The sequence below is a fragment of the Triticum aestivum genome, chromosome 4B (genome assembly GCF_018294505.1).
Source record: "Triticum aestivum cultivar Chinese Spring chromosome 4B, IWGSC CS RefSeq v2.1, whole genome shotgun sequence".
NCBI lineage: Eukaryota > Viridiplantae > Streptophyta > Magnoliopsida > Poales > Poaceae > Triticum > Triticum aestivum.
Window position 1 is genome coordinate 338,829,681 of NC_057804.1, and position 72,089 is coordinate 338,901,769.

Below are 72,089 nucleotides of genomic sequence, written 5' to 3' on the forward strand. Positions count from 1 at the left end.
TCCAGATTAACTTTGATCCTTGGATGTCTCAATTACGACAGGCAGTGATGTGGTTCAAGCCTTCAGGTTGATAGGTAATTGGGCTGTTGCATCGAAAGGGTGGAGTACTGGTGTCTCCGGATCACTGGTCGCTGAAGCGGGGCTGCAAATTATGATGGTGTTGGATCATCTCTTCGAATGACTTTGTTGTCTTTGCTGCTGGTTCTGGATGGGTAGTTCTTTCTTTTGTTATGCATATTACTTGTCATTTTGTCATCCTCGTCTATGTCACTCTTTCTATGTAATAGTTGCTTCTGTTTATAATGTCATTCTCGTCTGGATCACGAGAGTCTGAGCGCTGCAGATGGGTATGTTTTGGTGGTGTAGAGTATCATGTCTTGCTGTTTATGTCAGTAGTAGTCACTAGTCAGTGTTTGAATGTTGTATATATCGTTGTTTCGAACTATTTATTGCCTCGAACTACTAGTGGGCTAAATGAGGGCATCACCATTCTCCAGTGTTCAGAGTATATCTCCTTTTTTCAAGTTATATAATTTGAGCTCACTTTCTTTTCGATGATGTACACTTGTTTGGGCCAGTGAGGTGTCGTTGAATATGGGCCGAGTAGTAACGCAATGCCAAACAGGTCAATTATGACTGTCGGGGCAGGCTCTCAAAAGATCCTGAAAAAAAAGGTCGGGCTCTCCAAAAAAGAAAGAATAAGGACTCTTAGGCCGACATGTGGGCGCCATCGGTGTTTTCATGCGCTTGCGTGCCGAGAGCATATTGGCGCGTGCTCGAAATTCATGCTACCTTTTCATCCCCAGTCTCCCGCCCCTCCCCACCTCTGGAATCTCGATTCCTACTCTAGTTCCCCCAAATCCCCCTCCTGTACTCCCTATACTCAAGCGCACTATCATGTCGTCGGTCAATGCGGATCTCCGAGGTGGAGATCCTGAGGTCTGTCCTGCCTTCGGTCGCTGCGTGTTGTCGCTCAACAGTGGCATGGCGGCGCTTGACGACCAATTTGCCGACAAAGTGTTGATGGTAACCATCAATGGCGACCGGCCTCCCGTATCACCAGACGACCTTGTCAAAGCTCTTGGCATTGCGCACGGCATCCAAATAAGTGACTTGCTCGTCGAAGTCTGTCCGCCACCGGCTGATTTCTTCGTCAGGTTCCGAACAACTTTCGACTGCAGTCGTGTGTTCGAATCTTCCCAGCGTTTGTTCTGCGATGGCGCACTAGTGAGCCTTGGTCGGTGGCACCCAGGATGGGGCTCAGTGCCCTCTGAGTTTGAGTTTTTAACAAAGCTTACCTTCCACGGCATGCCTCGATATGCTTGGAACAACGAGTCCATGAATGAGCTTATCAACGACCTTGGAGGTGAGCTCGTAAGTATGTTTGTTCCTCCAGACAGCTGGGCTCTGGCGGTTATGGCATGGATGAAGAAGCCGTCCACCATACCGAAGGTGATTGGTGTTCAGATACCGGTGCAGGAAACGGGGTTGTACTATTCGTCTCCACCAAGGCCGCCGTGGACCACGTTAGGGATGTACCTGTATTGAGTGTTCGTGCATGTCGAAGAAGTGGTCAATCCATCAATCGAAGTCCTGTCGCCCCCACTGGTACCAGGGTCCATCGACGACGTCCATTACAGGAGTCAATGTCAGACTTTCCCCGTGTTGCTCGGAACGATGGATGGCACATGGCCTACTCCATCGCGCGGCGGAGGCCACTGCTCCTTTGGGAGAAGAGGCAGGGCTGGCTGCCTGGATGTGCTCTAATTTGAGGTAACAATTGAATCTTGTCAGATAGTACTAGTTAAATCCGAGCTATGGGTCTGAAGGACTGACATGCCAGTACATTTGATTGTGACCTGTTCTAATTTTGTACCTGAACTTTTTTTAGAAAGGGCTGTACGTCAACTTAATGTGCTAGCAGAACTTATTGTGTTGTCTGTCTGTTTTCTTTGCACAACATTCAAGATATTTCCCCGTCATTTATAAAGACGATGAACCGTTATGTATGACTTCGTTGGTTTCAACATAGCCCTTCCCGTAGCGATCCACTGCTTCCATCCTGATTGTACCGCCTGCGTGAAATTTTTGTATGCAAGTTCAGTGTGCTATGATGTTCTGTATGATTGTGTCAACTATATAAGTTTTTACTGAGCATCAGCAATGCATATGGCTGAAAGATGTATTTACGAGCATCGACCGATGGGTCTCTCTCTCTCTACCTCTCTCTCTCTCACACACACACGCACACACACGCGCACACGCACAAGTGGGACCCGTTGAATTATTTATTTGCTCGTGACAGCTTTTAATTAGGTTCCGCTGTAATCTCACTTTTTTCTTAAGTTATTAATTGAGCTCAGTGACTTCAAAAAGTTGTACAGAAGCCTTGTTTGAGCCTTTCCGGCGTCCCTAAATGTGGGATGAGTAACCATGTTAGGTTGTACTGTACTACACAGGCCTTTTTTTCAACGTCAGCAATGCAACTCGGCCAACAGTTGTACACAATATCCGGGTCAACTTGTTATCCGCCCCGTTGGGCTGCAAAGTTTCCTAGGAGGTATGCATTAGGCTTAACAAGAAAATGGACTTTAAGATATAATAAATGGGATGTAATTATAATAATTGGGCAATTACTATGCACCAAACACGTAATTAGTTTGAAAAATATATTATTTTTGGAATTTGGAAATTTTAATTTCATTACTTGTTGAGCGCGCAATATTTCGTTGGATTTTAACGTGATACAACTTTATTTTGAAATTATATTTAACCTGACTAGAAATTTAGGATAAAAATATTTCGGATCCCATCAAAATGTGGGATTTTTTTTTAATTCTGTTTTGAGAGGTTGTTTGAAATTATTAATCGTTGTCCTAGCTAGTAGTTGGGTTGTACTTTTAACAAACCCGTAAATGGGCTGTAGTAAATTCCATTAGAATTGAAAAATGGGCTGTACATTCTTACTAATTGCAAATGGGCTATATGTTTTCTGCCAAATCCGAGCTGTGGGCCTACTAAGTTGACGCGTACCAAGGGCTTTGTCAACTTAGTCAATATAAACGATTCTAGCTGCAGTGATCGTACAATGTCCATCCAATGGCCGTAGTGCTTCTTTAACCTCTGGTCTTCTTGCTCCAGCCGCCCAAAGCAGCGTCGGTCCTGTCGCGTGCTCCTGCCTCCCATGGCCGGCTGTGATGCCGCGGAGGCCTCACCGCCCCGTACTACTCCCACCGCTGGCCAGGCCATCCCTCTACTCACCCACACCCCCTGTTACTCTGCGGCGACGGCAACCTCACACCGCAGCCGAACCAGTGAACCCTCGTACTCCTCTCCGCGCGGGCTACCACTGCTGCGTCTTCCCCGGCTCCGCGTCGTCCCCTTCCTAGGCCTCGCCGTCGTCCAGACCATCGCCCTGGTGCTGTCGGCGCGGCGTGGTCAACATGGTCAACGACCGACTTCCATCGGAAGAGTACTGTACGTGGAGAGGCTGACAGCTGGGTCCAGGCGGCCGCAAGGAAGTGCCTCCTTATTACGCGGAAAATAATTATTCCTCCACCTGACAGCAGGGACCCACCAGACGAGTCACCGGTATTTCGCGAAAAAACGTTTCCCCCTGACTGCTGGGACCCACAGGACGGGCCACCGTATTTCGCGAAAAAAAACGTTCCCCCCGCTGTTAACTCGGACCCACCGGAAGTGCCTCCTTATTACGCACAAAAAATGAACACCCCCCGCTAGCTGGGACCAACCTTGGTGGGAGGCTGACTTGTGGGCCTACTAAGTTGACTGGGACGGAGGCCTTTGTCAACTTTAGTCAATATATGAACGATTCTAGCTCTAGTGACTGTACGATGTCCATCCAACGGCCGTAGTGCTTCTTCAACCTCTGGTGTTCTTGCTCCATCCGCCCAAAACTGCGCCGGTCGTGCCGCATGCTCCTGCCTCCCGTGGCCGGCTGTGCTGCCGCGGAGGCCTCACCGCCTCCTACTATTCCCACCGCTGGCCAGGCCCTGCGGCGACGGCAGCCTCACACCGCAGTCGAACCAGTGAACCCTCGTACTACTCTCCGCGCGGGCTTCCACTGCCGCGCCTTTCCCAGCTCCCCATCGTACCCTTCCTAGGCCTCGCCGTCGTCCACCGCTGTGGTGCTCTCGGTGCGGCGTGGTCAATGTGGTCAACGACCGACTTCCATCGGAAGAGTACTGTACATGGAGAGGCTGACAGCTGGGTCCACGACAGCCGCAAGGAAGTGCCTCCTTATTACGCGGAAAATAATTATTCCTCCACCTGACAGCAGGGACCCACCGGACGAGTCACCAGTATTTCGCAAAAAAATGTTTCCCCCTGACTGCTGGGACCCACAGGACGGGCCATTGTATTTTGTGAAAAAGACGTTCCCCCCGCTGTCAGCTCGGACCCACCGGAAGTGCCTCCTTATTACGCACAAAAAAATGAATACCCCCCGCTAGCTGGGACCAACCTTGGTGGGAGGCTGACTTGTGGGCCTACTAAGTTGACTGGGATGGAGGCCTTTGTCAACTTTAGTCAATATATGAACGATTCTACCTCCAGTGACCGTACAATGTCCATCCAACGGCTGTAGTGCTTCTTCAACCTTTGGTCTTCTTGCTCCAGCCACCCAAAGCAGCACCGGTCGTGTCGCATGCTCCTGCCTCCCGTGGCCGGCTGTGATGCCGTGGAGGCCTCACCGCCCCCTACTACTCCCACCGCTGGCCAGGCCATCCCTCTACGCACCCACACCCCCTGTTATTTTGCGGCGACGGCAGCCTCACGCCGCAGCCTTACGAGTGAACCCTCATACTCCTCTACGTGTGGGCATCCACTGCCGCGTCTTCCCCAGCTCCACGTCGTCCCCTTCCTAGGCCTCGCCGTTGTCCACCGCCCTGGTGCTCTCAGCGCAGCGTGGTCAACGTGGTCAAGGAATGGCTTCCATCGGACGTGGACTGTACATGGAGAGTCTGACAGCTGGGTCCACGACCGCAGCAAGGAAGTGCCTCCTTACTACGCACAAAATAATTATTCCTCCACCTGACAGCAGGGACCCACCGGATGGGCCACCGTATTTAGCGAAAAAACGTTTTCCCCTGTCTATTGGGACTCACCAATTACATCTTCGCACGCAAGGAAGTGCATCCGAAAAAAACGATTCACCCCCCTGACTGCTGGGACCCACAAGCTACATCTTTGCACGCAAGGAAGTGCCTGACAGTCGGGACCCACCTAGTCGAAGTGTACGCAGCGTTGTCATTTTGGTCGCGAACGTGTACATACATATATACTGGTGGATGTAGAGGCACGCACGTGTCGTAGTAGAGGAGCGCACGTGTCGTAGTAGAGGCGCGCACGTAGCATGTACACGTACGTACATTGGCGAGGGTGCAAGAAACAAAATATGGCCACGCACGTGCACATGGGCGGGGTCTCTAACGCCTATCGCGTATACGTACATGGCTGGGTCGGAACGGAGAAACAGCTTCGTCGTCGTGTTCATGGGGAGCCAACCGGCTGGGTCAGAACGGAATGTGTGGTCGTGTTCATCGAGAGGGCTTGGACGGAACAAGCGATGGAAACGAGGCCTGGTGTACCGCACAACGGAGGAAACGACCTTGTGTTCGACCGGCCACGTTTGAAATGGGGTCCTGTTGATCGGGAGGGGCCTGGCGTACCGCAAAACGCAGGGAAACGGACCTCCTACGGTCGAAACGGGGGTCCTGTTGATCGGGAGGGGTGTGGCGTACCGCAAAACGGAGGAAACGAACCTCCTACGGTCGAAACGGGGGTCCTGTTCATCGGGAGGGGTGTGGCGTACCACAAAACGGACGAAACGGACTTGTGTTGGAGCGCTACGGTCGAAACGGGGGGGGGGGAGGGGTGTGGCATACCGCAAAACGGGACTCCACGGGATACTGTTCATCTCCACCGTCGACCTCCTCCAGCCTCCACGGGCTACCGTCGACCTCCTCCAACCTCCACCGCGCGCTACTCCACCGGCTACTGTTCAACCACCCCTCCATTGTCTACTGTTCATCCAGCCCTCCATCGTCTACTGTTCATCCAGCCCTCCACACCACGGGGTCCTGTTCAACCACCCCTCCACGACCACCCCTCCACCGTCTACTGTTCATCTAGCCCTCCACACCACGTGGTCCTATTCATCCAGAGGCAACGCCATCGCTCACTGTTCATCCAACCCCCCCCCCCCCCCCGCAATGCTCACTGTTCATCCAATCGATTGGCTTTAGTTAGTAGCAGTAGCGAAGGAATCACTCCATCGGGTTCAGTTAACAGCCATCGATCGATCGCTCGGGTTCAGTAACGCGTAGCCTGCAGTGCAATCGCTCGGGTTCAGTTAGAGCCAACGCCTCGCACACACGCGCGTACCTGTACGAGAGAAACACGCATCGCTCCGCCCCCGACCTCCCACCATAACTGGCAACTCCCTGAAATTTTCCTCCCCCTCACTTCTACCATGGTTTTTCCCGTCATGCACGGCCCAAAGAATGTCATGCAGCTGCGTCTCCAGCCCGCCCAAGACGAAAAGCCCATTTTCTATCATGATTTTTTGTCATAGAAGTAGGGGCCCACCACATCTATGATGATACCGGGTTTTGTCACAATTATCATCATAGAAGTGTCATATGTATGACAATTTTTTTTCGTTCGGCCCAAAATGTCACGGATGTGTCTCTTTTTGTAGTGTTTAGTGGTAGTGTGATAAGTGGTGTTTGCTACTTCTTGAGCTTGCGTTGGTTTTCCCCTTAAGAGGAAAGGGTGATGCAGCAAAGTAGACTAAGTATTTCCCTCAGTTTGTGAACCAAGGTATCAATCCAGTAGGATACAACACTCAAATCACCGAATACCTATACAAACAATCAAACAAACCTGCACCCATCGCGTTAAAGGGGTTATTAATCCCTTCACGGTTACTTGCAAAAGTGAGATCTGATAGAGATAGATAAACGATAAAGTAAATATTTTTGGTATTTTTGGTTTATAGATCGGAAAGTAAAAGATTGCAAGAATAGTAGATCGGAAACTAATATGATGGAAAAGAGACCCGGGGGCCATAGGTTTCACTAGAGGCTTCTCTCAAGATAGAAAATAATATGGTGGGTGAACAAATTACTGCCGAGCAATTGATAGAAAAGCGCAAAGTTATGACGATATCTAAGGCAATGATCATGAATATAGGCATCACGTCCGTGTCAAGTAGACCGAAACGATTCTGCATCTACTGCTATTACTCCACACATCGACCGTAACATGCATCTAGAGTATTAAGTTCATAAAGAATGGAGTAATGCATTAAGTAAGATGACATGATGTAGAGGAATTAACTCAAGCAATATGACGAAAACCCCATCTTTTTATCCCCAATGGCAACAATACAATACAAGCCATGCTGCCCCTACTGTCACTGGGAAAGGACACCGCAAGATTGAACCCAAAGCTAAGCACTTCTCCCATTGCAAGAAGAACCAATCTAGTTGGCCAAACCAAACCTATAATTCAAAGAGACTTGCAAAGACATCAAATCATGCATATAAGAATTCAGAGGAGATTCAAATAATATTCATAGATAAGATGATCATAAATCCACAATTCATCGGATCTCGGCAAACACACCGCAAAAGAGTATTACAACGAATAGATCTCCAAGAACATCGAGGAGAACATGGTATTGAAAATCAAAGAGAGAGAAGAAGCCATCTAGCTACTAGCTATGGACCCATAGGTTTGAGGTAAACTACTCATGCTTCATCAGAAGGGCAATGGTGTTGATGAAGAAGCCCTCCGTGATCGAATCCCCCTCCGGCAGGACGCCGAAAAAGGCCCCTAGATGGGATCTCACGGGTACAGAAGGTTGCGGCCGTGGAAAAGTGTTTTCGTGGATACCTCTGGTGGTTTTTGGGTATACGAGTATATATAGGCGAAAGAATTAGGTCAGGAGACCCACAAGGGGCCAACAAGACAGGGGGGCGCACCCTACCCCCCAGGGCGCGCCCTCCACCCTTGTGGCTGCCTCGAGGCTCCTCCGACTTCATCTCCAAGTCTCTTGGTTTGATTCTGGTCCAAGAAAGATCATCGCGAAAGTTTTATCCGTTTGGACTCGGTTTGGTATTCCTTTTCTGGAAACTCTAAAACATGGAAAAATAGGAACTGGCACTGAGCTATAGGTTAATAGGTTAGTCCCAAAAACAATATAAAATAGCATAATAATGCATTAAAACATCCAAAACAGATAATATAATAGCATGGAACAATAAAAAATTATAGATACGTTGGAGACATATCAAGCATCCTCAAGCTTAATTCCTGCTCTTCCTCGAGTAGGTAAATGATAACAACAGAATTTTTGATGTGGAATGCTACCTAACATATTTATCCATGTAATTTCCTTTTTTGTGGCATGAATGTTCAGATCCGAAAGATTCAAAACAAAATTTTAATATTGACATAAAAACAATAATACTTCAAGCATACTAATAAAGCAATCATGTCTTCTCAAAATAACATGGCCAAAGAAAGCTATCCCTACAAAATCACATAGTCTGGCTATGCTCCATCTTCATCACACAAAATATTTAAATCATGCACAACCCCGATGACAAGCCAAGCAATTATTTCATACTTTTGATGTTCTCAAACTTTTTCACTTTCACGCAATACATGAGCGTGAGCCATGGACATAGCATTATAGGTGGAATGAATATGGTGGTTGTGGAGTAGACAAAAAGAGGGAGATAGTCTCACATCAACTAGGCGTATCAACGGACTATGGATATGCCCATCAGTAGATATCAATGTGAGTGAGTAGGGATTGCCATGCAACGGATGCACTAGAGCTATAAGTTTATGAAAGCTCAAAAAGAAACTAAGTGGGTGTGCATCCAACTCGCTTGCTCACAAAGACCTAGGGCAATTTGAGAAAGCCCGTCATTGGAATATACAATCCAAGTTCTATAATGAAAAATTCCCACTAGTATATGAAAGTGATATCATAGGAGGCTCTCTATCATGAAGGTCACGATGCTACTTTGAAGCACAAGTGTGGTAAAAGGATAGTAGCATTGCCCCTTCTCTCTTTTTTCTAATTTTTTTATTTGGGCCTTTCTCATTTTTTAGCCTCTTTTTTTATCTGGAGTCTCATCCCGACTTGTGGGGGAATCATAGTCTCCATCATCCTTTCCTCACTAGAACAATGCTCTAATAATGAAGATCACCACACTTTTATTTACTTACAACTCAAGAATTACAACTCGATACTTAGAACAAAGTATGACTCTATATGCATGCCTCCGGCAGTGTACCGAGATGTGAAATGAATCAAGAGTGACATGTATGAAAGAATTATGAAAGGTGGCTTTGCCACAAATACGATGTCAACTACATGGTTATGCAAAGCAATATGAAAATGATGAAGCGTGTCATAATAAACAGAACGGTGGAAAGTTTCATGGCAATATATCTCGGAATGGACATGGAAATGTCATAATAGGTAGGTATGGTGGATGTTTTGAGGAAGGTATATGGTGGGTGTATGGTACTGGCTAGAGTTGCACTACACAAGAGAGGCTAGCAATGGTGGAAGGGTGAGAGTGCGTATAATCTATGGACTCAACATTAGTCATAAAGAACTCACATACTTATTGCAAAAATCTATTAGTTATCGAAACAAAGTACTACACGCATGCTCCTAGGGGGATTGGTTGGAAAAGACCATTGCTCGTCCCCAACCGCCACTCATAAGGAAGACAAATCACAAAATAAATCATGCTCCGACGTCATCACATGATGGTTCACCATAGGTGCATGCTATGAGAATTACAAACTTTAACACAAGTATCTCTCAAATTCACAACTACTCACTAGAATGACTAATATCATCATCTTCATATCTCAAAACAATCATAAAGAATCAAACTTCTCATAGTATTCAATGCACTTTATATCAAAGTTTTTATCATATCCATCTTGGATGCCTATCATACTGAGTCTGATCAACTCCGCGTTGAAGGAGAATAGGGTGAAGAGAGTTTATCTTTTGTGTTAAGTCACAACCCCTCCAACCATACATAGCCCTTTGGCAGAAGGGTTTTCCGGTCTACCAAATCTCTCTATCGCCATCGAGCAGCACTGGTTCAATTTCTCTACTACATTTCCTTTAGCAGCTTATATTTGTGCTCCATGCCCATAGTTTATTTGATCTTGTCGTTCTATTTTTTATTAACTTGTTTATCTGTGTTCATCATATATTCATTCCTTACCTTCATGTCCCTTGGATTCTCGTGTGAAATCATTCCATAGCATTATCTTCTGTGCATACCATGTTGCGTCTCATACTACTTAATCTATTCGCATGTTGTGTTACACTCATTGCAATTAAACTTGCGATTTCCAAAACTTGTACTGTTATAAATGCTTTCATCAATGAATATGCTTGTGACCAAGAAGACTGATTTAGTTCATTACCTTCGATACTCCATTCCGCTGTTGTGAGTGAGATTAGTTTGAAAACTTTCGAAAGAAATTTTGAATCTCCCATTCACCCTCTCTGGTCGATATACTCTCGGTCCTAACAAAGTGTGTTTGGAGAGGTCAAAACATTTAATAGTGATGTGCCCACTATTTTGGATTTCAAGGATTTTAATTATGATAGTTTCTCTTTAATTGAGTGTATTTCCTTGTTGCAATCCATGCTAAATTCACCCAATGCTTATGAACAAAATAAGGATTTTACTAAACATATTCTAGAAGCAATGATGAAAGCTTTAGCAGAAAAGCTAGAATTGGAGGTTTCAATACCTAGGAAATTATATGATGAGTGAGAACCTACAATTAAAGATAAAATTAAAAGTTATGAGTGCAAAGCTTTATGTGATTTGGGCGTTACCATTTGCACAATACCAAAATCTTTATGTGATGTGCTAGGTTTTCCCAATATGGATGAATGTTCTCTTAATTTGCCCTTAGCAGATTCCACTATTAAGAAACCTTTGGGTAGAATAAATGATGTTCTTATTGTTGCAAATAGGAATTATGTGCTCGTTGATTTTGTTGTGCTTGATATTAATTGCAATCCGTCTTGTCCCATAATACTTTGTAGGCCTTTCCTACGAACCATAGGTGCTATTATTGATATGAAAGAAGGTAATATAAAGTTTAAATTTCCATTAAAGAAGGGTATAGAACACTTTCCTTGAAAGAGAATTAAGCCACCATATGAATCTATTAGGAAGTCCACCTATGGAATTAATTTGCAAGATGACAACACTTGAACCTATAAATTACGCCAAGCCATGGGCGAAAACCAATAGTGCTTGTTAGGAGGCAACCCGGTAGCTATCTTAGGCTTTCTTGTTCTTTTCCCTTTTTTGGTGTGCACACAATTATGCTACTTTACCAAATTTCAATTTTGAGGGGATCTGAACTATTTTTTATCCCAAAATTTCGAGTCAGATACAATCTAATTTTAAAATACGTTTATATTACGGAAAAATCCAACAAAATTTTCTACGCGCAACAAGTAATGAAATTAAAAAATAATAATTTTGGAAGTAATTACTGGTTTGGTGCATTTTTTATATTTACAACCCATTTATTAGTTCTTATACCCCATTTCTTAGCAAGCCGAATACATCCCTTCTAGGAAAGATTTGCAGCCCAGCACGGCTGAGAATAACAAGCTGGCCCATGTTGGGTATCTATTATATAATTAAGACAAGAGCAAACAAGCGATCACGTTCGTCCACATATGTTAAATTATTAAATCATTAATTTTAGATATAAATGTTCAAGATTTAAAGATGTAAACGTTACAATACAAATCTTTCCCTATTATATATCTCTCCCTAATAATAAAGCACGGATTGGGTCTCCGGTTTCACCGTTACAATACGTTTTCTTTCCGTGAATTTACGCTTTCAGTTTAAATTTAAAACATATCCGAGGTGGTACTTTTCACATCTACCATGAAAAGTTCCATACGCTCGTCGTCCGTGTCGTACGTGGTCTGGAGCTTCGTAAGTCTCATGGGCCAGAATTTATATTTCTGTTATGGGCCGTTACCAAAATAGTTGCTCCATGTGATAAAATTTTGTACTCTTTTTTTAATCAATAGTCCCACCCTGCTCTTTTAGATCATATCTTAGCAACTTAAATACGTTTCTCAAATTGCATGAATCAAACAAGCCAAAGCAGGAAAAAAGACGAGACCTGCAGCATATATGCATCATTAATCGAAAAACATCTCTGAGGAGGAAGGCTCACAGATACATACATGCAGAGACAGAGTGGCCGTCGGTGCTGGAGTGCTGGAGCTTGAGCGACGGAAAAAAGGGGAGCGACGGCGACTTGGCAGATGAGCGGGAGGGTACGGGGGTGTGGTCGAGCTTGGCGACCTCCACCCCCGTTGTTGCCCCCTCCGAGCTCCCCACCCCCATGGCCGCCGATGTGAGGCGCTCAACATCTTCTACGGCCTCGCGCTCGCCGAGGTGATGCCTCCTCCTACGTCTCCATCGCTAGCGGTGTTGCCACTCTAGCGAGCAGCACGGTGAGGCCGCACCCCGAGCTCGCGAGCTGCCCCGTAGTCGCCCATGGCCGCCGCGTGCCCGTGAGGCCACGCCCGTGCTCAGGAGCCGCGCCAGTCATCACCCGGGTCCGTCGCGTCACCCATGATCGCGCGCCCGAGCTCGCGAGCCGCCACGGTCGTCGCCAGTGGCCGAGTGCCGTGCCCGCGCCCGCGTGAGGCTGCGCCTGTCATCAGGCGGGCTCGTGGCCGCGCCCAATGCCCCTGTTCATGGCCTCACGTGTGTGGCCGCTTCCCGAGCTCGCCTGCATCCGTTGTGGCCACACCCAGCGCCCCTACCGTCATGGTCATGCGCCCGAGCTCGCGTGCCTCCATCGTGGCCGTGCCCGCTACCCCTGTCGTCGTGGTCGCAAGCCCGAGCTCGCTTGCCTCCGTGGCCGCGCGCGTGACTGGGCCCGATCTTGCCGGCCTCCGCCGCACGCCGCACAACAAGTGTTTGATTAAATGTATGAGAAACCTGAAGTTTGCGACCAGCGTTGGATTGCATGCTTTCGTATCTGTGTCCGGATCTCTGTCTGGATAGAAAAACGGACATTTGCCGCACATATATACATGTTAGCGTTGGAGATGCCCTAAGAATTAGACAATGTTGGACTAACATATATACACAGATTAGGACACACATGGTAAAAAAGCATTGATGAACGTTTATATGGACACATAAAGTCTCTCTCCCGTTGGTTTTTTAAGAAATACAACCCATTATCCCTAAATTTAATGCTAACTATGCAGCGGCACAGTTCCTTGACCCGACCAATTGTGGATCATACGAACCGGTGTTTTCTCCGTTGCAAAGCACACATGTTATGCTAGGGAGCATGGGTGTGGTGATGGTGCATGCACCAAGTGTAGTTGAGACAAGAACCTACCATCATTACAAGTCCGCATAATTACAAGTTAGCACGAAAAAGGGGCTCTCGATACGACGTGCTAGAGTATGATGACCAAGCTCATCACCTTGGATTGATCATGTTCTGTATGATTATGCGCACAACAAGACCATCATCAACAAAAAAAGGAATTAAAGAGGGACTTGCATGTTTGTGGGAGATTATGGTGGGCAATGAGAAAAAGGAAAGACCCAGTAAATGGGTCTGGCATGCGTGGTGAAACGGAATTAAAGAGAGAGACTTGCATGAACGGTTGATGGGGGAAAAGGAAAGATCCATTAAATAGGCAAAAAAAATCCCTGATATTGCGACATGCATGACGGGGGCTAACAAAAACAGAATTAAATAATGGTGTGAATATACTAAGTAGAACATTTAGTCAAAATATCATATTGTCTTTTTTTTCGCGCGTGACTTCTGACCGCTATATTTTTGTATGAGGGTGATTCTTTAGCTAATTTGCACAATATGTTGTATCTACCTATTTTGTGAGTGATGTGCTAGCGCTTTTGTCGCTTTTCTAACATATTCCTGGCAAACTTATTAGCACAACATTTCCTTGTTGTATTGGCAAATCTAGCCCTGATGTTAATTCCGCTTTATACTATATTGTGTAGCGTAGCCTTTCAACATTTGCATTTTATGAGAATATTGTGGACACTTGATTTTTAGTTACATTATTTTAGTTTCTAATATGTTGACATAGAGAGAGAATAAGCCGTAACACGAGTGGGGTGTTGTGTTCAAATGGAGGATGTAGAAATAGAGGACGTGGACATGTGTGTGTGGGTGGAGCAAATGGGCAGGGTTTTGGGTCGTTTTATTGTGTTTTCTCCCGTTACAACACATGGGCATATTTGAGAAGAACTATTGCTCCACGGAGAAGAATGTGCGGCGAATTTTCCTTTGCAAATATTTTTTTGATGATAAGGATTTCTTTTCTCACGTTGCAACGCACGGGTCCTTTTGCTAGTCTCTCCCTAATAATAAAGCACGGATTGGGTCTCCGGGTTCACCGTCATAATACGCTTTCTTCTCATGTCATAATACGCTTTTATAATTTGTATAGACAAAATCATAATATAAACGAGATGGTACTAATTTGAGGTCCGCACATTGTCGATCGTAAATTCATTAGTTTCGCGTTGCTGGGCCTGGGCCTGCGTAGACGCGATTCGTTGCTAGCAGAAGCGGCCTACACATACACGGGCGAACAGTTTTTTTTCATTAAAAAAAGAACACACGCGTACGGTCCTCTTTTTCCGTCCGCTTCGTCCGTTGTCTATGGCAACCCGCCGGTCTCTCATATGGAGTCCAACTCGAGGTCGCTCTCTGCCTTCTCTAGCCTCTCTACAAATACCCGCCCAGAGGAGGCGGAGAAGCCACGAACGGAGTCGCCGGATGAGGAATTGAGGAGGCGAAAGCTGAAACTGATCCACGGACAATTCAAATCGAATCGAAAGGAATTGAACAACTTGAGATCTGCATTGGCCGGAGCTGCTGCAGCGCATCCTAGCGGCTGGTGGACAGGAGCATGCTCTCCTCCAGCGCATCCGAGTTGTGTCCTACAACAAATCTCCAACGGCGTATTAAGCGGCGTGGACTAAAGCTAATGTACGATTGCCTCCTGCATGAGCAGGAGCCTGCTCTTCACGAGCCGGGAATTTCCGTGACCGGTCAATGGGGCGCTCGGGTCACACGGCGAGGCAGAGCTGCAAAAGGGAGAGGTCCAAGGAAGGCGGCGAGGCCGCGGGGGCTCGACCTTGTCCGCAAAGAGACTAATAGGCAGCAGCGGGGGCGGCGACTGGGTAGGCGAGCAGATGCCGTGAGGAGGTCGGCATAGTTGGACTCGACGGCAGCTGCACCAGAGGATGCCATGGTCGTTGCATTGTGTGTGGTTGGGCTGCTGCGTTCGTCGACAGCCAGATGACGACATATGATCGAGAGGCATGCAACGGCGCATCATGGTTGCCGGACGAGACGAGGGACTGTACGTTTGTACTTGAGGCGCAGCTGCGATTGGGCTGAGAAGGAGGCAAGCAGCACGACTGCGGCGGCTATGACACCGGGCAATGGTCAACTCAGCTTTGATGCTTGATCATGGCGGCGATGCACACGACTCTGCGTCTCTGTCCAAGCTTGCATGGCGGCTGGCTTGGGTAGAAAGGAGTGCACCCTCGATAATATCGTTGATAGGTTGTTCAGTTTGAAAAGTGGGAATGGTATTATGAGCAGATAATGCAAACTATGTTGCAGTGAAAAAACACGCTTGCTCAAATAATTCAAGCTCACTGTCAGGTGTTGATTAAGCATCAGATATCCTCGGTCGTGATTCAGTCCTGTGCGTGCTCGGCTTGGAGATCCAGCTAGCTGTTTTATGGGGCTTCCACGCGTACGCGCGAACGCCCTTGCCGCATCTCCCTTTCTCCTTTATTATGCAATCGCTCATATTTATGATCATACACTCATCAATATGATCGCACCTATATGACGACCTCCAAAAGACTGAGTCGACACATCATCTTAAGATTGACAAAGTCATCATAAATATCTTCGTAGTCGACATAAATGTCTCATACCAGTTTTAAAGCATTTTCAACAAATCCTATTAAAAAATTCCCATGATAGTGGTTTTACGGGTGTCCATAAATTTTAGGGAAAGTTGACGAGTGAGTTGTTTTACGGGTGTCCATAAAAACTTCCTCTAAAATTGGTTCTGGCTGTGGCATAACATCCGCGGTGAACTTGGCCAGCGGCTAATAGTGGTCGCCGGCGGCAGGTGGGTGATGTGGCATCATTATTGGCAATGCTCTTACTTTGGGTTTTACAATCTCATTGATAAATTTCAGCGCACCGGCTGATATGTTCTCTTCACATTCATTCTAGCGGCACACACATCTTTGTCATGCATTGTGTTATGGACATAAGATTCTTTTTTCTCCCGTCGCAACGCACGGGCCCTTTTTGCTAGTCTCTTCCTCTCTCCCTAATAATAAAGCACGGATTGGGTCTCCGGATTCACCGTCACAATACGCTTTCTTCTCATGTCATAATACGCTTTTACGATGACTCGGTCTCTCGCCCGTAGTCGAACTCTCTTTCCGTCGCATAACAGAGATAACGTTTTGTTCCAGGTTGGGCCTTTCTAATGGGCCTGCATAAAACGATACATTACTTCCACACGATGTTCGAGCGAGCACAGAAAACACAGGAGCACGGGCTCCCCAATGCGTACAGCAGCGGCGCCGCCGCACGCGGCCGTTTCTCTCTGGCACTGGCGCCACCGCCCTACTCTCCTTCCCCTCCCCATCCGCCCCCTATCTTTTCTGGCGCCACCCCAAGCCTCCGGGACCTCCAACCTTCTGATGCCGATTTGGATTGAAGTCCGTGTTCCCGTAGCACAAGTGCTTCAACCTGAATCCATGGGATGCCCGACCCGGATTTCAGATTGACTTGCTTCCATAAGAAGGAGCCCTCGGCCGGAATCTTCATTATCGCATCACATCGCAGCTTTCAAGAGTCCGCCCAATATTTTTGCCTCCGCTGAGTTCGCCGGAAGAACATCCGTCGCCCGGAGCGTGCTACACCTGAGCTGGAAGAACATCTGCCGTCCGAACGTGCTACACCACAGGTATGTATCAGCTTTTGCCAAATTATTCTGTAAAATTCTCATCTACAATCATAAAAAGTACCGTTCTCCTTGGTCTGGTCCGAAAGATTAACATATGTGTAGATAGCTTTCAGTGATTGAAAATATTTGAGAGGCGAGCGATCTGCGCCGGCGCACCGGCCGAACGGTTCGGCCGGTCCAGCCCCAGCCGTGCGATGCGTTTAGTACGGACCGTTGGATTTCCGCGCTAGGCCACCACCGAACCAACCGTTGCAGCAAAAAAAATGTTTTGTTGCAACCGTTGTACGAACAGCCACAACGAGAAAAACAAGGGAGCTCGATCCCCCGCGCCTGTCCGTAGCCGATCCACGGCGGCGGCGGCCGGATCCGCCGGTTTTTTGTTCCCCACGACCGAATCACCTCGAGGAGGGGCTCCCCCACCTATCAAGCCGCCTTGTACTTGCTTCAACCATGTCATACATCCGTAATGACCTTCTTGACGCCATGGATTTGGGCTCAAGCTCCGCTGCCGTTCATGGCCGAAGTCCACTGAGGAGGGGAGACCCTGGTAGTAGTGGACCGGTGCTGCAACGGTACTACAACCCTGGTGTGGTCTTCCAAGATGCAGCACGGCATGGCCGGGATGAAATTGATCTGGTATGAATTCCAATTGCAAACCCTAGATCATTTTGTTCACAAAATTTTTTTGCAACCTTTGATGAGCATGAGATTGAAAAAGAGACGTTGTGAACATGCTTGTGCTTGTTTTTTGTGTTGTCAATTAATGCTAGTAAGATGTTTCTTCCTGCTGTCTGCTACTAAAATGTTACAAGCATGTGTTGCATTTGCTACATGCTACTTGCTGGATGTTGCATGCTGCATCCTAAAATGCTGCATACAGGAACTGTTTTGGGATTATGATTGCCATGCTACGTCCACTTTTTTTGTTTTGCGCTTTCTGCATGTTTTTTCAAGGAGCAAAAAAAATGACTTGGGTGCTGATTTTGTTGCAGAATGTTGCTGTTGAGCCATCAATTTTCCTTGACGATGATATGCAAAATGTTGCGCATGAAGACGAAGAATATGGAATTGATCTGAATGATACTCCCCAAAATGATAGTGACGATTCGTTGCAGCTGAACACCGATGGTGTAGCTCCAAATCATGGCAATGCCCGTGTGGCTAGTGACAATTCCAATGGAAATGCTGCAACACTTGTTGATGAACCGGATGAAGATATATCATCACAGCCAGTTGTCCCTTTTGTTGGAATGGTTTTTGACAATGTTGAAGAAGCTCAGCGTGTTTACAATGAATATGCCTCAAAGATGGGCTTTGGTACTCGCATTGTGACATCAAAACATAGTAGGAAAAGCAGCTCGGATCCGAAGCGCATTCTTATCTATAGAGTTTTTGAGTGCATACACTCACGAAAAAAATCCTTCGAAGAATGTTGGTGGTAGCATTTCTGACGGAGCTGCCACAAATGAGTGTGAAGATGTTGATATGAGCTATGCGAGTAACAAAAAATCTCCAAGCAAACAAGTTGGCATCTATATGGATGTGAGCGACAAGAGGAAAAGAAACCGGTTGGAGCGGTATGATCGCAAGGCTCGTATGGGTGTTAACCTCAAAGACGGTAGCTGGGTTGTGACAGTTTTTGAGGCCGATCACACACACCAGCTGATGTTGCAAAGGGGGCGTCGGAGATTTTTCCGCTCTCACAGAAAGATCCCAGATGCAGACATGCAATACATCACTTCACTACACTATCGCAACATATCAACGGCTAATATGATGGGCTTGCTTGGAGATGCACGGTGTTGTGATCCGAGGAGTTTGCCGTATGTGAAGTCTGATGTGACAAATGCAAGAGCAAAGCTGCGAAGGGGCCTGTCAGAGCGTGACTTGGAGCTAACAATCGAGTACTTTGAGAGAAGACAAGTGGAGAATCCCAACTTCTTTTTCTCGAAGCTACAAGAAGATGGAGCTGTTAGGGCGCTTTTCTGGGTTGATGGGAGAACAAGGGCCCTGTATCCAAAGTACAAAGATTGTGTGTTTTTCGACACCACATTCTGCACAAATCGCTATAACTTGCCCTTTGCTCCGATTATTGGCATTAACAACCACACACACACTGTTTGCTTGGGGTGTGCTTTGTTGCCTGATGAGACCATTGAAACTTTCAAGTGGGTCTTCTAGCAATGGATGTTGGCAATGAATAATGAGCATCCATTGAACATTATGACTGATCAAGACCAGGCAATGGCTACAGCCATCTCAATGGTATTTCCAGATTCAACGCACAGATGTTGCAAGTGGCACGTCTTCCGGGTTGCAAGGACAAAACTAGGGAGGATGCTGGGCAAGGATGAGCCATTTGCAGAAGCATTTTATGGTTGCATTAATGGTTCAGGTACCGTTGAGGAGTTTGAAGAACGGTGGAAGCAGATGGTCGAGTTGTTTGGTGTGGCTGATAAGAAACACCTCAAAAACATGTGGAACAGCAGGGAGACGTGGGCTCCTGTGTACTTTAGGAATAAGTTCTTCCCATTCACAGGAACAACTGGACGCTCCGAGGGCCTGAATTCCTACTTCAAGACTTTAAATCATCATGGAGACTCGGTTTGGACATTTGTGCAACAGTTTGAGCTTTGCCAGGAGCTAATGCTTGATCGTGAAGACAATGCGGGCTTCATCAATGAAGCGACGAGGCCGCCACTCTGGGGCAAGTAAGTCCAAAGTCATGCAACATTTTTTTAGTTTTCCAGTACAGTTTGGTTTGCAGCATTTGAATGAAACATATGTAGCAATTCTTATTGATGTTGGAAGCTTTTTTGTTTTGCAGTTACAACATTGAAAAGCAGGCTGCAGATTTCTATACCAGAGAGGTATTTTCCAAGTTTCAGAAACTATTGGCTAAATCAACAGGCTATGGGCTACAATACCAGCTGCAAGGGAATGTCGTCTGGTTTCGCCTTGTTGCAAATGATGTCATCAACCATAAAGTGTACACGGTGTGTGTTGCCCCTGAAGATCATACATACATGTGTAGTTGCAACATGTTTGAGATGTGTGGGCTGATCTGCCCACATATCATACGTGTCATGGTGCACCTGAACGTGCAAGCGATACCTGCGAATTACATGCTTCCAAGATGGTCTAAGAGAGCAACCGACCTTGCACTTGAACCAGGCGATGGGCATAGAGCTATGCATTTTGGCGTCCCCACGACAAACACCCTAAAGTTTAACTCTCTTTGCCGGAAGTTTGGGAAACTTGCTTCAGATGCATGCTTCAATGATGAAGCTTATAGTTTTGTCTCTGGGCTAATTGATCAGGGCAGTGTTGGGGTTGCTGCGATTAAAGCTAGAGCGACCGATGGGGTTGCAGGAGGCGAAGAAGCGCAAGGTCGTGCAGCAAATGAACAAGTCTCAGGGGGTCCAAGTACAGGGCAGCAGGATCCACCCCCCGTAGGACTACGAAACCCACCAAAGTCAGCAAAAAAGGGGAGGCCAAAAGAAAAAGAGAAGCGTAGGAAGCCACTAATTGAGCTTCGAGAAGATGAAATGAAGAAGAAAGCAAAGAAGGACGCAGCGAAAACGAAGAAAGCTCCAAAGCCAATGGAAAAGACGACTCCATGCAAATACTGTGAAGATGAGGATCACAATGTGAAGAACTGCCAACTCCTTGCCGCTTTTCTTGCTGCGAGTGCGAGCGCGAAAGCTCCGGGTGTCCGCCCAATCCTTACACTTTAGGATGTTTCGTGAGGGAAAAAATTGATGAATTACCTTGTAACACCCCATGTCTTATGAATGTTTGTGTTTTGGGATTGCAACATATTACTACATGTGTGGTTTCAAGCAGAATGTTGGTTTTTTAATTATGATGGTGCCAACTTCTATTTTTTTTGTAAAATAGTACTCAATGATTGTTGTTACCACAGCTTGATTCATTTTTAAAAAGGAAACATGGTTGAAGCTTTTGTAAAGCATGGTTGCAGCTTTTGAAAAACATGTTTGAAGTTTTAAGGAAACATGGTTGTAGCTTTTGAAAAACATGGTTGAATCTTTTTGAAACAATGGTTGAAGCTTTTAGGAAACATGGTTGAAGCTTTTTCAAACAATGGTTGAAGCTTTTTTTAACATGGTTGAAGCAGAAAAAAATATTGGTTGAAGCTTTTAGGAAACATGGTTGAAGCTTTTTCAAACAATGGTTGAAGCTTTTTTTAACATGGTTGAAGCAAAATAACAAGTATGAAAAGGGAAAAAGCCTTGAATGATTTTATTTAAAGTGTTGATTTTGCTATGCAGCAAGAGTTTGGGAAGGAAGCTTATTTACATTATGCTTCCAACAATAATATCACAGGGATGTAGCTAATTTGCAGGTAAAAATATAAATTTTGCCCTGCAACAAATCTAACAGAAGGTTGTAGCTATTTTTTGTAAGCTTCCAACAATTTGACTGTGACAAATGCAGCATCCACATATTGTTTTCATGAAAAAAGGTTTCGAGGGGAAAATTGCACAGAGATTCCCTTGAGACTTCTATGGATGAATCATAACCAGCAAAACAATAAACGGTTGTCAATGCATGATCATGTTGGCAAGCAGAAGATCACATCCATTAAAAACGGAAGAAGTGCTTCATCCAAAGAGATCAAGTTATCATCGGTTTACATACCAAAAGAACACATATGTTTACCGAAGGTATCATTAGGGGTACATACGAACGCGCACTACTCTAATACCATCAGAACGCTACCACCTCAGACATGATTCTAGACCTAACGAAAGGAAACGAGCTTGATCGTCTTGAACCCTCCCGCAAATTAAGCCGCCAACTCTTCCATGAATGCCCGCTCCATTGGGGCATTGTTCATTGGGTGAGTGCAAAGGTTGTGCGCCACATCCATGCGGTATCGCGCCACATCTTCCTGTAAAAATGAATGAAAAAATTAAGCAAGTATGATACTAATTATTCTTGTGTTGCATGAGTATTGAAAACAAAGAAAGTAGGTTACAACAAAATGACAAGAAAGTACCTGATTGAACTCTTTCATTGACTTCCCATCAAAGTTCTCCACATATTTGAGCCCGAGAAAGCCACAATCACATCTGTGAGATAAAAAAATTATCCTTCATAGTTCCGATGCATAGTTGAAACAACAAAATGTTGAAATGGAACACATCATTGAAGCAAAATTCAAAAAGAAAACTCACAGATTATCTTGCTTTGGGTAATCCTCTAGGTCAACACGGGCGAATGATCCAACATTGACATTGAATTGGCTGTACTCTTGTGCGAGGGCTGCAAAGTTTGTGATCTACAACCGAAAAACACGCACCAAAGTTTGAAAAAAAGGATGAGGTGTGTGAAGATGACAACAGGGCATTTATGTAGATGAATCAAAGGGAAAACAGAAAAAATAAAAATAGAGAGCATGAGCCTACCAGGTTATTGGCCCGCTTCTTCAAAGGAGATTGTTTCCCTTTTGAATGGATTGAGTCAAATACATTCCACTGCTTGTATAGCAAGTTTGCGCAAACAATTATCCAATGCTTTTCATGAACAATTGTGACAAAAAGCTGTAAAACACAAAAGAAAGGCAAAAAAGGTACTTAGAACATGTAAAAAATGTTACAGCCTAGTAGGAATGAACGTAAGCTTTCCAATGTTGTAACTACAAACAAAAAAGCATTCAACAACAAACTAGAATTGATACATATGTTTCAAAGAGATGTTGTAAACATCAATAATAATTGCTACATATGTTTCGAAGGAAAATGCTACATCATTGGATCATGTTTTGGAAGTATTTGTGGTGTGAAACAAAAAAAAGGCTCTCGAGAAACTTACGAGGTCATATTTATTCGCCTTGAACTTTGTCACAGCCCTTTCAAGCTCGGGTATGAGTTTTGCTGGTTGGAAGGTTGTTGGGTCTTGTTTTAGTAAGATCTACTTGAAAGACACCTCAAAATGGTTAGTGTGTGTTGCAACAAAAAATGTGAAGAAAAAAAGGAATGAAGCATTGCTTGTTTTTGCAAAAACTTACCCCCGCGTGGACTGAGAACATGTATTTCTTCAGATTAGTACCACTTGCTGCACGGGATGCTACGTTGTTCATCTCGATACATAGGGACATAACCTCATCATTCATATCCCCGCGAGGCTTGAAGCATACCAGGAATTTCTTGTATCCAATGTAAAATCCACCTATCTTTATGAAAGGTGTCCTGTTACCATAGATGCAACCGAATGAATCATTTGTTTCGAGCAGGAAAAAAAATAGAAAGCAAAAAAGAGATAGGGCTTAAGGTAGCTCACACTTGTTCATTGGCATGTGATCTCCTCAATGGTTTCCCATGCTTTACATACTTCTCATATGTGGCTACAGCTGCATCGACCTTTTGCTTCTTTGCCTTGGTATTTTTTACGGCTGGAACTTTGGCCATCCTCTTCTTCCTAGTGTTCTTGTCATGTGTGCTAGGGCCACTGCTTGCATCAACAAATTGCTCTTCTGTAGCGACCATCTTAGGGGCTGTAGCAAGCAACAAAAATGGATGAGTTTGCAAGGGATTGTACAAAAAGAGTATTTGCTGCAATCACACATATGTAGCGAAAAAAAAGAGATGGAGAAAAACAAAAATAAATGATGCAGGAGGAAGGAAGCATACTTGGGCTGCCATCATCGTCTGAAACAGGGAACACGGGGATGTTTTCAAATATGGGGTTGACTGCGCTCTTCTTGGTTATAGGCTCATCCGTGCAATGCATCATCTCGTACTCTTCGGAGCCCTTTGGGAACAACTCACAGGATGGCTCCTCGTCCCAAATGCCGGCTGTCGCACTCCTGGGTGCATCATAGAAGAGTGGGGGGCTGTGAGGTGAGACGTTGCCTTCCATCTCGAAACTCACTCGTTGTTGCTCAGGAGTTTCAGCAGCCTCGGTTCCAACTTGTTGCTTCAATTCGGTGACTTCATCCTTGTTAATGTTAGGTGTTGTACCTTCAGCTTGAGCTTGAGCACCAATGCCAGCATTTGCAGCTTTAGCATCATTCTCTTTTCCGCGACATTCGTCCATGATAGGTGCTTCAAAGGAGAAGTTGGGCTCACTGGTAGCTGTGATGGCATCTCCAACATCACGAAGGAGGGCTGCCATCCGGTTGCACTGCAATCCCTTTAAACACTGTCCAAACTTGCCAACAACATCATCCACCTCCGATGCAAAAATACCCTTGTGCTTGTCGTAAAGCATTTGAAACTGAGTTGGTACCTACAAGAAGGCAAGTATTGAACATTTTAGTCATGTGTATGGATGTAAAAAAACACAAATGTGGGTGTGGCACATTAGAGGTATGGATGAAGCGATAAAACAAGTAGGTATGATGCTGTGTCACTACGTATCAAATAAAGAGTGTGACTGTAGCAATTTACTGTCAACTATGTAGGTAGCAAATTAATGATATGGATGTAGCAAAACTATGACATGGTTGAAGCAAAAACAGAATGTAGTTGTAGCACACTAGACATATGGGTGTAGCAAAAAAGCATAGTATGTATGAACTTGAACAACATATGAAGCAAAAACAGAACATGGTTGTTGCACATCAACATGAAGGATGCATCAAAATAAATATACACTTGCAACTCGGTATAATAAAATAATGCGAAGCCAAAGGTAAACAGGAAATGAATACAATGAAAAAGATAATGTACCCTTAGATCTTGCATGCTAGGGAATGATTGCTGCAGCCAATCGTTGAGCGATGATGATAGGTGTGGTTCAGCATCAACATTTTGTTGAGCCTCATTTGATTGAGAGTCCTTTGCTTGAATTTCAGCACCTTAAATTTGGCTGCCTTGGCCACTAGTTCCTTGGCCACTAGGTGCTTCAGCATCAACTCCCTTCCCACTAGCTGCTTCAGCACCAACTTCCTGTCCCACAAGTTGTGCTGCATAGGGGGGTGTTGCACAAACTCCGGATCTAGGAAAACAAAACATGAGTGGCATAAATAAGAAAGCTTCCATAAACTAAATTGGAAAAGCAAAGATTGCTACATGGGTGTGTTAATACTCATTGACAAAGGAAAAAACATAGGCGGGATGTAGCAAAATTACATGGATGTGTTTCCCGTAGAAAGGTTGGACAAGAGTGAGCTTGTTTTTGTCAACTTTATCCAACCACTCAAAATCCTTTTGGCAAACAAAATGTATCCTTGGCACGGAATAATCAATAGCATGCTCATTTGGGAGGCCAGCCGGGATATCAACATGATCCATGTATATGATCTGCATGTCATGGAAAAAGGACATTAGCCAACAAAAAACATAAAGGCATGAAGGTTTCATGCAACAAAAGGGGAAAGATGGAGGTATTTCGTAATGTTGCGTTGCATACCGCTAACATGGGAAGGCATGAAGCAATCTGAAACTCTTTTTCTGCGTTTGCTTGCATCCTCTTCTTCTCTTGAAAGACTCCAACCTCCTCCATAGCTCGTGCCAACAAGTGCTCATCCCAAGCGAATTCATGCACCAAAGACATATCTTCGAGGGAATCAAGATACTCGAGATTCACCATATTGCCCGTGCCTGGGCACAAAACTGTTGCCAATGCAAGGAGTGCCCAAGTCCTATTTATCATAACCACGTCCTCCTCACTTCAACTAGTGAGCAACTTGACAACATGGGCGATTGGAGCCCTGTTCCCCTCCTTGTAGATGCTGCAAAGATCATGTTCATCACTCTTCTTTAGAAGCTTCACGGGTCTATCACCGGATGGCACGTTGAAAATCCTTTTCACCATAAGCTTGCTGAAGGTGATAGATTTGTTCTTGTGTTTGAACTCAGAGAGTACGTGATTCGTGTTCATCGCAACAAACTCAATGAGCTCATGGGGCACCTTGAAAGACCGGATGTCCAACAAGTCTCCAAACGGTCCCTCCCTTATGATTCTCTGTTTTTCCGGTGATATTTGCTTCCCAATCTGAGCCAGCCTTTTTGAGTTAAACCTTGACTTAAAGCCACATAGATTGCCTTTCTTCTTAATCTTCTTCTTAGCCTTCTTACTCCCCTCATTCTCACCAGAGTTACCTGCAACATCTACAAAAAAGGAAAAAACACAAGTCAATAAAACCATAAAACCGAACCATCAGAAGCTAGGAAAAACACATACATGAACACCTAAAAAATTCTGACAAACCTATGAATTTAGGGATGTTGGGTTGCGCAGCAGAACGAGTAGTGATTCATTGGCAAAAAAAATATAGTGCATATCAGACATTTTGAAAAGTCATACTTTGTAAACTATCAACAACATCTAGAATACCAAAGTTGATTCCATTAGGTTCATCATGAAATGCATTATCATGTCATTTCTAAACCGACTCAACATCCCCATCGATTCTCCAAAAACATAAGCTAAAAACATCCCTGTACCTCGATTAGTCAAGTACCTAAATCCCCTGGCGGCCAAGGAAAACCTGCTAATGATTGGGTCAGCAAGACATCAACATGTAGAAAGAGTTGTGGTTTGCTTCCCTAAATCAATCCAGTTGCTGGAATGCTACCAGATTCAAATTCACCACCGCGCCAACTCCCTCTGCCCGCGGGAACGCCACCCCGACGCATCCCTCGACCCGCGGGAACGCCACCCTGCCGCCTCCCTCGACCGCGGCAACGCCATCCCGCCGCCTCCCTCGACCACGGGAACGCCACCCCGCCGCCTCCCTCGACCGCGGGAACACAAACCCATCCTCGTCCGCGCCGGCTCCGGCGGTGGCCCGCGGCTAGCGACACCCTAACCCTAAATCCAACGGGGGAGGGGAAGAAAACAACGAAAATGGAAAGCATTCGGGCTCGAGTTACCATCGGGGGGGGGGGGGCATAGATGGCCGGAGAATGGAGATCCGCCCTGGGCCCCGCCGCCACCGCCGCCGCCGCCGCCGCCGCCCTGCGCGAACAAGCACATCGCCCCGCGGTCGCCCTGCCTCGAAACGAAAAGATAGAGCGGATGCAGCAAAAATCACTTTGGAAAAGGATAACTACGAGCGCGTAAAAAAAATAGGATGACACGTGGCGCAACGGTGTCCTTAGATCAAAAAGAGATCGAACGCACGGGGCGCGACCGGCGCAACGGTTCGGCCGGCGCCCCGGCCACAAACACTTCCCTATTTGAGATGGGCTGATCTTTTGGTCCGTTTGGTGTCAATGAGTAAATGTGTTGTACAAAAAATCAGTGCTCCAGGATACAATTGCTTCATATATAATACCAAATATATTTTATGTGCTTCCTGCTACAATACAGTGAACACACTTCAGACTTTCCTCGGGGCGTGAGCTGGTTATTCCATGTTTTGGTAACCCCCTAATTTTGATGTTTTAAAGTCACAGAGTTAGTGAATTTTGATAGCTTATAGCTAGACAAGTGAGCTTAAAAGTACACTTACTGTTGTGGTGATACAGAAGCTTTTGTTTCTGTTCTTTTTGTCTATGCCCTTTACTCAGTTCTGCCAAGTATGTATATATAGAAAATATTTATTCTACAGAAATTTTTAATTGTTACTGTAGCTTCATGCCTACCAGACCAAATCATAGGTAGGTGCTTTGTTTGTCAAGTGAAGTAAATCAAACTGTTATAGTAGGAGGATTATCCTAACATAAGAGCCTTTATTTGTTTCGTACAAATCATGTACAGTCTGTTCAGACAACACTTAACTTGCTGTTGTTACGATCAAGTTCAGTTGCTCTTGCATTCTTAGATCGATTTGAGTTTCTACACCAAGCCTAGAGCTTAAATGTTGAAAGGCACATTCTGATTTTATAAGGAGCATTCTAACTGTTAGTTTTAAAAGCAGATTCTGCTATTTTCTGAAATGAAATATGAGAAATTAAACCGTATGGTTCTCCAATTTTATGGTACTAAATTCAGATATATCAAAAGTACTATTATGTTAGCTGCATTTAGTTTACATGAACATGCCAAGTTAGATGATATTATAGTCCTTTGGGTGTTGCTATTCACTATCCTCGGCCACATCTTATAAAAACGTAGATAAGCTAACCTCTGTACCAAATCATATAATTATCCACATCATTTCAGGAAACTCAACCTTTTTCCCATGTCTAAAGTAATCTGGGAAGATTGCTCTAATTGTTTTGAGTGTGTGCTCTTGGCAGTATGAAAATACTCAAATACTGACAGTGATATGTTTTTTCTGCACCAGATGTGGAAACTAAAAAATGTATATAATGCAAAGGAGGAAATGTTCAGTTCCTAGGTGCGTAGGTGCAGCCCTGGCCACAATAGCCTTGGACGGCCTGAACGGCGGAGATGAGTGCTTCTCCTTAGGGAGGGCCATGTCGCCATCGGTGAGATCCGTCCTGAGCCGGCAGACTTCTGCTTTCCTTATTTATTTTGTGTTCATCATAGTTTATTTATTTTGCACCATATCGTAGCATGTTCGAGGGGCACATGCAGAGATGGCCATGATGCTAGCTCATAGCACATGTTAACTTAAGAAGTTTGCATGCCTTTTCTCTAATTAAAATAGAGTTTCTTACCAACTATCGAGCCTACCAGTTATATAGATTTATGACTCTAAAGCCACTACTCAACTTCAGGTGGTACTCTGCTGTAGAATAAAACTCCATAATTCTCCATCTAAGATACTGAAGTTTATTGATGTTTCTTTATTTCAGGATATGTGGAAAAGGTATTTGCACTACATTTCAAGGTAGATAGTAGATTACATGGCTAAGCAGCCCAACTATATTACTAATTGTTTATTTTGTTATTTAAATTAAAATGGTTTATGTATTCTGTCGAAGCATTCACATGCCTTATTAATTTCAGAAAAAAAAATTCTTATTTAATGGTTCATGTATTTTTATGTCTAAAATGAAAATTCCAAACAAAATCATAGTCATATGTTGTATTTATATGATGAATATTGATGTTCCAGTCGCTATATTTAAAGTAAAATTTTCAGAACAAAATGTGGTCTCTAAGCTTGTGTCATGTGGTCCATCAACTTAACGTAACAATTACTTAGCATGTCTAATTCTTAAGCGCTACAAGCGATCAGTTTTATTTGATTTGAATTAACAAGGCACGGACCCTTTTGTACATATCTATAATCATGATAGATATTATGTTTTCGATGGCTTTATTTAATGGCCATAATTTTGTTACCCCGTTGCAACGCACGGGTCCTTTTGCTAGTAATAATAAAGCATGGATTGACTCTGTCAGGGTTCACCGTCGTGTCCTTTTGCAAAATAGTCCATGTGGTTTTATGAATTAAACCCGCAGTCCCTTATTAAGTGGATCTGAAAAAACGCTTCGTATTTGCAAACCCCCCTCTATTAATCAAAACAACCAAACCAATCCATGGCCTCCTCCTCCATCGCCCGCTCGCTCGCCGAGATCCAAGTCGGTCGCGTGTGAGGCGGCCGGCTACAGGGGCGTGCAGGCGGCGGTCAGGCACTGGCGACGCCATGGTCTTCCAGCGAGGCGGGCGAGCACATACATGAAGGCCACGGGGGCCCGCTGCCCGCACGAGAGGGGAGGCACGAAGGAGGCGGTCGTCGCCGGTGGCGGGGCCGGATGCGTCGGATGCGCGCGCTTTCCAGTAGTCAACACAGACAGATGTAGAGGCCATCCATGGCAGCGAGCGGCTCCGGTGGCGGCGATGGGGTTGGGTGGTTCAAGCGTCCGCTTCTGCAGCTACATGGGATTTCTTCGTGACCATCAATGGGTATGGGACTTCGTCAGTACGATGACTCAGACCATATCTGCATGCAGAGAACACATATGAACTTCTCCTGAGATTGTGACTCAGCTACATGGTAATTTACTGTTGAATTATAATTTGGGGGAATTCTGCATTGCGCCTGAATGAAAATTGGCAGTGAATTGATATGCGCTTAAAAGAGTGTAAAAACTGAGTGTCATCATGAATGTAGATGTTCAGGAGTGATTTAGTAGGATGTCGACCCTAAACTACGGAAAACAAGCATCCGATGGAGAAGTGTTGTTCTAAAAAATGGGTTCATAAGTTCATATGCTAAACTGAAACCATGCATATTTGAATAGCAGGATTAGATGTTTTTTTATTCAGAATCTGAAGTTTGTCCGGCATTGCATCATCAAGTAAAACATTGTAGCTTGTATTCCTCATGTCTGATGCACTTGCAGGGTCAGAGTTGGTAGCCATCCCCTGGACAGGGCACCATGTCTAGGGTGTGTTGGCGTGCTTGAGCAGACGAAACACTAGCTGCGAGGTGGAGAAGACACCATGGATGGATTTTGGTAGCTCTGATGACAACAATTTCAACTTAGTAAGTCATATGCTGATATTCATGTGACTGTGATCTCGGAAATAAAAGTTCATAGGAAAGGAACAGAAACCTTCACTGAACATAGAGCTGTGTTGTACCTGTACCGAGAAATGTTTGTAGAGTATGAAAATATGTTTCGAGATGAAACAAATTATGAATATTAGTCATGGCAATTATAGGAACATATGAAAATTGTATTGCCGGTTTTAGCAGGCGTGCTGGTGCTCACATGCTTATCAATTGTGATATGGGTTTGCAGGTTCAAAGGCACAACATACTATGCTCATGCATATGTGATATAAACCAATTCTACATTGCAGCTCACAAAGACTGCAAAATTACTAGGGCTAGGAGATTTGAGCAGTTATGAAGGTTTTTGGACACGAAGCCCCACTGAAGGTTATGAATTTTCACTATTAAGCTTCAAAGATGTTGCAGTTGTGACAAAAAATGTCCACACATCACATATGATCAGACAAGGTGGTTTTGGCAATGTCCAATGTCGCCGTCGCTGAGTTCCCCGGAAGAAGAACATCGGTCAAGCATTCCAATGTCGCCTCCACTGAGTTCGCCACGGAGTCATCCAATGCCGCCTCCGCTGAGTTTTGCCGGAGGAAGAACATCTACCGTCCGAATGTGCTACACCAGAGGTATGTATCAACTTTTCCCATATTAGTCCAACATTGTGGTATGTATCGGCTTTTCCCAAATTAGTCCAACGTTGTTGGATATTGCTTGAATAAAAAACAACCTGTGTAGCCTGGGCTTGTACTAAGGCTTCCTGTACTTTTTTCTCTTTAATCTGATCATCCAATCTCTGTAAGCTAGGTGTTGCCTATTCCCGTTTGCTCTCTGTTTGATTCAAATCCATGTCCATATAAGGTCATCAACAACTTTCTGCTTGCTCCCTGTTTGACTCAACCTATTTAGTTAGACAGGTTCAATGATTCAAAATAATATTTGAGAAGCTTCTCTATTGGCTGGCATCCCTAATGGTAGTTGTAGAAATGTAGCTAATGAAAGAGTACCTCATAATTCATCGGATGTAGACCAATAGGGTGTAAAAGACTTTGAGTTTCTAGCTTTCATAAAATTTACACATGTACTCCCTCCGTCTCATAATGTAAGACCATTTTGCAAGCTTAACAGTATGCTATGGTTGGTACTTAAACTTGAACAAGCTTAACAGTATGCTATGTTGGTATTTAAACTTGAACAATGAGTGTGTCAATTGATGTTCAGGCATATTTAATTAGCAACTAATTATCCTATAGCGCTTTGACCCTAATGTATCCACAGTCCGACCATGGGAGTGAATATCCATCAGAAGATTGCAGCCTTTTCCTGACTCCATGCCCTTTGCAAGTGGAGTTGCAGAAATGTAGAGTATGAATAGGGAAACGATCATAGATGTCAACACCTACAGTATAATTTATCTTGATACAGATGCACTGGATTCTCAAGTAGTTTTAATTTTTTTATAGATAGCTCAAGTACTTAAGCTTCTGCATTTCATGAAAAACGAAAAGAAGGTGTGATGTCAGCTGCTCAAGCTAATCAAGTAACAAAAATAAAAGGGACCTGTAGTCAGGTTCTATTAACTAAATGTTGCACATCTATTAACCTGTATCTTGATAGAGATGCACTGGGTTCACAAGTAATTTTAGTGTGTTTTCTAGATAGCTCAAGTATTAAGCTTCTACAATCATGAAAAACAAGAAGAAGGTGTTCTATCAGCTGATCAAGCTAATTAAGTATATATAAGGACAGCGATCAGTAGTCAGGTTCCATTAACCAAATTCTTCACATCTATTAACCTGTACTCATATTAGGCCAACATTGTCTAATATTGCTGGGGGATTTGCCCTTCTTTTTACAAATCAAAATCAGTCTGTGTAACCTGGGCATGTACGAAAGTTGTCTGCACTTTTTTCTGTTTAATCTGGGCATCCATCTCCATAAGTTGGGCGTTGCGTGTACTTTATATTAGGCGTTACCTATACTTTATATCAGTCCAACGTTTGCCAGTCCATGTTGAAGTATCTGTTTGCTCCCTGTTTGATTCAAATCTATGAACAAATAAGTTCTTTTTCTCCCTATTTGATTCAAGTTTGAAATATTCATAGATGCTACACTTCAGTCAGTAAATGAACAAAAAACCTAGGACAGATCTTTTAGTTAGTTTTGTGTCAATGAGTAAATCTGTGTTTGAGGTTACATTTACTTTGAATAGAGAAATTAAGAAAAAAATGTGGAATCATCACCACCCCTTAACCGATCTGGCGACAGGATGTAGAAATTCAATCTACTTGGTGGAGACGTACTTGCATGTGATGTCGTCGAACTAATAGCCGTTATATGCCTTCCATTGTGTTTTAATTTTTTCTCTTGCATTGCTTGGACTACCTGCTAGAAGCTCCTATCAACTAATATTTGGGGGTCATGTTCTTCATAGTAATAATTATGCCCTATCAATCCAGTTCACATCTAAACACAATGGGGACCAACGGGTCCTTACCAATGTTTATGGACCAATGGGTCCTTGCATTGCCTCTGACCATGTCCCCATCAACATCAAAATTGGCTCATCTATACCCAGATCTAATATTTTCAGATTTGAAAACTACTGGCTACAACATTCTCAGTTTAAAGATGTAGTCAAATCTATCTGGTCACAAGAAGTGAATGAAATTGATAGTGCAAAAGTTATTGCAGCCAAATTTAAAAGACTGAGAAAAGGGCTTAAAATATGGGCAAGGAAAATATCACACTTGAGGAACACAATTGTAGGTACAAACTTCCTTATCCTGTGCTATGACTATTTTGAAGAATTCAGGCCACTCTCCATAGAGGAATCAACTGGGAGGAGGATACTAAAAGATCATCTTGCACAGTTACTTGAGCATCAGAGGATTTATTGGAAACAGAGAGCTACCATAAGACAAATCAAGATGGTAGAGGCCAACACCAAATACTTCCAAGCAAAAGCCACAATCAAATACAGAAATAATTGTATTGCTATGCTCAGGGATGAAACAGGAATAGAGCACCATGATCACCAGGCCCAAGTTGCTATTCTTTTCAGAGCCTTCAAAGACAGATTGGGTACTTGCATCCCTTATGATAACCCACTCAATCTACATGATCTTATACTCTCTTCAGTTGATCTATCTGAATTGGAAGTCCCATTCACCAATAAGGAGATTGACAATGTGATCATGCATATGCCATCAGATAAATCACCTGGGCCAGATGGTTTTAATGCAGCTTTCCTCAAAGCTTGTTGGGATATTATTGCCAATGACTTTTATAGACTCATTCATGATTTTTACTCTGGCAATGTCAATATTCAAAGCATCGACTACTCCTTCATTACTCTAATCCCCAAAGTTGATGCTGCAACTAGCCCAGCAGAGTTCAGACCTATGTCTCTAGTCAATTACACACTCAAGATATCACTAAGCTTCTGGCCAATAGATTACAGAAAGTTATCCTGAAATTGGTCCACACCAACCAGTATGGTTTCTTGAATAATAGTGCATCCAGGATTGCCTTGCTTGGTCTTATGAGTACATCCACCAGTGCTTCCAGAGCAAAAAAGATCTGGTCTTCTTGAAGTTAGATTTTGAAAAGGCATTTGATATGCTTAACCATGAGACCATCATTTAGATTATGCAAGCCAAGGGTTTTGGACCAAGATGGATTCAATGGATCAAAATGATCTATGGGACTGGGTTTTCTTCAGTTCTTCTTAATGGAGTGCCATGGAAACAATTCTTATGCAAGAAGGGTGTAAGAAAGGTGATCCACTATCACCACTCATCTTTGTGATTGCTGCAGATTTCCTTCAAACCATGATGAATGAATCCATGCATAATAACTTGATCTAGTCACCATTGATTCGCTAGTCTTGTACTGATTACCCCCCATCATTCAGTATGCTGATGATACCATCCTGGTAACCAAAGCAGACAGTAGACAACTGGAGCACATTAAAAATATTTTGCTTCACTATGCTGCATACACTGGGCTCAAAGTTAACTACTCCAAGTCTACTCTCATTTCTATTAATACCCCTTTGGACAAGATGAATGCTCTATCACAGTTGTTGGGCTGTAATATTGGTACATTGCCACATAAATATCTGGGTCTCCCTTTGTGTCACATTAAGCCAAAGATTGTGGACTTTCTCCCTATGTTAAAGAGAATTGAATCAAGACTCCTGAGCTGCTCCACTTTGCTATCCTCTGGAGACAATCTGACCCTCATCAAATCAGTGTTCACAAGCATGCCAACTTTTTTCATGTGTACCCTCTGGATACCCAAAACAGTAGTCAAGCAGATCAATACATATCTTATGAAATGTTTCTGGAGGAAATTTGGTATCCAGGAAAGAGGATCAGTACTGGTTTCATGGAAGAAAGTCTGTTTACCCAAATCCCATGGTGGATTGGCAGTCCTGCATATCCATATACACAATCAGACTCTACTTATGAAATTACTACACAAATTCTTTAATTAGGCTGACACACCTTGGGTTAAGATTATATGGGAAACTTACTACCAAGATTGTCTGCCAAGTGACAAAATGGTGGGGTCATTCTGGTGGAGAGGTATTCTAAAAACCTTGCCTGCCTTCAAGCTTTATGCCATATGCAAACCAGAAAAGGGAGACACCACTCTGTTTTGGCATGACAATTGGTCAGATATGTCTCTGCAACAAAAGCTACCTAAACTTTTCTCCTTTGCCATCAACAAAGAAATCACCCCGAGACAGATTCATGAGCAACAGGAGCTAGAGGTTTGTTTTCACAGACCACTCTCCCAGCAAGCACTCAATCAATTAAACCTCCTACAAGACCAACTTCATAGTATTATGCGGACTGAAGAGACAGACCAATGGGGATATATCTGGGCATCAACAAAGTACTCATCAATGAAGATGTACAACAACCTCATTGACAAGACTGAAGCTCACACAATCTTCAGGCAGTTATGGAAGTCCAACTGCAGACTTAGACACAAGATTTTCTTTTGGATGCTACTATATGACAGAGTAGCACAAGGAACCTGCTTCACAGAAGAAAGATGTACCTACCTGATTACAACTGTGCACTCTGTTCAGATGCAAGTCAAGAAACTTTAATTCATCTCTTCTGGAACAGAGACACGTTTTGAGTACTTCAAATCACTTTGCCTTGGCATATGCTGAGTTTGGAACGGGAGAGCTAGCCAACCCCGCCCGCACCCCCCCGCGCCGCTGACCGCTCCGGCCGCGGCGACCACCAGATTCCGGCGCATGCCAGGCACGCCCTCGCGCCCAAAGCCATGGGGCGCTCGTGCTCCCCTCGATCCTTTGGATCCGCCCGCTCCAGCCTGCAGGGTAGTGACGGACGGGGCCAGCCATCCCCAGTGCCAGACTTGGTCAGATTCAGCGGTCCGTCGGAGGTGTCGTTCTCTCTACGCCCCCCTGGCGCGTCAACGACCCTCTCTGACACGAATCCTTCTCCGGGGCGAGTGCTCCCATGCCACAGACGCATTCTCCACCTCGGTCGTTGTGCAGCCCCCCTCCTGAGCGGCTGCGACTTATGTCCATCGTTGTTCGGCCCTTCCCCTGTGCTAGCCTTTCCTCTTCGGGGCATGGTGATGAATGGACGGAGGTCCAGTCGCGCAAAGATCGCCGGCTCGGCCGGTGCCATGATGGCGTCCTCGGCCATGACCCGCGGCCGCGCAAAGGCCACCGACCCGCCTTCAATGCGAGCGCCGGGCGGGAGGCCTTCTTAAGGCGTTTCCGGGGCCTCTGCTTCAGATGTCTCAGCTCCAAGCACCGGTGTGTAGACTGTAGGGATCCAGTTTGCTGCATCGATTGCAAACTTCAAGGCCACACTAGCAAAGACTGCCCGAGCAAGAAGGGGCGCGCTCCTGTGAAGGCGCGGTTGGGCTCCCGCGTGGGTCGTGGCCCGATCTGTGACCACATCCGCTTCCCCTCGCCGCCGCCGGCGGTGCCGGACAAGACGATGGCCCACCACACCGACCCGTTGCGCCGCCCAAGGTCCAGCCACAAGGTGGTGATCGAGACGCCGGCTATGGAGCGTCAGATGTTCCTACTCTGTCGCCATGCGGTGCTGCTGATTTCCATGGAGGAGCGCCATGTTGCCAGCCCCATGTCGGTGGGGCGTGCCTTCGACACGCAGCTGCGCATGCCGGCGCACCTGCTGCGGGTCACGAGCCATGATCCGGAGGATTTTCTCGTCCATTTCGAGCTCCTGGCGCACAAAGACAATGCCATCGTGCACCTAGGCTCCATCAACGTCGACGGTGTCATCTTCAACATCAAGCCGTGGCACGAGGACGACCACTTTGTGCATCAGGAGTTTCTTCTCCACGTCTGCACCGTCATCGAGAAGATGCCGCTCCACCTTTGGTCTCTTGAAGGGGCGGCGGAGGTCCTCAGCGACAAGTGCATCATCGACCGCCTCGACAGTAGGAACCACGAGCGTGGGCACCTGAAGACCTTTGCATGTTGGGTGTGGGTGTGGGATGTGGCATTCATCCCCACCCGACACCATCTGGAGGGCGCCGCAGGGTGCTGGCCGTGTGGAGGCCATGTTGGGCTACTGGCCGCCAAGCCGAGAGGTGGCGCCGCTACCGCGCGTCTAGCGCCACGACATGCTCGTCCACGTCGATCGCGTCGAGGACTGGTCACCGCGCTCTTCGCATTCCGTGCAGAGTGGCCTGCCCTTGTCGGAGTCTGAAGACGCTCGCTCGGTCCCGTCGACCTGGCCGGGAACATGGACGGTGCACGTTGAAGACGGCCAAGGCCAGCGGTGCCACCCGACCCTGTTGGATCCATCTGGCTGCGGCAGCATCCGTCTGGGCGGCCCCCGTCACCGCGACGACCACGACAACGACAAGGGCGGGTGCCGCTCATGGAAGGACACCCTCCTAGGCTGCAAGCAGCCCAGAGGCACGCTACAGCCCCGGTGGGATGCTGCTAGCTCAAGCCGTCAGCGGAGCCGGACGCCTGTCAGTCGCCGGCACGAGGCCGGTGGGCGGGCTTCCGGCGGCCGCCCGGAGTCTACCGTCCTCAAGGCCACGCCCCCGCTGCCCCTAGCCGCACGCGAGCCGCCTGCTGTTGCTATGGTTGCCGAGGCGGGGCGGGACCCGGTGGCCGACTTCTTCTGCACCACCGACCCCGTCCTCCCCCTGCTGCCTCGTGTGGATGAGGTGCAGCAGGAGCTCGAGGAGTCCATCGCCAACGCGCTCGACTGCCCGCTCCAGTTCGCCGGCAGCTTGTCGATGCGGCCTGCCGCTCCACGGCCACCGCTGCCCAGACCAGCCTGCATGTAGGTGCCATGACGCGACAAGTCATGCATCTGCAGCTCAACAGTACCAACGACCCGGTGCCGCGCCTCTTCGTCGATGTCTCCCCTCCCGTGATCTCCGCTCCTCCAAAGCACCGCTCCGCTGCACCTCCCAAAACCAGATCCATCTCTGCCCTAGTCAGGCAAAGCGCGCGTCAAGCTGCGCAACTGTCCAGCGTGCCGGTGGCGAAGAGGGCATCCCTACTGGTGGTCAAGCGCCTCGACATGCTGGGACCCAAGGAGAAGATGAATGCAAAGGTGTCTGAAGCTCTTATTTGCCGTTTCGACGAGCCGCTAATGGAAGAGGACATCTCCATCATCGCCAAGCTCACATGCCTCGACCCGGTAGCCCTCCGCATTGCTGGTCGCATGGCGGGGCCTGACGCGGACGCGGACGCTGCGGCTTAGTGTTGTTATGTTAGTTCTACTTAGTATTAGTCTCCGGCAGGGATTGGCATTAGGCTGATTTGAGTTAGGTTTCATGATCGATGACTGTAGTATTTGTGCTAGGGCTGTGGGATTGCTTCGCGCCAGAGTAGTTTTGGGCATGTTGGTGGTCTCTGGCGCCCCCTCGCTAGGTGGATGGTGTACTTGTGTTCGTCCCAGATCAATAGAATGTTGCTTCTGCTGGAGAAAACCATTGTTCCATATGAGTAACTCAACTGGTGCAATCTTGAGTTGGAATGTGAGAGGGCTGAACTGGCTAGCAAAGCACGCAGCTGTGCGCGAGATTGTGGAGGCTCATCGACCAAGCATTCTATGCCTCCAAGAAACAAAGCTGGAATCCTGGACACCCGCCGTTGTTCAGGAGCTGGGGGGTCGCAAGCTTGAGGGATGCTCTGTCCTGCCTACAGTGGGCACCAGGGGAGGAGCGGCCATTATCTGGGATAAGGCTGTCATTAGTTTCACCACCCATGCTATTGGTTGCTTCTCGATCACGGGCAAAGTGACTGATCTGCAGGGCTGCTCCTCTTTCTGGATGACGACTATTTATGGACCGGCTGACGATGCACGCAAAGACGCCTTCCTGGCAGAGATGGCACATGCTGCACCACCTCCGCGGGAGCCTTGGTTGATGAATGAATATTTCAATGTCATCTATGAAGCGAGGGACAAGAACAATCTGAATTTGAACAAGAGGATTATGAGCATGTTCAGGGCAGCTATTGACACGACGGGTTTACGTGAGGTAAAGTGGAAAAATAGAAAGTTCACTTGGACAAACGAGCGACATGATCCAACAATGGTATCCATCGACAAGGTCTTCTGTAATGCGGAATGGGATGTCCTCTTTCTATCCTATATGGTAATTGCTGCGGCAACTGTGTGCTCGGATCACTGCCCGCTTGTGCTGGCCAACTCTACAGCCCCAAAAAGGAGGCCTGTTGTCAGGTTTGGGTCTTTCTGGCCGCGTTTTCCCCTCTTCCACAACACGGTTAACTTGGCTTGGTAACGGCCGGTGAACCACACATGCCCAGTCGTAAGGATCAAGGTGAAAATGCAAAGGGTTGCTCATGATCTTAGCATATGGGCCAGAACTCACTTCAGCGATGCCAAGGTGCAGTTTCACCTGGCCCGTGAGGTTGTGCCGTGGCTGGACGTTGCGCAAGAGAATCATGCTCTCACTCCAAGCGAATTCAACCTGCGCAAACAACTAAAGCAAAGAATTCTGGGGGCTGGCTGCAATTGAGAGAGCTCGCAAGAGACAAGCATCCCAGATCACCTGGCTCAAGGCGGATGACACCCGCACTGCCTTCTTTCAAGCCAAGATCAACTCGTGCAGGCAAAAGAATTTCATTCACTTCGAGGCTGACAATGCTGTTATCACTGCGCACGATGAAAAGGCCTCTGTTGCTCACAAGCATTTCTCCAACTTGCTGGGAAGAAAAGAGGACATAAAGTGCTCGATAAACTGGGAGGAGCTGGGTATGCCCACAGTCCAAAATGAGGGGCTCGACAACCCGTTTACTGAGGCCGAAGTTTGGGCTCCAATCTTGGCGTCGCCAGCGGACCTGGCACCTGGCCCTGATGGGTTCTCGGGCATGTTCTTCAGAAGCTGTTGGGGTACGATAAAGGAGGAACAGTGCTTGCATCGTGTTGGAGGCCCAGACACCGGACACAATACTTTGGGCACATCACAGTTCGGGGATATACTCCACCACATCTGCCTACATTGCCCAATTTGCAGGTGGACAACACAGCAGCTTCAGGAATTTAATATGGAAGATATGGGCACTGGGGTAGATCAAGATGTTTCTCTGGTTCCTCCACCAAGACAAGCTTTGGCGCAATGACAGGTTGCAACAGAGGGGCTGGGAAAATGGCTATTTTTGCCCCATATGCATGAGAAATCTTGAGTCATCCTTTCACCTCTTTCGGGAGTGCCCAATCTCCTTGATGGTTTGGAACAAAGCTGTTGCCTGGACCGGCTGCCAGGCTCTGAACCCTGCTGGTTGGCGCAATGCTACTATGTCGACGGGCTGTGCCGAGACGATACTAGCTGCTGCGGCTACAAGCAACTGCAAGGGCACCAAGTCGATGCTGGCCCTCATCGCTTGGCACATCTGGCTGGAGAGAAACTCATGTGTCTTCAGAGGAAAGCAGGCAGACGAGCGACACATCGTCGAGGCATGTCGCAGGGATATGGAGCAATGGAGATTGGCAGGCGCAAAATGCATTGGGCATCCCTTCAGGGACATGACGTGAGGTATCGCCCAAAAGCATCCTCGCCTGGGAGCAAAGTTCCTCCCAGTGGCCCGCTGTCATTTTATTTCATCCATTTGATCACTTGATCTGAAACATTGTCATTCTCTCCTGCTAAATCAACGAAACACCAACTCCAAGCTGGTTTCTTCAAAAAAAAATCTCTTCTCGAACTGCCACTTTGCACTAAGCTGTTGGAACAACATAATCCCCAACAGAGAGAGAGGTATTTCGACTTATGATGAGATTATACTGACCATCACAGGGCTACCTAAGGACATTGCAATGGAGATCATTATCTTGTGCTGTTGGGGAATATGGATGGTTAGGAATGATAAGATATTCAGAGCTGCACCACCCAATTTGAACACCTGGAAATTCTACCTACAGGAAAGGCTGCAACACATCAAGCTCAGGTCAAAGCACGCCAAGGGCGACAAGATAGATTAGTGGATTGAACAGTTCATGTAATTTTTCGACTATGTTGCCTAGAGCTGGTATTGGGTGATTCGCCCCATGTATTATACTTTTGTACATAATTTTATATTAATGAAAATACAATAGAACAATTGTTCTACGGTCACAGGGTCAAAAAAATAGTCAGCTAATATTACGACCAGAGCGGCAGGCATATCCATGTTCAGTGCTGCCAGCAGCAAACAATACAGGGTAAGTTTTGTAAGTGCTATATAGTAAATTAATACTCCCTCCGTCCGGAAATACTTGTCATCAAAATGAATACAAGGGGATGTATCTAGATGTATTTTAGTTCTAGATACATTCCTTTTTGTCCATTTTGATGACAAGTATTTTTGGACGGAGGGAGTAGGATTTATCTAATTTTTTTGTATTAAGGAGTTCTATTCTTTTGCTTCATGCAAAAATTATTATACTATTAATTAGTTTATAGTGGAAAAGTCAAAGAGTATCATACTCAGGGTCAGTTACGTAGTTGGAATATTTGTAACCACGCACTAACCTGAAAGTTCGGCACACTAATTAAGCTTGATTGTTTTTGAAGCCCGTTCAAAGGGATATCTTCCTAGGTAGTCAAATGTACAATGCACAATATAAAACTGTCGTTATCTTTCTCATCTCGTCCCAATTGCATAATCATTCTTTGTTATTAATTTCACCACAACAGAACTATTGTAATAATTTGCATCTTCATGATTTTATATATTTACCTGTGTGGTTACTCTGGTTAACAAAATAATTTGCTAGATGCGCTTAGAAATATTATACTGTTATATATGGTGTGTGGCTTGCACGGTTACATATGTACATGTTCATTGAGGTCGAATGGTCATTATCAAATTTGAAATTATCAAATATGTGGAAGGTATGTTTCAACCGCTGAGGTGTATCCCTAGCAGGATCTTCCTAGGAGAGTGGCGTAAACCTCAGACCTCGGTAAGATCGGAAGGTGAAGATTCTGATGGAGAAACGAAAGAGAGGGGGCGAAATTAAAGGACTGTGGCATATTAAACCACAAACATTGGTAAGATTGAAAGGAGAAGATGCAAGATGGAAGTAGCAACACGAATGAGTCGCTCGACGCATAAGAGGATTTTGTTCCCCGTTGCAACGCACGGGCTCTTTTGTTAGTATAGTCTACATCTCTATATGTTTCATGCACATGAAAAATCTGTCACGTAGTACATCTATTAGATGGAAAAGGTGCAATCACAATTGCATACTATAAGAGAAGGAGACGTGTAGGAGATGGAAGCTCATTAGAGACGTGATTTATGGGAGCCCCTAGTCAGCGCTGCAGGCGCCCGTTAAGGAGTTGGCGCCCGCACTGTCGCTGCCATGGGCCGGCCCACGAGCGCGCTCGCTCGCTCGCTCGGGGAAACGAATTCGATCGCTAGATCCGTCACTCGCTCGGACGCTCGCTAGGAGCCAGTTTTCTTTTTTTTTTTGTTGAAATACCACCCAGTTTTCCTATTTCTTACGAAAACAAAACAGGTTTACAGATGTAAAGAAAAAGTTCATCTCTTTCAAAAAGGTTCATAGATTTTTGGAAAAATTTCATCGATATTGAATAAAGTTCAATGAATTTGAAACAAAGTTCATCGGATTTGAAAAAAGTTCATAGAATCTGAAAAAAGTTTGTCGAGTTTGAAAAAAGTTCATCGAAATTGAAAATAGTTCACCAAAATTTTAAAAAAAGTTTATCCAATTTGAAAAAAGTTCGTTAAATTTTGAAAAAGTTCATGGATTTTGAAAAAAGGTTCATTGATTTGAAAAAAAAGTTTAGCAAATTCAAAAAAAGTTCACGTATTTGGGGACAATTCATCGGTCAAGGAAACAGAAGAAAACGAAAAAAACAGAAACCAAAAAAGGACAAAAAAGCAAAAACGAAAAAAAGGAAAAAGGATAAAATAAAAGAAGAATAGGTTACATGGTTAGCATGACTGCCCTTGTTGGCAGGTTCAAATCCTTTTCAGCGTGGTCATTTTTTCTTTTTTAACAAAAAGCGAATAGAGCAAACTGGGCCGAGCCCAACAAGCCACGCCTGCACGCGCCCGTTTGCGAATGGGCGCTTAAGCGCCAAATAGGAATCGCCTGATTTATTGGATGTGCCGTGTATCTGTAGGAGATTTAAATCATGCACATGCAATTAATCCATGTGGGCCAAAAGCCCAAGTGAAGTATCGAACGCACGCTAAAAAGGTGGAGTCCGGAACACAGGCACATTGTGTCTGTTTTTTTTATTTGAACTCGACTACATGTTAGTTTGAATGGCAGCGTATGTACGTCAAAGCAGTATTTATCTGGCTCGATTTTTAATGTTTTTATTTTCTACTCCCTCCATTCGAAATTATTCGTCCAAGAAATGAATATATTTAGATGTATTTTAGTTGTAGATACATCCGTTTTTGTGGCAAGTAATTTCTTACGAAGGGAGTAATACTGATCGGACCGGGCTTCAATAAATACATGCATGAGAAGCACGCTCGTATGAAGGACACCGCTAGGCATCAGACTACTGATGCCCTGCCTCCCGTCAGACCAGTCATGAGCCCTACGATTGATTCAATCTGATGTGTGCGCTGGCCCCTGGATACGAGCTTGGGCAGTTATTTCGTACGTACGGAATCCAGCCTAAACTGCTTCCACAAATCACGCCGTTAAGTGGGCCGCTAATTACGCGGAATTATTTGGCGATATTCACTCCTGGCCCTTGGATTTAGGATGTAACTTACAAATATTAGGCAGCTTGCTTGTTAGGAAGCAAAACCTTTAACCAACGCGGCAACGCCAAATTTGCATCAGGTGCACGTGCTTCTACTTTTGTTTGTAATTACTTTATGTTTCCATTGATTAGAGAATTTGCTTATGTGGTGAATGTCTACTCCAATATTTTTGATTCTTTCTGTCCTACCGTTATATTATGTTTCAGAACCATCAAGATCTTGCTCCCATCGACTAAACAAATTGAGAATTGCTTCAAATATGCTTCCATCAAAAAATAAAAATAGTTCACATGTTTAAGAAGAATCACGCTCTTGCTTCTATATACTACTAGAGAATTGCTTTGAACCTTCTTCTGTCAAAAAGGAAAAATATTCCACATGTTTCAAAAGCATCATGATCTTGCTTCCATCAACTAGATGACTACTTCGAACCTTCTTCTGTAAAAAATATATTCCACATGTTTCGGAAGCATCGCGATCTTTGCTTCCATCGACTAGGGAATTGCCTCTAACCTTCTTCCGTCAAAACGGGAAAATATTCCACATGTTTTAGAAGCATCACGGTCTTGCTTCCCTCGGCTACACTGCTTTGAACCTTCTGTCAGAAAAGAAAAATATTTCACACGTTTTGGAAGCATCACGATCTTGCTTCCATCGACTAGACGACTGCTTCGAACCTTCTTCTCTCAAAAAAGAAAAACATTCCACTTGTTTTGGAAGCATCACGATCTTGCTTTCATGGACTATAGAGTTGCTTCGAACCTTTTTTCATCGGAAAGGGAAAATATTCCATATATTTTTATAGGCATCAGGATCTTGCTTCCATCGACTGGACGACTGCTTCGAACCTTCTTCTATCAAAAACGAAAAATATTTCACATGTTTAGGAAGCATCATGATCTTGTTTCCATCAACTAGAGAATTGCTTCCAAAAATCTGCCGCCGCAGTGTGTCACGCGGTCGCCGGCTGCTGTTGCTGCCGAGAAGGGCAGGGATGGAGGCTGCGAGCTGCTAGAGCCACATCCCGGTTATGTGAACGTGAACCACTGCTGCCTTGATAGGGATTGGAGCAGTGCATGTTGTGGCCTGTGGAGAAGGACGTAGGCGCAGCGGAGGGATCGCCGAGCCCCGAGCGTGGAACCGCGAGGTCGCGTCGGTGGCCAGTGTGGTCGCGTCACGGAGAGGGCGTCATTGGCTGGTGGAGTCGCGGTGAGACGGCGGCGGAGCAGCGGATCTGGTGAAGCGAGCTGGCGGCGAGGTGAGGGAGGTGGGAAGCAGAGCTCGGGCAGGACGGGGGATTAATGTTGGAGAGAGATTAGAGGAGGTGATCGGGAGCGGGGGGTATGCACAGATCGGGGCTTTCCTTGTTTTCAAACACGACGAAATCTGGAGCGTCGACTTTCCAACGAATCAACGGGCGTCGATTGGTCTGGCGTTCACGTCCCTTTTTTTGGAACGAAGGCTCAAGAAGAGCCCGACTTTGAATTAACAAAGCCATCAACCAGCCAGGATTACAAAGACAACCGCTTACAACGCAAATAAAAGGAAACCGAGCGACGGATACAAGGAACTCAAGCAAAACAACTCAAGGCAGTAACAGAGTGAGCCAAGGCATCACCACGCTGCTACCAACACCCTACTGGGCGACCTACACCAACAGAACAAAACTAGGGTCTTGGGAGGAATGCACCACCGCGCAAGCTTCGTGATCACAGCCACCCTCGGAGCCAGCCATGGACCAGACCACCATCTGTTGCTGCCTCTGCAAAGGGCCCCTACCCCTTCATCCTGGCTTGAAGGATGCCGTACCGGCAGACGGCGGCTCGGTTCACCCCAGAACCCAAATGGATGGCCTCCAAACTGCAAGGAGAAGAGACTAGAGCAGGACCGCCAGCCCAGGGCACACTACAAACAAGCACCATCTTCGTCTGCGGCTCAGCCACACAAAATGGCGAGAGCTGCCGGCCACAGTCAGAGAAACAAGGGAAGCAGCGATAAGTAGATCAAAGGCCAGCGCTGGATTCGCCGGAGCACAATGCTCCCACCAAAAGGTATATCGTTGTCGTCGAAGAGGGGAACCCAATCCCCTCTTGCCCAGGCTCGCGGGCATCGACCCACCGGTGACCTCGTCAGGGACCCTCCAGCCAGCAACCTATGAAGAAATCAAGCTGTCTCCCGCCATCATCACATCCACAACAAAACTCTCTCGCCGCTCCTGCAATCCCCGGACGGTGCCTTCAAGAAGGAACACGACACGGACGTGCCGTCGCCGCCCAAAGCAGGGGACCTAGGCTTTCACCTAGCAGGGGATGGAAGGAGGGGGAGGATCCACACCACAGCCTCCAAGGAGGGGAACAGCGCCCAAGGCGTCGTCTTTGGTGTGACCGCCGCGCCGGCCAGGGGTTTCCCCCGGATCCAACCCCACCCGACGAGATCCGCGCAGCCAGCAACCGGGAGCAGCGGCCTAAGCCACCAGGACCCAGATCTGGCAAAGGAAGGAGCAGATCGGGGTGGAGGGGATGGGCTTCATCAGTGGCATACCTGCAGGGAGGGATGCACACCAGCGACCGCGGACCGCCGCCACCTCGTCACCCGCGAGATCGAGGGGGCGTCTAGCTCGCACCGGCAAGGTGGCCCGCCGCCAGGGCCACCCCACCCTCACCAGCCGAGGCCGCCGCCCCGCGTGCCGAGGCCCTGCCCGAGACGAGCAGCCGCCGAATCCCCGCCGCCACCTTCATCGGTGTCGAGCGCGCGCGCCGGAGCACACCTCAGGCGGCGGCGAAGAGGAAGGAGGGGGAGGAGGGAGCGCGGCTGTGGCGGCTAGGGTTACCCCCGGGTCGCCTCGGAGGAGACGACGCATGGGGGGGGGGGGGAATTAGCGATGTTTGCAAAAAAGATCCACGAATTCGGCGTTCGCGTCCCTTCAGACTACAGATCAGTAGCGTTTACCCCGTATGAAGCACCCCATGCGTGAAGCATATGTTCTTATATCATATCAATCAGACTAAGCTCATTGCACGTGGAATTTACTTGGTGCAGCATACATACTTGCATATTGCAAAAATTAGGGCCTCTTTCAACTTGCAAGGTTAATAAAAATAGAAAAAACATAGAATTATAATTTGACATCAACTCAAATTCTGCATGGTTAACATTGTAAAAAAATTATTGCACAACAGAGAAAAGAAAAAGTATTTTCATGCTTTTTTTAGTCGGATATAAAATTATATTTAAAACACAAAGCGAGTAGTTAGGAAAAATTCTGATCCTCCAAAATTTAAATAAAAATACACTGAACCAAAGGGTTCGTATGAAAGTGAAGCATACCGCCCAACACGAGAAAAAAATGATGGTGCGTGCGACATAGAAGGTTAAAATTGAAAATGAAAGCCCACGCCATGCAAGCAAACCAAATGATTGTAGGATAGAGAAGATAGAAATTAAAACAAATAGAAACTTCAGTAGAAAGATAGTATTTACGTATGCATAAATACTTCTCCCATAGTTGATCATATGCACTCGAGAAACTATTGGTAATGAATAAATTATGGGCTTAATATTACCAAATTACAATTTGATATGAAGTCAAATTCTACATGGTTGAATCTGTAAAAGTTCATTTTATTGCACCACAGCAAAAAGAAAAATTCTTTTCAAGAGATTTGGAATCAGATGGAAAGTTATCTTTGAAACGTAAAGTGAATTGTTAGGAAAAGTTAAATCAACCATAAATTTAAAAGAATATGCGAAAGAAAACACAGAATCAAAGGTTCCGTACGAAAGAGAAGCGTGATGTTTCGCGCTAGGAAAACATGATGGTACAACATAGAAGATTAAAACTAAAAAACTCTCGCGCCATACAAGCAAATCAAAAATATTATATTATTATACAATTAAAACACGTGACAAATAAGCTATCACGGTTTTCCCAATAGATTAAATTATCTTAACCATCAATATTAGAAATTAACAATTAAGATATAAAAGATATAGTGTTACATATAAATATTATCACATGCAAATAGTTTAACATGTCACATGTCACGTGCCAAAAGGTCAACCTGACTTTCGTTCAACTCATATGCCTTTCTACCCAATCAGATATAAGCTTACATTGTGATATTGATACTGCAAAGTACGGCTACCCAAATAAAAAAAGTATGGCAGCCAAACAATGAAAAGTCAAGTTCGGAGAAAAACACGGGGAGGAGTCAGACCACCCATCAAAAAATGGTAGTTTCCACAAATAAAAAAAAGATGTAGTGTCCAAGATGATTTCACATAATCACATGCTGAAAGGAAAGCACGCAGGCAAATAATGAAGAGTCATGTTCGGAAAGCAACATAGGGAGGAGTCGGAGCACCCAGCAAAAATATGTGGCTGGTCGGTCAATGCATGTATAGGGTACTCCTATGGATCCCCTGGCGACGCACCTGACGACGCTCGTGGCGACGCGCCCCCGCCCACGGCGGCCGTCACCCTCGCCGGCTCTCCCGTCGCTTGCGCCGTCTTGGCTCCCGCCGCCCCGTCCTCTCCGCCGGCGCCGGCGGCTTCGGTCATCTGCCCGCCCCCCGAAGCCGTCCCCCTTCCCCCCGGCTGCGCTGGGCGGACCTAGCCGACGAGCCACCGTCCCCCTCCCCCCGCGCCCCCTCCTCCCCTGCCGTTGCCATCCCTCGCCGCACCGCGCTGCCCAGCCGGGCCGGTGGCTCAGCCCCCCAGGAGCGGGGTTCTGCCACCGGCTCGCGGCCACCGCGGTGGCCGGCGCAGCCCTCGAGCTCGCCTCGGGTTGGTTGGGGCCAAGGCACGGACTTGCGGCGCGGGGCTGCTCATCGCCGGCGGGTGCAGGCTTGGGGTGTGGATGGCCGCTCCGAAAGGGGCGCCGCCCGCTCCTCCTGGTGCTGGCCAGGTGGCTCCTCCGACGCCGCTCGCGGCTCGCAGCGGCCCCGTGCCCTCGCCTCCCTTCCGACCGTTCATTGCCGCCTTTGGCTCCTCCACCCTGTGTTTTCGGTCTTCTCAACCTGCCTTGTGCCCTGCGCCAGCTCGCTCCGGTGCCTCGCCGGCGCTGGCGGCGGCGCCATGCGCGTCCAGGGAAACCCTACGCGGGCACAGGCCGCCCCGCCTGCTGGGCCGGGCTCCTTCCGCGCCGGGTGTGCTGGGCCCCGGCCCGGCCCATCCTTGGCGCCCGCTTGCTGGGCTCCTCCCCCTCGGCTGGGCCGGCCGCGGGAGTTGGGCTTCTTGGTTGCCCTAGGCCCAGCTCCCCGGTGCCCTCGATTTGGCTCCCGTGTAGCCTCCCATTGGCTCCTGCCCCTCCTCCTGCCGCCACCTCCCTCCCCTCGAGCGCCCCTGGCCCCTCGAGCCCCCCTGTCCCCGTGCTGCTCGCCCCCCTCCACTCCCTCCCGGCCAACTGCCGGTGCATCGCCCTTCCCGCCTACCCCGCCCCCTCCCTCGCCGCGGCCTCCGATGCGTCGGGAGTGGGATGATGGCGGTGTGCGGCACAAGCGCCGCGTCGACTACCGGCACGACCGGCGCGACCCTCCCCGGCCGTCGCCAGACTCGCTCTGGCACGAGAAGGAGCTCCGCCGCAAGTTGAGGGACCTCCGCGAGGGATGTCGCGACGATCGCTGTTCCCCGGGCTGCCGTGATGCGCGGGGAGGCTCTTGCTCACCCCGTCCGGCTGCTTCGGGCGAATGGCGCGCCCGGCGCCGCTCTCCTTCCCCCGCTCCCCGCCGCGCCCGTTCACCCACTCCGCCCCAGTCCTCGCTGCCGGCCTCTCCGCACGGCCCCGCCCCGCCTCCGGCTCCTCCCAGGCGGAGGTACGTGCCGCCTCATGCGGTTGCCTCCGTGACGCCGGCCGTGGCTGCTGTCCCGGGCGGGGGCCCTGCCCGCGGGCGTTCTGGCCCTGCCAAGAAGAAGAAGCGCCATGGCGCGGGGCGTGGTGCCCAGCCCGCCACTCCCCCATTGGCTCTGGACTCTTCTTCCGCTCTGGGTCCCGTCTCTGGCCTTCCCCATTCCCCGTGCTTCAACTGCGGGGTGGCGGGCCACTCGCAAGTCGAATGCGTCAATCCCCAGTGTTGTTACCTCTACAAAGACCCTGGGCACCCCGCCCTCCTGTGCCCGGATCGTCCGGTGGCGTTTGAGCTCATGATGTACGGCCATGACATCGAGGGGCTGGGCTTCTTTCACCTCGAGGTCCCTGACGTGCCGCCCCCTCTCCCACCCTCCAGGCGGTCGTCATGGTGGTCGACGAGGTGGCCTCCCCGGAGATGATTGAGGCCGAGCTGAACCACCTCTACCAGCGCTAGTGGGACTGGGTGGTCATCCCCACCGCTGGCCACATCTTCACCATCGTCTTCCCCGACTCCATCAGCTACGGTTATGCCACCCGCAGTGGCCGAATCACTCTCGCCCTCAACCAGCTCGTCGTCGACATCTTTGAGCCGATCCTTGACGCCCAGGCCATGGCCGTCCTGGACACCGCCTGGATTCTCGTGGCCGGCCTCCCCGACATTGCCCGGTCTGAGCTCGTCATCCGCCAGATGTCCCGGATTCTGGGCAAGGTGGTGGTCGTTGACGAGCTCTATCTCCTCAAGGAGGAGGAGGTCCGGGTCAAGGTCAAGTGCCTCGACTCTTCCAAGCTTCGTGCAACCATTCAAGTGTTCTTCAACGACCAGGGCTTCGACCTCAGGATCTCCCCCGAGCCCCCCAACCACGTCAGCCGCTCCCGCTCTTTCAACGTTGGTCTTCCTGGCGGCAACGCGAGGGCCGACGGGGACTACCGCGGTCGTCACCGCGCGCGCTCCCACCGTTCGGAGGAGCACGGGGGTTCGGAGGACTCCCACTCCCACTCCCCGTCCCCTCCCTCCTCCTCCTGCCGCTGGCGGGCAGGGTCGGCATGCTACTCCCGGCTTGCTTCTCGACGGCCCGCCGGATTCGATGGCTACGTCATATGAGGAAAGCGACATCTCTAGTGTCGGCCTGGTCGTCTGCCGGCCTCCTCCCCGCGCTCTCCCGTCCCGCCAGCACCTGTCAAGCTGGCCCTGGAGTCGGGTCTCCCCCAGCGTTGGCACCGAACTCTGACCCGCTCTTGTCGGCCCTGGTGTCGGACCCCGAGGAGACCGTGCCGTCCAAGCCGGTCTCTTCTCCTCTGGCTCCTCCCACTGCGGCCGTGCTGCCTTCCCCGACCATGCTCTCTCCCCTTCCGCTGCTGCCTCGGGTGGCCCCGACCTCGCTCGTCGCCGCCCCTGCTCTGCCCCTGCTGTGCTCGTCTCCGACCCCGGTGCTCTGACTCTGCGTTGGGCCTGCCTCTTGGGTCCCGCCTGCGTCGGTCCTCGCTGCGGATGGGGAGGCCCTAGTGACCACCCCCATGGCCGCCCAGCCTCCCCCTCCGTGCTCCGCAGCCTGCGCTCGCCGTGGGCTGTCGGCCTCCTCCCGGTTGACCGCGTCCCGTCGGAGCGCTCGGCTGGACGCTGCACACCCCGAGGGCAGTCCGGCTCTGCCCGTCCCCGCACGGGCGGAGCTCCGCGCTGCTACTCGAAACCTGGAGCCTGGTACATCTGCAGTCTTCCCCTCTGCTTTGTCTTGTTCCTTCTCTGCCCTCGAGTCGGTTCCCCTCGTCAACCTCGCGAAGGTCGCTTCGGACTCCGCCATCATCTTTAGGGGGGAAGTTGGTCCCCCCTTAGTCCAGATCGAGGATATTAGGGCCCCCGAGATTCTGGATGGGAGACTTGCGGAGGCCCGTGCTGCCTTCCTTTTGCCCCCGCCCCCCCGCAGCCGGGGAGGCCCCCTCCCCGGCGCCGTCAAGGCAGACCGGTGGCCTTCTCCCGCTTGATGGTGCGGATGTCCGCGGACGCACCCACTCCCGCACCGCGACCCTCCGTGCCCAAAGTGCCTCCTGTGTCTTGGGGTCAAGCAGCCCCCCAATGGCGCCTTAATGTGAGCCCTCTTCTGGAACATCCGCAGTTTCAGCCATGATGGCCGACGCCGCCATCTAGTGGAGTACATGCGTGATGAACACATTGACATTGTCGCCATCCAGGAAACTATGCACTCTGAATTCTCCCTTCCTGAGCTTGACCGTCTGAGCTCCCACCTCTGGTGGTAGGAGGTGATTTTAACCTCCTCCGTGTTGTGGAGGACAAGAGCAATGCTAATGTCAACTTTGCCCGGATGCAAATGTTCAATGACTTTATTGCCGATCTAGGTCTCTACGAGATTGATAGGATTGGTGCTAGGTTCACCTGGACCAATCGGCAGGCTTCCCCGACCCAGTCCGTCCTGGACAGGGTCCTAGTTTCCCCGGATTGGGACCTCCGTTGTCCCCTCGCATCCCTTTGCGCCATCACCCGGATTGGCTCTGACCATGTCCTGCTCCTTCTCTCCTCCGCCGATGAGCGCCCGCCGATCACCCCGAGATTCCGGTTTGAGACCTTCTGGCTTTCCCAAACCGGGTTCGTGGAGGCCGTCAGCGTGCACTGGGTGGAGGCCCGCGCTCACCCTCACCCCCGTCCCCCCTTGGCCATTGATTCGTGGCACTTCTGCGCCAAGCGTGGCCAGCAGTTCATGAAGGTATGGGGCGCGAACTTGGGGCGAGACCTCCGGGATCGTAAGAAGGCCCGGTTAGCCACCATTCAAGCGCTTGACCTGCGTGCGGATGCGGTGGGGCTATCTCCCGATGAGTGGCTTTCCCGCTACGACTTAGAAGATAAGCTCTCCGTTATCTACACGGATGAAGAGGCCTACTGGCGCATCCATGGTGCCCAGAAGTGGGTTTTGAAGGGCGACGCGAACACGGCTTACTTTCAGGCGATCGCGAATGGCCGCCGTCGTCGCAACACCATCCCCCTCTTGTGGGACGGTGCCACCCTCCTTCAAGACCCGCGAGACATCCAGACCCACGTTGATGGGTTCTATAGGTCTTTGTTCTCTGCCGCTCATAGGAGCGGCCTCTCCCTGGCTCCCGACTGCTTGACTGGCTCTCAGCTGGTCTCTGACACGTAGAACGCGGCCCTTACGGCCCCCTTCTCCAAAAGCGAGGTTTGGGCTGCCATTAGGGACATGAACCCACCTCGGCGCCGGGTCCTGATGGCCTCCCGGTGAAGTTCTTCCAGACCTTCTGGAACGTGATTAAACTTGAGGTCGTGGCCATCTTCGAAGAATTCTACGTTGGGTCCATTGACCTCGGTCGCCTTAACTTTGGGATAATCTCCCTCATCCCCAAGGTGCCTGGCGCGTCTGGCATTCGCCAGTTTCTCCCGATCACGGTCATCAACGTGATTTTCCGGATTCTTTCAAAAGGGTACGCCAATACGGTGACCCTTCTTGCAGATCGCATTACTCACCCCAACCAGCCCGCCTTCATCCGGGGCCGGTATATACTGGATGGGGTACTTGTCCTCCATGAAGTACTCCATGAGGTCCGCGCCAAACACCTCAAGGCGGTCTTCTTGAAGATTGATTTCCATAAGGCCTATGATACTGTTAGTTGGTCCTTCCTTCGGGAAGTGTTACTCCGGAAGGGCTTCGACGACCGCTGGATCACCAGAGTTATGCAGATGGTCTCCTGCGGTCGAACGACTGTTAACATTAACGGCGAGATCGGCCCTTTCTTCCCCACCTTATGTGGGGTTAGACAAGGCGACCCCTTCTTCCCATTCCTGTTCAACATGGTCGTCGACGCCCTTGCCTCCATCCTGGATAAGGCAAAGGCGGCTGGCCATATTCGTGGGATCACCCCCCATCACGCCGGAGGGTTCGGGATTTCACTCCTTCAGTATGCCGACGACACCATCATCATGGTGGAAGGCTCAGAGATGGACATCTCCAACCTCAAGTTCCTCCTCCTCTGCTTCCAACAAATGTCTGGCCTCAAGATTAATTTCGACAAGAGTGATGTTATGGTGATGGGCTACCCTCTCGAGGAATGCCTCGCCATTGCCAACCGGCTTAACTGCTGCCTGGGCTCCTTTCCCACGACCTACTTGGGTACGCCCATTAGTGACTCCCGACTCACCGTCGCGGACTTGCGCCCGATCGTGGCCAAGATCCAAACGCGCATTGAGCCTTGGCAAGGGAGATGGTTATCTAAGGCAGCCCGGACTATTCTCATCAACTCTTCCCTCTCCAGCCTCCTCTTGTTTCTTATGAGCTTCTACAGCCTCGACGAGACCCTGCACCATGAGATTGCCAAAGTCCAGTCTCGCTTTTACTGGGCTGGCGAGAATGACAAGCAGAAGTACCATATGGTTAGTTGCCGGACATTTGCAAGCCCAGGGAGCAGGGCGGCCTGGGCATTATGTGTTCTAAGCGTATGAATATCGCCCTTCTCTCCCGATGGCTTTGGCGCATCTCACAAGGCATGGGCAGTCTTTGGCTCAACATCATCCGGAATAAATATCTGTGCGGACAGCCCCTCGCCTTCTGCCAGCGAACTGGCGGCTCCCAGTTCTAGCAGTCGGTCGTCCAGCTCCTTCCGGTTCTCCGCATCGGGACTTCCATCTCGGTTGGCTCTGGAGCGCCGACTTTGTTCTGGTTCGATCGTTGGGTTGGTGACGCTCCCTTCGTGGCGCGCTTTCCCGGCCTTTTCTCCATCGCCGTTGACCCTGCAATCTCTGTCGAGAGGGCCCTTATTGACTTAGGGCGTCTCTCCTTCCGAAGGACATTTGGGCCTCCGGAATCTGCTGCTTGGCGCGAGTTGCTGGACTGTGTTGCCCTGCACGAGCCTAGGGTGGACGGTGGTCCCGACCAGGTGCATTGGCGCCTGGAGCCCTCTGGCATGTTCTCCACCAAATCTCTCTACCTGGCCATCGCCCCTCCTCCGCCCCTCCCCCTCTCGATAGTGTGGTCCATCCGCCTTCCTATGAAAATCCGGATCTTCATGTGGCAATGGATTCGCGGTCGGGTTTCGTCCGGGGTTGAGGTCCGCAAACGGAATGGCCCGAGCTCGGGCATCTACCCCCTCCGCGGTGTCCCCAAAGACTCGAATCACATCTTCTTCTCCTGCGTGTCCGCTCAGTTCGTTTGGAGCTGCTTTCGCGAAGTGCTTGGTGGTGATTGGTGCCACACCAACTTCCCCGACTTATTTGCCGAACTCCAGAATTCCCTCTTGTCGTCTTGCCACATTAGGTGGCTTGAGATTGGGGTCCTAGCCCGGACCCTCTGGACGATCCGCAATAAGCTTGTGATCCAGCGCACCCCTCTTCGACGAGCTACTGACGCAATCTTCAAACTCTCTGGTTTCTTGCAGCTTTGGCGGCCGCTTAGCCGCCCCAGGACCGTGACGCCATCTCCGCCTTCATCGCCGACCTCTGATCGATGGCCGTTCCCCGTCGCCGCCGCCCCCGCCGCCTCCGCCGGAGCCTTATTAGGCGCCTTCCTCGCCCTTAGGCGGCTGCCTTGTTTTTTTTTGGGCTTGTTGAGCCGTGCCCTCAGCAGAACCTATGTACGTTTGTGTCAGACTTGGGTGTGTGCGTGTGGACTAGTCCGTGTATGTGCGCTCTCTGGCGGTTTGCTTTATTTATAAAGCGGGGCGAAAGCCTTTTTCGATGAAAATATGTGGCTTCACAAATTAAAAGGAGGTAGTGTCCGAGAAGAATTCACATGTTGATTTCAGTGCAAAATAAATCCAAATTCTTCCTTCTGCGTTCATAAAATATAAAACATCCGGACTTCTACTTTAGTGATTCACGTTGTTCTAGGAAAAAAAACCAATGGAAAGCAAAAGCAAACATGCTGCCAGCCGTCCAATCAGAAAGCCGCCATGCGCACAGCAGCATGCAACATCAAGCTGAGCGTGACATTATATAGCTCAACCGTCGTGCGGTAGCACAGACCTCTACGCTGATTAAACATAGACGTGCACATATACTTATCAAAGAAAGTGCAACAACGATATTTGTCTAAAAGTAAACTATATGCATACTATATGATGTTAACTCCTCCAAAAGAAATGATGTTAGCTGTAATAAATTATGTCTAGAATATGATGTTTTATAAAGATCATGAATGGACAATACGTAAGTACTAATATTTAAATTGCCATCATTGCATTTTTTTTTACTAAATCGTTACAATCTATTGATAGCAACGATCGCATTATCTACTTAGACCAAAGTCTTAACAAACAACATAATACACTTGATCGAAACATCTCCATTCAAATCTAATAACGTTTCCCTAAGATGTACATTACGGTGGTATATGCATTTATATTATAAATATGCACCCAGGATTCCAATGTCTGCACCTCTTTGGTCTCTGCTTTGGAGTTGCAGCTTGCCCTGCTGCGCACGGAGCTCCTTCAGGAGGTTGAGCTGCTCCGCACTGAGCTTCGCGACGCTCTAGCCAAGTTTGAGGTTGCGTCGGTTGTGCCTTTGCTGCCTGGGCTCCAGGTTGGTTCCATTGATGAGGATGCTGAAAGTTGCTTTGGAGATTTTTCTCCTCGTGCTCTGCATGTGACGCCGCTTGTTCGTGGGAATGCGGTTATCACCGAGGTCGTAGCTCCAGTTCTGCAGATTATGCCTGAGTTGTAGGAGCTTTGTGGGGAATCATCTATGGTGTTACCGATGGAGTTGAGCTCATTGGAGTCCTTGGTGGTGGCCATGACACCTTCACTACCACCGTCAGAGTCCTGTCAGCCGCCCGCCATTCTGGGCTGTGGAGACTTGGTTGGTTCTGTCAATGCCTTATCTATGGCCATTGTGCATGTGGCGAGGTTGATGAGATAGGTGTGTTGGCACCTAACTCTGAGGCTCTACCATGTGTGCAACTGGAGACGCCTGAGTCCATCGTGCCAGTGCTACCTGTGACTGATGATGTTGAGGCGGTTGGTGCGTTGGCGCCTGATCCTTCGGAGCCCAACCAGCCGCTCGCCTCCGTGGGGCGTGGAGGTTTCGATGTTGCAGTCACCCACTCGCATGTGACCGTTGGGCAGGTTTCTGTGCGTGAGAAGTTCAATGAGATTCTCTTCGAGATAGAGCTTCACAGCTTGCTCAAACGTTTGGAGAGGGTGAGCCCTGGATCTGGCAAGACGATTGTGGAGGACGCTCTCAGGAGCAAAGGAAAGAAGAGTGACGCCACAGGAAAGGCGTCCGCAGCTGCTTGATGGATGGTTACTAGTCTCTTGGGTTGTCCTTATGGTCTGGCTTGTCTTCGTGGATTTGGTGATGCTCGTGGTCTTCGGCCAAGTTACTCTCGTTGGGGTGTCTTCGTGATGTAGCAGTGCACGGGTTGGTGGACGTTAGGTGTTGGGTATGGTGGTCACTCTGTGAGTAGTCCACGTGTGGTTGGTCTGTATCGGTTTTCACCTGGTTTTCCGTTAATTAACTGGGCAATTCTCTTCTGCTTAATTAATCGATGAGGCAAATCTTTTGCCTCTGTTTCGAAAAAAATACGCACCCCATGTCCATATAAATTTCAAAATTCATAAAATAAAATAATAATATCATCATGACAAATCTAGCTGTGCAAATGCGCGGGTCACACCGCTAGTTCCTCAAAAAGTGTATAGCAAAATTAATATTTGGGCCTGGTTGACATAAAATAATAGCCTGGGCTAGCGGGCCACAACCCGCCTAGCTGATACCCTGGTCCTCTCAACAACAACAAAAACACCGCTAAAAAATACTGCTCACCCCTAAAACAATGCCACTCCTTGTGCAATTCTCTCTTTTGTTGACTATACGTTGACAATTGTGTGGGACCCATATGTCAGAAAACCAGAAGGAAGGAATTTTTTCTTGTAGTTCTAATAAGGAGGCACTTGCCCAGTGGGGGTTAGGAAAAGGCTGGACTTCGACCGATCAAGATTTTTTTGACAGAGTGATGAACTTAAGAGAAAGTATAGACTCGCCAAGTGGGATGTTATTTGTCGACCAAGGGACCAAGGGGGTTTGGGTATCGAGAATCTTGCGGTCAAGAACAGATGCCTGCTTAGTAAGTGGCTGTATAAGCTTTCAGTTCAGACTGACGCAACTTGGGCGCAGATTCTCCGTAACAAGTATCTGCATTCCAAAACTTTGTCACAGGTGACAGTGAGACCAACTGATTCGCCGTTTTGGAAGGGGCTTATGAGAGTTAAGGCAGCCTTCTTTAATAGAACAAAGTTTATTGTCGGTGATGGCAATGATACACGGTTCTGGGAGGATACTTGGCTGGGTGATACACCATTGGCACTACAGTACCCAACCCTGTATCGTATTGTCCAGCAACGTGATGCGCTAGTTGCAACGATTATGCAGTCCATTCCCCTTAATATTCAGTTTTGGAGGGTGCTTGTTGGTGATAGATGGGAAGCTTGGCTTCATCTGGTGCGTAGACTGATGGAAGTCCAGCTAGCTCATCATCCCGATCAGTTGTGTTGGGAACTTACTAGGTCTGGACAATTTACTGTTAAGTTGATGTACATCGATGTTATTAACTCGACTGTCATTCCTTGTTCCAAACATGTTTGGAAAGTAAGAGTCCTTTGAAAATTAAAGTTTTTATGTGGTTTGTCCATAAACAGGTTATTTTAACAAATGATAACTTGGTTAAGCGCAATTGGACATGATCTACTAGGTGTAGTTTCTGTGATCAGGACGAGACCATTAAGCATCTCTTCTTTGAGTGTCCGTTGGTGAGAATTCTGTGGCGCACCGTGCAAATTGCCTTTAACATTACTCCTCCGAGTTCGCTCGAGTCGTTATTTGGAACGTGGCTGGATGGGATAGAGTCCGATACAGCTAGACATATTCGTGTAGGAGTTTGTGCGTTGTTATGGGCAATTTGGAACTGCAGAAATGATTTGGCTTTTAACAGAATAACTACTATTCATTTTTTGCAGGTTGTATTCCGTGCTACGGCGCTGATCCGTATGTGGTCCTTACTCACTCCGACGGAGGCCAAGGAGCATTTGGTTACTGGATCTGTCCGGTGGGAGATGGTAGCGCGGGATATCTTCAACCGGTTTGGATGGCGGTCATGTAATAGGATAGGCAATTAGTTTTCCTATCTTTATTTTGCCAGCCGGTTGTGGCTTTATGGCCTTTCCTTGTTTGGGCGTCGAGGCTCTATGTGAGCTTGCCTTTATTTTGTTTCAAGACTCTATGACATTGTTGAACCTATTTTATTTATTTAAGTGGCCGTATGCATCATTCTGATGCAGAGGCCGGGGAGTCCCTCCTCTTCGAAAAAAAACTTGCCTATGTACGACCATGGTCCTACTGGGTTCCTACTATCATTCTCTCCAAGTACAGTCATCTCCCGGTTCCCCTCGTTTGCTGACCATATTGACATCGTGAGACAGTGGTGCCACCGCGAGCGCAACAAAGCAAAGGATGACAGAGAGACCCTCGTCGGCCCTACAAATGGTTAGGTACAGTGCCCACTGCTCATCCAGGAAGCTAGGCTCATCGGCCAATATGTCAGCGACGACATTGTCGTTCTCCTGTTAGCCGGTGATTTGTCCCTCCGCGTACGGGCGCTCGTTGAGGAGACGAAGGTTGTAGCACTGGCCCTCCTGTGCTTGCCGGAACGCCAAGATCGACGATGCTGGTAGCTCCTCAGCCATTACAATGTCAAAGTGCGGCCACACATACTCTATGGTTAACACGACGTGAACTGGCGCGGGCGATGGCGCCGGCTCTTGGTCGGAAGCCTCGTCCATCGTCTGGTCCTCCTCACTGAGCTCAGCAAGCCCGCCGGCGAAGAAGACTGGATTAATCAAAAAAAAGAAAAAGAGAGACGAGATTAGAACGGAAGACCTATGTTGTGTAGTAGCTTACTGCATCTACAACTGGGCACTGATGGGTCAAGCCTCAAACTTGCTCATATGCATCCGGATACCTCAAACTAGAAATCTTAAATCCATACAAAAGCATGCAAATGAAAAAACCTAAGTACTACATAGATCAAGTAGCCTAGTCATCGTCGTAGATGTCCACTATCTCCGTGCCCGACACCGGGTACATGGCCGGCAACCGCAGCTGTTGCTCCTCGGCCTACTCTGCATCCATCACCGTTTCAACCTTGTCGAAGAGAGCATCAATCACCGCCCATTCATGCCGGATGAAATGCCGGTTGGCTTCCACATAGTCCTCATCCTAGATGGACTCCATGATGGCCTTCTGCTCCGCCGTCTTGTCTGCATAGGTGATGGCGAACTCCACCTCCACGCCCTTCGTGTTGATGCCTAGAGCCGGCGCCAGCTCCTGCTCTGGCTGCTCTGCCTCCTCGTCGTCTTCTGGAACCACAACCTCCGTCGGAGCCGGCTGCTACCCCACTCATCCTCCTCCTCCTCCTCCTCCGTCTCGCGCGAGTCCAGAGGCAATCCGACATCGATGCAGGCTGCGTGCCTTGCCAGGATCTCCTGCTTGATCTGGTACCAATACTTGTCACATCCCCAGTTCAAGCCTTGCTTGTTTTTGCTTTAGCATCCATGCATCATGTTTAAATTTTTTATGAAACTTGAAATGGGGGCTGATAAACCCTAGCAGCTAATGAATTCAACTAGGGTCAAAATAAAATCTTTTTCAATAAACCCAAAATACCCTCTGGAAATGTTCATGATTTCTGGTAAAGGTGAAAACCTCTGCCAAAAATGATGCACATATTTTTAGGCCATTCTGGATTTTTGAATTAAATCATTACTTATTTGCATTTGGGCATTTAAATACTATAAAATATTTTAAATGCTCAAATAATCCCAAACTGAAATGTTTACTGTAGGATATATTTCTGAAAGTGGCCATGAGCAGTTGCATGATTTTTGGGATTGATTTAGTATTTTTAATAAAGCCACAAAGCTGCAGAAAAATAGAAAACAGGAACAGAGAGATAGAGAGAGAAGTACCTAGCGCTCACCTCGCAGCCCACCTGGCCCAACTCCAGCGGCCCAGCCCACCGCAGCCGCCACCGTCTTCAACCTCCTGCCAGTAGGCAGGAGGGCGTGTGGCCACCGCGCCCCGGCACGCGCCCGAGCCACCTCCTGCTTCCGCCGCTTCTGGAGCCAGCCCCGAGTGCCACGCACTCCCCCTCTCCCCCTGCACCTCTCCTTTCTCCCCCTGGACCCCATCCCTTCTTCTGCTTCCCTCTCGCGCGCACCACCGAGCGGAGCTCGTCGTCATCGTCGCCGTACCCGTGGCCACCGGCCACCCCTCGCCCTGCCGCTGCGCCCAGATGCCCCGCCTTGTCCCCCTCTTCCTCCTCACCAAGACGGAAGGCGCCGGAAGCCCTGGGTGCCGCCATCTCCGCCATTCCCCTCCTCGGCCACGGAGAATCGCCGCCGTCGATATGCCGCCGTCTCCGCCTCGCCGAGCTCGCCGAGACCGTCTCCGACCCCGCTGTGAGCTCCGCCTTCTTCTCCCCTGTTCCCCGTGCCCGTACGCACCCTCTAGCCGCCCTAGTCACCGGAGCCGATTGCTCCTCGTCGCCGGCCATGGCATAGCCGTGGCCACAGCCGCGCAAGCTCGCTTCCGAGCACACCACCGACCTCACCGCACTCGCAGGAGTCCAAAACGCCACCCCACGCGCCTTGCCGTGCCCACTAGCACCGTGTTCGACCTCGGCCGAACTCCGGTGACCGCCAGGGTCGTCGCCGGCGAAGATTCTGGCCACCCCAGCTGCTGCCACCTATTGCTTTGGATGCGCGAGAGCCCGAGCTACGCGTAGATGTCCTCCGCCGGCCATTTGGTCGCCGGAGGAGGAAACCCGGCGCCCTCCGCCGTCTCTGGCTCCGCCAGCGACGAGCCGCGGGTCAACTCCGGTGAGTTGACCCAGGTTTGACCCTAGTTTGACTCCCCCAGAGCCACTGACATGCGGGTCCCGCCCGGCTAATTAAGTTAGGTTAGTATTAACTAAGCTAGGTTAGTTTAGTTAGACACTGACACTCGGGACCCACCGGTCAGTTTGACCTGGACCGCCCGTTGACCTGCTGACGTCACTAATACGTCATGCTGACGCAGTATTTGTTTCTGGGATTTTAATAAATCAGAAATGATTTATTATTTTCAGAAAATGCCCAAAACTTCTAAAAATCATATGAAATCAACAGTAACTCCAAATTAAATAAATTATATATGAAAAATGATCAGAAAAATCCAATCTATCCATCTGTATCATTTTCATGCATGTTAGAGCAACCTAACCTTGCTGTTTAGATGAAACAAGTTAATGCACCTTTATGACTTCATAAAATGGGTTTGCATTTGAATCTTTGGTTCAAATGGACTCATTCCAATCTGTTCTAGCTTGCATTAGCCCAAAACACATTCATTTTGCCATGTCATGATCATGCATCATATTGTGCATTGCATTGATTGTGTTTCTTCCTTGTTTGTCGGTATTTGTCCCCTCTCAGTAGACGATGTTCCGACGATGAGTTCGATGACACCGATGAAGAGCTATATTATCTTCAGAAGTGCCAGGCAAGCAAAACCCCCTTGTTCATTCTGATACAATCCCACTCTCTCGCTCCTGCTCTCTTTTACTGCATTAGGACAACAACGATTCAACTGTTACTTGCTACGGTAGCTGAACCCCTTTATCCTCTGCATGACCTGTCATTGCCACAGTAAATAGATGAAACCCACTAGCATGAGTAGGAGTTGTTTGAGCCCTGATGTGCCTACTCCTTCATGCTTGTTGTCATGCCTGCTATTGCTTAGAGTTGTGTCAAGTCTGATTCATCGGGGATGAATTGGAGGTGTGTGAACATGTCCTATTGTGTGTGAGCTAAGTGTGTGAACACGATTTGGTAAAGGTAGCGGTGAGAGGCCATGTAGGAGTACATAGTGGGTTGTCTCATTGCAGCCGTCCTCAGGAACTGAGTTCTGTGTTTGTGATCCATGATCAGCTACTACCACACATTGGGATCCTTAATTGACTCTCTCGACTTATTAATCAACATGATCTCTGTCCAGGAGTGGCAACTAGTTTCTGGTGTTTGTAGCTAGTGTTAGTAGTCTACCAAGTGGCACCCGGTACAGGTGGGCTTGGGACAGACTAGGCACAGTGGCCCGGTGTACCAAGTGGCACCCGGATGGTGGGCTTGGGAACCCTGCACACATCGTTTGGGGCCGTGAGCGACACCCCGGCCAGATCTCCTTGCGAATCAAACCCGAATAGGCGATAAACCTGGACGAGAGACTTGTGTGGTTAGTCAGGTCATGGCCGACACCCTCGCCAGGCTTCCGCTTGAAGGTTGCCGAGATACATGATGTGTACATGGCGGTAAGTGGCGAGAGCATGTGTGAAGAAGTACACCCCTGCAGGGTTAATATGATCTATTCAAATAGCCGTGTCCGCGGAAAAGGACTTCTGGGTTGCCTGTACAGTTCATAGACAAGTGAAAGTGGATACTCTAAAATACGCAAGATAAGCGTGAGTGCTATGGATGGCGTTCTCGTAGGGAGACGGGAGCGGATCCATAGTGGTGTATTGATATGGTGAATATGTGGACTCGTGTGCGCCACCTCAAAAGAGTTACTTGCAGTCGTAGTTCAGGTTAGCCACCGAGTCAAAGCTGGCTCGCTGCAGTTAAACCCCACCATCCCTTTATTGATAATGATGCATATGTAGTTAGTTCTGATGTAAGTCTTGCTGGGTACATTTGTACTCACGTTTGCCTATTTTATGTTTTTGCAGAGAGACTTCAGTCTCACTAGTAGTTCCACGTGGACTTCGACGTTTAGCTTGTTACCTCAGCTACGATCTTGTGCCCTCGGCAGGATCTGGTAGATAGTCAGGCTTTCAGCCTTTTTCATTTGTAGATGTCTGTACTCAGACATGTTAAGCTTTCGCTTGTGCTTTGACTTGTATGCTCTGAATGCTGGATCGAGAGACCCATGTTTGTAATATCTCGCTCCTCGGAGCCTATTGAATAAATACTTGAGTCGTAGAGTCATGTTGTGATGCCATGTTGTATTTGCACATATCGAGCATATTGTGTGTATGTTATTGAAATGCTTGGTATGTGTGGGATCTGACTATCTAGTTGTTTATCCTTAGTAGCCTCTCTTAGCGGGAAATGTCTCCTTGTGTTTCCACTGAGCCATGGTAGCTTGCTACTGCTCCGGAACACTTAGGCTGGCCGGCATGTGTCCTTCTTCGTTCCTGTGTCTGTCCCTTTGGGGAAATGTCACACGATGAATACCGGAGTCCTGTTAGCCTGCTACAGCCCGGTTTACCGGAGTCCTGCTAGCCCAGTTGCTACAGCCCGGATTCACTCGCTGATGACCGACACGTTCGTTGTTGGGTCATGTATGCCTGTCCCTGTAAGCTAGTGCCACTTTGGGTTCATGACTAGCCATGTCAGCCCGGGTTCTTTGTCATATGGATGCTAGCGGCACTATCATATACGTGAGCCAAAAGGCGCAAATGGTCCCAGGCCAGGTAAGGTGGCACCCGTGGGAATACCGTGCGTGAGGCCGCAAAGTGATATGATGTGTTACATGCTAGATCGGTGTGACTCAGGATCGGGGTCCTGACAGCTTTGGTATCAGAGCTTGACTGCCTGTAGGATTACCAAGCCAAACTGGTCGAAGTTCAGTCTAGAAATTCTTTAGTTATGCAAGGGAATTGATTGTGGGATGGAACGTAAGGCTCTTTTTACTCCTTATACCTTATGCCCTTCTGATCTGATTCATCTTATCTTTCCTACGGGGTTAAGAAACTAGGCTTTCTCTTCTTTCTATCAGGATCACGTGTTACTAATCCGTAGACTTATAAGATTGTTGGATTTAAGTCTTAGTTCAGTTCCTACTACTTCCGTATGTTAACTGTTGATCTCGAAACCTTGATGTTGTGATGTTGAGTGGCTATGCCACCATTTTTGTAGCATGTCTCCAATCTTTTTGAGCATTTACAGCCTTATGCTGTCCGAGTCATCCCAGGTTTCTAAATAGTCTGAAGCATTTGCAAAATCCCTTCCTCCCGTTCCGATGTCCTTTGGGCCAGATTAATCACATTAATCGGTGAGTTGAGGTCCTCTATTGCCTTGATATATATGCTGGAGTTATTATTATGACCTAGGTGTCTTAGAGTGCCACCTAGTAATCGAACCATGCTCTGGGTTCCTAGTGTGATGATTCTGGCCATCATTCTCGAAAGCATTCCGTGATGCCATTTAGTTAGTAGGTATTCCACTCCTTGGGTTTCGAACCCGAGATTCACCCTACTTACTTCATGTTGTTAGCGTTTGCTAGTTCCTTTAGGTTATTAGTAACCTTTGCGATAGTCCTCGAAGTTCGTGGTATTTCCTTCTTCCAAATACTATGAACCACTTTATGGCAGAAGTTTGTTGGATCAAAAGATCACAACAGGATTATCCTCAATGAGTTCTCCATTCTATATTGTGACTCTGCCAGTTCTACCTTTCTGCATGGGTTATCTGGAAGAAAGATGTTGAACTTGTTTGACATGCTAATCTATGCATCCACAACTCAGAAAATCATATGTTCTTTTGAGTTGTCCCTCTTTAGTTGTTTTCTGGCCCTTGTCTATCAATTGATAGTCAGGAGTGATTATGCATTCGTGTTATCGATGCTTATTATTCCTGTGGTCCGTCAAGCCATTCTATTCAGGATGACTAGGAGAAACAAACTCCAGTACCTCATCCATATCCATGATTGGGTCAAAGCTGTTGTGTTCCATAGATCAAAATGCTAATCTAGCTCTTGTTCCGCTCTACCTTGGAGTATTACCATCTTTATATCAAGAATGTCATGGGAATTGTGCATCATCTCTTGTGAATTCTTGACGTAATGATACTTCTCGCCATCCTTATTCATTCCTCGGTTCCGTGTTGTTGCAACCGGAGTGCTGACAAGTGAATCGTGATGTGTGAAATCTATATTCCTAGCAACCATGTTGCATAGTGATTAATGGACGATAATCCCATTCTTAGTGTGTTGGTTATGGAATCATCATTCTAAGATTGATCGTGCTACCTAGTCCTTACTTCCGGTGCACTTTTTGATCAATGGGTTAGGATTGTGCCAATCCCTTGCTTATTCGATCATATCGTCTTGCCCTGAAAAGCAAGATTGTTCTCGAGTTTAGTAGCATATCGGTGGTTCATGATTTTCCGAATATCTTCTCGGTAGTATCACCAGGTTGTCACCTGACCACTATGTTGAGTTCGTGATCAAGTTGGTTTATTCCTGTAAACCACCCTTTCTCCAAGAATCCATGCTGGATACCCCTGAGCTAGTTGGTTAAGCTAAACAACAACTTGGAGAGTTGGAAGATAATAGCTTGTCCGACTTAGTTCATTCCAAAGGGATATCTTTGTGTGTGTGTGTTGAAGAAAGATGATATCTTCATTGATTGGTCTTCGCGATCAATTGCTGGACCTATCGTCCTAACCAAAACTTTGGTTTGAGTGTGGGCTATCCTCAAATCAAATCAGAACCAACGATGTTCGTAATGTTGTCTTACTCGTGGTTGATTCCTCGAGCATACACCATTATGTCTTTTGGGTCTGACCAATACTATCACCTTGCTCACATAATTATGGAATTCCATTTATATGGAAATCTCAATAACTTGTTGTTGAGCCCGTCGACAACATCCTTATTCCCTCCATGTTTTTGTTGAACACTAAGCTAGTGTTGGAAACTTTTGAAAGCATTTCTTCATGCTAGTTTATGAAGCATATGTTCGGATGAAAGAAGTGACTTCCTCTAGATCATGTGCATTTAATGCAAGTTGCCGCCGTGAATTCGAGAAAGTCAGTGTTGCTTCCTTGGGATCATTCCAAATCAGTCATGCATACGTGCGAAGTATTCTGTGGTATGGAGACTTGCAACCTTCATTCTATATGTATCCTTAGCACACCAAGCCACTGACTGATTTGTTCAGGAAAAGGAGTTAAGTGCTAATCCATGGTAATGCACAAGACTTCGATATCCCTGATGATGGTTCCCAACCTGAACTAGGTAGTGTTTTACTATAAGACTACTACGTGGTCATGCTTGTCTAGGACAGTGTGTTCACATGTGTTTAGCAGAACCGGCTCATGTTTGGGAGCTTGCTATCGTAGTTCATCCCTTGAGAATCTCGCAACGTCATCTCGTCGATTTGTGTTGCAAACTTTCGTTTTTCCTTCTAGACTTGATGAGTCTGGAATATTCTGACACCAACCAGATCTGAATCTCAGGCAGACTTGATGGTTGGAACATTTCCCAAGAACTATAATATTGGTCCCTCGATAACCGGTAAGGTGGATGTCGTGGCCAACACACCCAGCCGGAAGACCTACTATTGTAGTTTCTTGATTGAGAAAGTTGGCCACCTCCCCATAAGGATTTCACAGGATTTACTCCCTAGTTGTCCCTTATGGATTCTTATGCTCCTGAAGTCCGACCTTTTACTTGATGTTCTAGATATCTAACCATATCTATGAATGGGTTACGCTAGCACATCAAGGAGAACATTAGAATGCGGAGTGCTAAATGTCTCTCGGTCGATCCTCCAGATTTTGTTTCCTTGGCGTCGTCAAGGAAAAATCTGAAAGTGTTGTCCTTCTCTGCACCTGCATCCTCCGTCGTTATTCATCGTGGTAGTATGTTGTGTTGCCAGGATCCTTGACACGGATATTGGTAAAACCTTGATGAATATGGAAATGCTCAAGTTCTTGAGAGCACGCTTAGTGACTGGGTTAAATCCTTGGTAATAATCCAAATGTTCCTTCCATTGCCGAGTTGTCTCAAAACCCTAGCACCCTTTCCAACTGAGTATGCTATTTCTTAGAACTCCTTCAAACGATCGCTTGAGAATTGCCTTAGGCTGGTATAAAGAGTTTCGATGATCTCTGAATCAAAGGTAATTCTTTTTGCCACTTAAGGGGATATTTCTACAAGTCACCTTCCCTAAGGTACCCCGTTATGGTATCATGGCAACTCAACTCCTCGCTATGTTGACAATCGTTTACCACCTTCTTAAGTGTGGAATTGTTGTCTACCTAATGACCCTCATCATCTGTTCCACTCCATCCTTATAGATGTATGCCTCGTGTCTCAGCTCGGGGGATGCTGCTATGTCTCATCCCATGAGTTGATCCTGAGTTGTTCGGTCTTCGAGAAGATCAATTCTTCTGGAGTTTTGCTTTCCTCTTCTTGTCTTGATAGTTGGAGTTCTCAGAGGAAGACATCGAGACAATGATGGTGATCGAATCAATGTTCTTATGAAGGGCAACCTGGATCGTGAAGATTGTGTTAGGTTGCGTTTCCCTTCGTCTTACCCTACGCTTGAATCTCGGGTCGAGATTCTTGTTTAGTGGGGGTGAGTTGTCACATCCCCAGTTCAGGCCTTGCTTGTTTTTGCTTTAGCATCCATGCATCATGTTTAAATTTTTTATGAAACTTGAAATGGGGGCTGATAAACCCTAGCAGCTAATGAATTCAACTAGGGTCAAAATAAAATCTTTTTCAATAAACCCAAAATGCCCTCTGGAAATGTTCATGATTTCTGGTAAAGGTGAAAACCTCTGCCAAAAATGATGCACATATTTTTAGGCCATTCTGGATTTTTGAATTAAATCATTACTTATTTGCATTTGGGCATTTAAATACTATAAAATATTTTAAATGCTCAAATAATCCCAAACTAAAATGTTTACTGTAGGATATATTTCTAAAAGTGGTCATGAGCAGTTGCATGATTTTTGGGATTGATTTAGTATTTTTAATAAAGCCACAAAGCTGCAGAAAAATAGAAAACAGGAAAAGAGAGATACAGAGAGAAGTACCTGGCGCTCACCTCGCAGCCCACCTGGCCCATCTCCAGCGGCCCAGCCCACCGTAGCCACCACCGTCTTCAACCTCCTGCCAGTAGGCAGGAGGGCGTGTGGCCACCGCGCACCGGCACACGCCCGAGCCACCTCCTGCTTCCGCCGCTTCTGGAGCCAGCCCCGAGTGCCACGCACTCCCCCTCGCCCCCCTGCACCTCTCCTTTCTCCCCCTGGACCCCATCCCTTCTTCTTCTTCCCTCTCGCGCGCACCACCGAGCGGAGCTCGTCGTCATAGTCGCCGTACCCGTGGCCACCGGCCACCCCTCGCCCTACCGCTGCGCCCAGACGCCCCGCCTCGTCCCCCTCTTCCTCCTCACCAAGACGGAAGGCGCCGGAAGCCCTGGGTGCCGCCAGCTCCGCCGTTCCCCTCCTCGGCCACGGAGAATTACCGCCGTCGATATGCCACCGTCTCTGCCTTCCCGAGCTCGCTGAGACCGTCTCCGACCCCGCCGTGAGCTCCGCCTTCTTCTCCCCTGTTCCCCGTGCCTGTAGGCACCCTCTAGCCGCCCTAGTCGCCGGAGCCGATTGCTCCTCACCACCGGCCATGGCGTAGCCGTGGCCACAGCCGCGCAAGCTCGCTTCCGAGCACACCATCGACCTCACCGCACTCGTAGGAGTCCAAAACGCCACCCCACGCGCCTCGCCGTGCCCACTAGCACCATGTTCGACCTCGACCGAACTCCGGTGACCACCAGGGTCGTCGCCGGCGAAGATTCCGACCACCCCAGCTGCCGCCACCTATTGCTTTGGATGCGCGAGAGCCCGGGCTACGCATAGATGTCCTCCGCCGGCCATTTGGTCACCGGAGGAGGAAACCCGGCGCCCTCCGCCGTCTCTGGCTCCGCCGGCGACGAGCCGCGGGTCAACTCCGGCGAGTTGACCCAGGTTTGACCCTAGTTTGACTCCCCCAGAGCCACTAACATGCGGGCCCCGCCCGGCTAATTAAGTTAGGTTAGTATTAACTAAGCTAGGTTAGTTTAGTTAGACACTGACACTCGGGACCCATCGGTCAGTTTGACCTGGATCGCCCGTTGACCTGCTGACGTCACTAATACGTCATGCTGATGCAGTATTTGTTTCTGGGATTTTAATAAATCAGAAATGATTTATTATTTTCAGAAAATGCCCAAAACTTCTAAAAATCATATAAAATCAAGCGTAACTCCAAATTAAATAAATTATATATATGAAAAATGATCAGAAAAATCCAATCTATCCATCTGTATCATTTTCATGCATGTTAGATCGACCTAACCTTGCTGTTAAGATGAAACAAGTTAATGCACCTTTATGACTTCATAAAATGGGTTTGCATTTGAATCTTTGGTTCAAATGGACTCATTCCAATCTGTTCTAGCTTGCATTAGCCCAAAACACATTCATTTTGCCATGTCATGATCATGCATCATATTGTGCATTGCATTGATTGTGTTTCTTCCTTGTTTGTCGGCATTTGTCCCCTCTCAGTAGACGATGTTCCGACGATGAGTTCGATGACACCGATGAAGAGCTATGTTATCTTCAGAAGTGCCAGGCAAGCAAAACCCCCTTGTTCATTCTGATACAATCCCACTCTCTCGCTCCTGCTCTCTTTTACTGCATTAGGACAACAACGATTCAACTGTTACTTGCTGCGGTAGCTGAACCCCTTTATCCTCTGCATGACCTGTCATTGCCACAGTAAATAGATGAAACCCACTAGCATGAGTAGGAGTTGTTTGAGCCCTGATGTGCCTACTCATTCATGCTTGTTGTCATGCCTGCTATTGCTTAGAGTTGTGTCAAGTCTGATTCATCGGGGATGAATTGGAGGTGTGTGAACATGTCCTATTGTGTGTGAGCTAAGTGTGTGAACACGATTTGGTAAAGGTAGCGGTGAGAGGCCATGTAGGAGTACATGGTGGGTTGTCTCATTGCAGCCGTCCTCAGGAACTGTGTTCTGTGTTTTTGATCCATGATCAGCTACTACCACACATTGGGATCCTTAATTGACTCTCTCGACTTATTAATCAACATGATCTCTGTCCAGGAGTTGCAACTAGTTTCTGGTGTTTGTAGGTAGTGTTAGTAGTCTAGCAAGTGGCACCCAGTACAGGTGGGCTTGGGACAGACTAGGCACAGTGGCCCGGTGTACCAAGTGGCACCCGGATGGTGGGCTTGGGAACCCTGCACACATCGTTTGGGGCCGTGAGTGACACCCTGGCCGGATCTCCTTGCGGATGGAACCCGAATAGGCAATAAACCTGGACAAGAGACTTGTGTGGTTAGTCAGGTCGTGGCCGACACCCTCGCCAGGCTTCCGCTTGAAGGTTGCCGAGATACATGACGTGTACATGGCGATAAGTGGCGAGAGCGTGTGTGAAGAAGTACACCCCTGTAGGGTTAATATGATCTATTCGAATAGCCGTGTCCGCAGAAAAGGACTTCTGGGTTGGCTGTATAGTTCATAGACAAGTGAAAGTGGATACTCTAAAATACGCAAGATAAGCGTGAGTGCTATGGATGGCGTTCTCGTAGGGAGACGGGAGCAGATCCATAGTGGTGTATTGATATGGTGAATATGTGGACTCGTGTGCGCCACCTCAAAAGAGTTACTTGCAGTCGTAGTTCAGGTTAGCCACCGAGTCAAAGATGGCTTGCTGCAGTTAAACCCCACCATCCCTTTATTGATAATGATGCATATGTAGTTAGTTCTGATGTAAGTCTTGCTGGGTACATTTGTACTCACGTTTTCCTATTTTATGTTTTTGCAGAGAGACTTCAGTCTCACTAGTAGTTCCACGTGGACTTCGACGTTTAGCTTGTTACCTCAGCTACGATCTTGTGCCCTCGGCAGGATCTGGTAGATAGTCAGGCTTTTCAGCCTTTTTCATTTATAGATGTCTGTACTCAGACATGTTAAGCTTCCGCTTGTGCTTTGACTTGTATGCTCTGAATGCTGGGTCGAGAGACCCATGTTTGTAATATCTCGCTCCTCGGAGCCTATTGAATAAATACTTGAGTCGTAGAGTCATGTTGTGATGCCATGTTGTATTTGCACATATCGAGCATATTGTGTGTATGTTATTGAAATGCTTGGTATGTGTGGGATCTGACTATCTAGTTGTTTATCCTTAGTAGCCTCTCTTACCGGGAAATGTCTCCTTGTGTTTCCACTGAGCCATGGTAGCTTGCTACTGCTCCGGAACACTTAGGCTGGCCGACATGTGTCCTTCTTCGTTCCTGTGTCTGTCCCTTCGGGGAAATGTCACGCGATGAATACCGGAGTCCTGTTAGCCTGCTAGAGCCCAGTTTACCAGAGTCCTGCTAGCCCAGTTGCTACAGCCCGGGTTCACTCGCTGATGAACGACACGTTCGTTGTTGGGTCATGTATGCCTGTCCCTGTAAGTTAGTGCCACTTTGGGTTCACGACTAGCCATGTCAGCCCGGGTTCTTTGTCATATGGATGCTAGTGGCACTATCATATACGTGAGCCAAAAGGCGCAAACGGTCCCGGGCCAGGTAAGGTGGCACCCGTGGGAATACCGTGCGTGAGGCCGCAAAGTGATATGATGTGTTACATGCTAGATCGGTGTGACTCAGGATCGGGGTCCTGACAATAC

The 72,089-nt window shown here is 47.8% G+C and overlaps 2 protein-coding genes and 1 pseudogene across 3 annotated transcripts; 2 read left to right on the forward strand and 1 right to left on the reverse strand.

Moving 5' to 3' along the window:
- Positions 1–16,673: 16,673 nt before the first annotated feature.
- Positions 16,674–20,955, forward strand: LOC123094816 (protein FAR1-RELATED SEQUENCE 3). The gene is made up of 3 exons (XM_044516705.1): positions 16,674–17,134; positions 18,127–19,845; positions 19,962–20,955. Exons 2-3 carry the CDS (start codon positions 19,322–19,324, stop codon positions 20,869–20,871), a joined length of 1,434 nt encoding a protein of 477 aa, XP_044372640.1. The 5' UTR covers positions 16,674–17,134; positions 18,127–19,321; the 3' UTR covers positions 20,872–20,955.
- An 892-nt stretch (positions 20,956–21,847) lies between these two features.
- On the reverse strand, positions 21,848–27,082 carry LOC123090098 (uncharacterized; annotated as a pseudogene).
- A 2,400-nt stretch (positions 27,083–29,482) lies between these two features.
- On the forward strand, positions 29,483–41,097 carry LOC123092122 (uncharacterized). 2 transcript variants are annotated; one of them, XM_044513803.1, is made up of 3 exons: positions 29,483–29,961; positions 30,311–30,453; positions 30,713–41,097. In XM_044513803.1, the coding sequence occupies exon 3, from the start codon at positions 35,979–35,981 to the stop codon at positions 37,206–37,208; it is 1,230 nt and encodes a 409-aa protein (XP_044369738.1). In that variant the 5' UTR covers positions 29,483–29,961; positions 30,311–30,453; positions 30,713–35,978; the 3' UTR covers positions 37,209–41,097. The 2 variants fall into 2 exon arrangements, with proteins under 2 accessions (XP_044369738.1, XP_044369739.1); XM_044513804.1 differs by having other exon boundaries at positions 29,483–29,870.
- The last annotated feature ends 30,992 nt before the right edge of the window (positions 41,098–72,089 follow it).

Excerpts from the sequence above, each read along its gene's own strand:
- LOC123094816 (XM_044516705.1), top strand. The coding sequence starts at position 19,322 with ATGTTGGCAATGAATAATGAGCATCCATTGAACATTATGACTGATCAA. Across the intron at positions 19,846-19,961 it reads AGGCCGCCACTCTGGGGCAA|TTACAACATTGAAAAGCAGG; the intron begins GTAAGTCCAAAG and ends TTTGTTTTGCAG.
- LOC123092122 (XM_044513803.1), top strand. The coding sequence starts at position 35,979 with ATGCCACAGACGCATTCTCCACCTCGGTCGTTGTGCAGCCCCCCTCCT.